The sequence below is a fragment of the Ciconia boyciana genome, chromosome 3, assembly GCF_034638445.1.
Source record: "Ciconia boyciana chromosome 3, ASM3463844v1, whole genome shotgun sequence".
NCBI lineage: Eukaryota > Metazoa > Chordata > Aves > Ciconiiformes > Ciconiidae > Ciconia > Ciconia boyciana.
The window spans coordinates 90,114,269-90,164,751 of NC_132936.1; the positions used below are offsets into that span (position 1 = coordinate 90,114,269).

At 41.7% G+C, this 50,483-nt stretch overlaps 1 protein-coding gene across 2 annotated transcripts; it reads right to left on the minus strand.

Annotated features, from left to right (window-relative positions):
• Positions 1-20,260: 20,260 nt before the first annotated feature.
• On the minus strand, positions 20,261-49,177 carry MEMO1 (mediator of cell motility 1). Of its 2 annotated transcripts, XM_072856524.1 has the most exons (9): positions 48,767-49,177; positions 36,429-36,510; positions 34,118-34,186; positions 31,997-32,109; positions 30,501-30,612; positions 29,394-29,536; positions 28,144-28,220; positions 22,460-22,564; positions 20,269-21,121 (listed from the first exon to the last, which is right to left on the minus strand). In XM_072856524.1, the coding sequence occupies exons 1-9, from the start codon at positions 48,825-48,827 to the stop codon at positions 20,990-20,992; spliced, it is 894 nt and encodes a 297-aa protein (XP_072712625.1). In that variant the 5' UTR covers positions 48,828-49,177; the 3' UTR covers positions 20,269-20,989. The 2 variants fall into 2 exon arrangements, with proteins under 2 accessions (XP_072712626.1, XP_072712625.1); XM_072856525.1 differs by lacking the exons at positions 29,394-29,536; positions 36,429-36,510; positions 48,767-49,177 and having other exon boundaries at positions 20,261-21,121; positions 34,118-34,181.
• Positions 49,178-50,483: the final 1,306 nt, after the last annotated feature.

The following is a 50,483-nucleotide window of genomic DNA, read 5'->3' on the forward strand; positions in this document are numbered from 1 at the left end:
TGTAAAATGGAGATGGGAAATTATCAACTGACCAAAGGAAATTTTCACTGAAAAAATCTTCGTGGAAAAAATTGAACAAACTGTATCCAGAAGACGAAGAAGATGAGTATTGGCTAAGATAGGTTTGTCAAGTATAGATAATGTCCAACCAGTTTGCTTTCCTTCTGCAATAGGGATAACAGGTCTTGTGGAAAGGGCAAAAGCAAGAGTATCCACATTCCATGGTTCCAGCCAGGCCTTCCTTAGCGCTGTTTCATTTGATATTCTCATTATAATTTAGGGAAGCATGGTTTAGATGAGCAGTTTTCAGTCTTTTCTAATGTGGATCCACGAGGAAGCTCACACTCCTCCATAGTAAATTTTAATTACTGAAAATATGCCTACTTCTCTTTGCTACATTTCAGAAACCCCTTAAAGGTAGCCCATATCAAAGCCTAAAGACAATAATTTCAAAATCACTGGTTTACACAAAACTATCATAGGGCCTGTTGCACACGTGACTAAAAAGTAGCCACTGGTGGTCCACTATTAAAATGTAAAACATACGGAGGTGGTTTCTTTGGAATCTCTTCTAGGTCTTCTCTGTCACTAGGTAATGAACCAAAAGTACATAGGTCTCTAGAGTCACAAATCATAGCTGGGAATGCTATGAAGCATTCTCCAGAAAAAGATCTGAAAGGATTAATAAGCTAATTGAAGAAGCTGAACTTGTATCAACAGTGTTGTTTTGGTGTCAATAAAGCAAATACTGTTCTTGTAAAAGCAAGACTATAGACTGCAAGACATACATAAGCAATGACCATTCTGCTCTACTCAGTGCTTGGTAACAACTCAGCTGGAATATTGCCTGTGCTGGTCTGGCTTACATCCCTAAGATGAAGAAAGTCAAGAGAAGAGCAGCACAAATGACTAGTGATCTAGAAAACATGACTTAAGAAGAAAGATTGAATGAACTGGGTTCTCAGGCCAAAGGAAAAGAAGACTGAAGAAGTCATGAAGATCTTTTATGTCCTTAAATACATATAATGTTGCTGTACAAAGGAAAGGAATAATCTGTTTCCCATATTCACAATGAAAAATAGTAGGCTTAAGTTACTGCAAAGGACATTCAAGATAAACATTAAGACAGATATTACAATATTAAGAGTTACAAAGAGGAGCCTGTGGGTTCCGCACTGCTGCAGGTCTTTGAAACACAAGTCTGTCAGGAAAGGTGCAAGTACACAAGATGCAGCCTTAGGGCAATGGACTGACTGGTCTCAGATGTCCCTTTACAGCCTTTATTCCTAGGAGCCTGTGAAGTTGTCCAGTTTAAGCCAAGATAACATCTGATAGTGGATTTCAGCCAGCCCACATGGCCAACTGTCTCCAGTTTAAAGAGACAGGATAATTTACAATAGGCAGTTCTTTATAATACTGATTTATAGTACTACAATCAGGTTTGTATACGATTTTACTTGAAAATGATGTAGATGAGACTATTTATAAATCCAGATTGTAGCTGCTATTTGTTTTGCACCTGGGTTATATTTCAGTTATGTCTTGAACTTTTTATTACTTTGTGCATTTTCACTGTTAAGGATCTGCTTGTAAATCATTATGTGCCTTGAAAACCTTGACTGAACTCAGATAGGCATAGTCCATCTGAACAGCTTTTATAATCAACAAACTTTGTTGCCTCACTATTCACACACTTCTGATTGTTTATGTATATGCTGAGGAGCACAGGCCCTACCACTGATTCCTGAGGGATTCCACTGATGTCCTTTCTCCATTGAGAAAACTTTGTTTTATATTATTCAACCAGTTATTAATACATAAAATTGTCTTCCTTCTAACCCTCTGGCAATTTAATTCGTTTTGAAAAGCTTCGAAGGAATCTAACACACGTCATGACTTTTCACTACACAGAATGGGACCTTTCCCAACATACCACATTTGTCTATGATGTGACTAATTCTAGTCTTATCCTGTGCCCTGTCCCTGAGTGGAGGTCAGGACTGCTGATCTGTTTCCTGGATTAAAAATTAGTGTCACATCTGTCATGTTCCATTCCTGTGGCACCACAGCTGAGGTATTATGTCTGGATGGATTATATATACAAGTAGTAGTTTCATGACTTTATATCTGAGTTCTAGCTATATTCAGAACTCCGGTGTGAATACCTTCTGGCTGTGCCAGCCAGCCATTATTCATATTATCAGCTCTGAAATTTCATTTATTCATTCTTTAGTTTTAGGAAGTTTCTTCGCCATAAGGAAAAGGCTGAAGTCCAACACAGTGGACACCAAAGCTTTTCTGCTAACCTTATTGCCATGGCCTGTTACCTCTCTTGCTTGCTCCTTTGCTCCTTGATATCATATCAGTCCCACAGACTTTTGGCTAGTTTCTATTAGAGGAAAATATATCAGCTGGAGCTGACAGCTCGAGAGAGGCAAGGCTGCCACAGCTCCATGCCCAAGGTCAAACCAATAGCGAGGCTGAAAATGTATTCCCAGTAGGTACGTGCACACAAAGCACCCCAAGTCACCTAAATCCCTGCCTTTTCCCACCTTTGGTTCCTCCCCTAAACATCTTGTAATAAGTCACGTGCAACTCCAAACTGCTCTTCCCCAGCATCCCATAATGTGTCCTACAGCCCCAGGCAGTGACCCCCACAGTCTGAAAGAAGATCCGGAGAGCTGCTCCCAATGACACCTTGTGATGGGTTTCAAGCCTGGATGCTGGGGCTGAGGCCCTCCTGGGACAGCCCTGGCAGGGGCCTGGAGAAGTTGCTCCCTCATCCCATGGGGATCCTTGATTTGGGTTCCCGCCTGTGGTTGTGCCTCTGTGCTCCTCTGGCATGTGGAGATGGGCATTTGGTGGGCTGATGGCCCCTGTGACTGGCCTGAGAGGAGCCAGGCAGGGTGTTACATGCCCCCCCGCTTCCATGTCTCTGTGTTCCTCTGTGGGTGTGCAGACAAGCTTTTATTATATAACCTAACAATTTCCTGCTTCTGATGTGTTTAAAAACATTTAATATTAGCTTTTGCCTTTAGTGACTTGCTCTTTAAAATCTTTTATCTGGCCCAACTTTTTTTTGTTTTCACATTTAACTTGACAGACATCATGCTTTATTCCTTGTTTGAAATAACCTATCTCTTTTTTTTGGTAAACTTTTGTTAGCTTCCGCTGTTTAACCACACTGACTTCTTTGGCTTATCAGGAGTCTTTCAGAGTTTTTACTCATTAGAGCAACACATTTATTCTCAGCTTCTAAAATGGTGTCCTTAAGCAACCTCTGTGATGCTCTGTGCCCTGGAAGATCATGGAACAGATCTTCCTAGAAGCCATGCTAAGGCACATGGAGGACAGAGAGGTGATTTGAGACAGCCAGCATGGCTTCACCAAGGGCAAGTCCTGCCTGACCAACCTAGTGGCCTTCTATGATGGAGTGACTACGTCAATGGACAAGGGAAGAGCTACAGATGTCATCTATCTGGAATTCTGTAAGGCCTTTGACACAGTCCCCCACAACATCCTTCTCTCTAAATTGGAGAGATATGTATATGATAGATGGACTGTTTGGTGGATGAGGAATTGGTTGGATGGTCACATCCAGAGGGTAGTGGTCAACGGCTCAATGTCCAGATGGAGATCAGTGACAAGTGGTGTCCCTCAGGGGTCCATATTGGGACCGGTACTGTTTAGTATCTTCATAAATGACATAGGCAGTGGGATCTAGTGCACCCTCAGCAAGTTTGCAGATGACATGAAGCTGAGTGGTGAGGTTGACATGCCTGAGGGACGGGATACCATCCAGAGGGACCTGGACAAGCTCAAGAAATGGGCCTGTGAGAACCTCATGAGGTTCAACAAGGCCAGGTGCAAGGTCCTGCACCTGGGTCGGGGCAACCCCCGGTATCAATACAGGCTGGGGGATGAAGGGATTGAGAGCAGTCCTGCCGAGAAGGACTTGGGGGTACTGGTGGATGAAAAGCTGGACATGAGCCGGCAATGTGCGCTCGCAGCCCAGAAGCCCAACCATATCCTAGGCTGCATCAAAAGAAGCGTGGCCAGCAGGTCGAGGGAGGTGATTCTGCCCCTCTACTCTGCCCTCGTGAGACCCCACCTGGAGTACTGCGTCCAGCTCTGAAGTCCTCAGTACAGGAAAGGCCTGGACCTGTTGGAGCGGGTCCAGAGGAGGACCACAAAAATGATCAGAGGGCTGGAACACCTCTCCTGTGAGGAAAGGCTGAGAGAGTTGGGGTTGTTCAGCCTGGAGAAGAGAAGGCTCCAGGGAGACCTCATTGCGGCCTTTCAGTACTTAAAGGGGGCTTATAAGAAAGATGGGGACAAACTTTTTAGCAGGGCCTGTTGCAATAGGACAAGGGGTAATGGTTTTAAACTAAAAGAGGGTAGATTTAGACTAGATATAAGGAAGAAATTTTCTATTATGAGGGTGGTGAAACACTGGAACAGGTTGCCCAGAGAGGTGGTAGATGCCCCATCCCTGGGAACATTCAAGGTCAGGTTGGACAGGGCTCTGAGCAACCTGATCTAGTTGAAGATGCCCTGCTTATTGCAGGGGGGTTGGACTAGATGACCTTTAAAGGTCCCTTCCAACCCAAACTATTCTATGATTCTATGCCTATAAGCACATTATCCTCAGTTTCCTTTTAATTTCATATCAAACAGCTTCTTCATTTTCACATGAATCTCTTTTTTAAAATTTTTAAGTCATTATTGTGGGGTTTGTGAGTGTGCTTGTCTTTTTTGTTCCTGAAAGAAGGCTGGATTTAATACATTATGATCCCCTGTATGGAGTACTACTTAAGTAGTTACCTGCTGAACGACGTGCACTGCTCAGGACTGAATCAAGAGCTGTGTCTTTTCTGCAGGTCCTCTAACATCATGGCTACAGCTTGACTTTAATCACTTTAATAAGTTTGTGCCGCCACTGAAGAAGGTGGTCTTGCCTTTCCTCCCTGCTGCTGTGCCTTCCCTCTGGACCAGGAAACAGAGAACTAACTCAGTAAAACTATGTGACACTTAACAGTGCCATTTAAAACCTGCTGTCTTTCTCTTTGGGAACAGCGTGTTAAGCAGGGATTTGAACCATCAAAAGCTCCAGCTCAGCTCCCTTTCAGGTTTGACTGGGGCTGAAAGTGCTGCCAACAGCAAAACTTTAAAAACATGGCTTAGGCTCAGGTCTGGTCCAGGTTCCTGGTCCCAGCTTACCATAGACCCCTTGGGCAACATGTCCTTTATCTGTCACTTGCTGTGCTTGAGCAAGAGTGCCTGTAACTGGCTTCTAAAAAAGCCAGTATAAAGGTAGAGCAGGTTTATCAGGAAGACATTCAGCACCTGTTGGAGAAGCAGCCTTTTGCACTCTTCTGCAGTTCTTGGGGAAAGGCTTTGGCCTCTGCAGCTGGTAATTTTATTGCAAAGAGGAGATAGAAAACATCACACTTCTTACCAGCTTTGCCAAAAGCACTTGAAAACAACTTCAAAGAAGGACACCCCATTCCATGCTTAGAGTGCAAAACATCCCTTTGTAGGGAGTTAAACCAGAGCAATGAAATGGGGGAGAGACATCTTCTTTGATCGTTTCTTGCTCAGGCAAACTCCTCAGTAACAGTTTCTAGGTTAATTAAATGTTACTTTGTACTGACAACAGCTAGGCTTGTGTTCAAGCCTCAGAATTTGTTTCTGTGGCTGAAAGCTTGCAGTCCCTCATAGTCACAGTATAAGACACAAACCTTCCAGTTAAGTAACACACAAACCAGCAAACAGCAAGGTATGAGACCTACCTTCCTGGCTTAAGTATTAGTAATGGGGGAATGAGCTTCCCATGTGAAAGAATTGCTTATTTTCTCAAATTTAGAATAATGAATGCATAACTTTCAAAATCCATTTCTTTTCTTCAAGGGAAAGAAGCATGCATTCAGTTTTTATGAACTTTCCCCTTTTTCAACTGGTCCATGGTCAGACTGGCTCAGTCTACTCACTTTCTCTACACAAAGGAAGAAATAGAGATGGAAGAGAAAACAAATCTTGCCTGCGCCTTTTATGATTAGGAGTAAGAGGAACAAGTGGATTATGCATGGAGGGCTTTGGTAGTTCTGTTACTTTCCTGTTGCTTTCCCAAGTCTTTATGTCAAGCCTTGCAAAGCTTAATGATAGTACAAAAATCCTGCTGTCATGGGAAAACCATTACTTCTATGAAGTGCTACTTATAGTCTATCTGAAATAGTTCCTGTCATAAGGGAATACTTAAGACAGAAGGTCAGCTGTTACTTGGGCAGCCTCTCCTTTACCTGTGCTTTGTTCTGGGCAGTTGTTCCAAAGATTTCAAAAGGCTTCAACTACAGGAATCGACCGAGCTTAAAAATACTCGGTGGTGCTACGAATGTCAAGCCCTTATATTGCCAAGCCTGACTGTGATTGCTACTCCTGGAAAAGTGTTTCTTTCTATAGCTAGGGGTACCACAGGTAGCATCAGATCCTGCAATGCAAATACTATCTAATGCCCAGCAGTGTCTCCAGAACAGGTCCAATGCAGCCAGATCTGGGGAGGTTTAACTGACAAATGGACATCAGGGTCCTAATTTCTAAAATGTGCATATGGTGAAGCACACACTAACTGAGCTAGCATATGCAGGGTAGTCCTATTCACAGAATTGCCAACTACACATGTCCAAAAATCACAAATCAGGCTCCTCCTTTATATAAATGGGCTAGTTTTAAAATAAAGACATTAAAAAAGAAAATACCCATGACCTTTTGCTTGTTTGAACCCTTTAATGAAAACCAAGTAAAAATTTCCAGCTTTTCTCTAGCTCATGACAGCTAGAAACTGAATTATTACTTTTAATCTGTTTGGGGATTGTCCTGTGTTCCCTGGACTGTGGGAGTCAGGGCTCTAAGAGGCCCTCTGGTAGCATGATAATTGCAATAAAATGCCTCAGTTCCACAGAGCACACCCTTGGCAGCGGAAGGGCAGATCAGCTTATGAGTTTCATTCTAAGTAGCTGTTGGATGAAATTCTCTGCTCCTTCAATTATTTAAGTTTAGGAAACTGTGTGCCTCTCCAGGGATGGGCTCAGGCCTCTCAGACCAGCAAAGAGAGTCCTGCTTTCGGCCTGACCAGCAAGGGTCATGGAAAACCATTACTGGGGTTTGTCCCCACTACAACACAAGATTTCTGCTGTCTTTGCGCTTGGAAAGGCGCAAAGAGCTGACAGTGCGGCTTTCACACAGGACCTTTTCCAATGGGGCCACTCTCTTTTAAAGTATCTGAGTGCTTTGCAACCCTTTTGAGCTGGTATTTCCAGAGAGAAGAACTGCAAGTCAGCTTTTAAATCAGTATGTGTGGAATGAAAGCCTGCCGATGTTGTGGCCACCACTTGTGTGTTTACATAGAGACACTGAGCTGAGGACATGTATTTCAGTGGAGGTGAAGTGTCGGTAGTTTTTACCATAAAGGTGATAGATGAAGGTAAAATGAAGGCTGTGAGCACATGGCTAACGTCAATAACTCATATTCAGTTACAAAGCACCTGGGCCTTGTCTCTGTGAGGTTTCTATCAGGGCAGTTTTATTCCAAGGTAATAATTTTAAGTATCTGTCACAGGGTCAGAAGCCACCTCCCTTGGGCAGAGGCAGTACAAACGCAGCTCTTCAAAGCACAGAAGAGACCAGGCAGGAGGAAGTATGACTCAGAAGGCCAGTGAGGCTCCAATCTGTGTTCCCAAAATTATTTTCAATTTTCATCCAAAGACTAGAGTGCAATTTGTAAGCAGACCTGCCCTCTCTGCCCTGAGTGTACTTTCTCATCCCTGGGCTACAGGCTCTTCCTTGCTGATTCTCTCTGATGTAGGTTTGAACATCCTCCAGCTGAGAAAGGCTTAAAACGCATGTCTCTCATTTCCTGAGCACGTGTTCAAACCACTAATGTAAAATTTAGGCATTACCACCAATGTCTTTTTTTTTGCTTTTAAAGGATGCAATGAGCCCTGCTTGGTTCTGAAAAGGCAAGATGTTACCACCAGCCCTCAAGATAGGAGCCAGGTTTGGGTGCCCAAGGTCTGGAGAAGGGCACCAACTCTGGACCTTTCCCAATACGTCTCCTGGTGGCAAACTGTAGAGGCTTCCTGACCCATAGTATGCCTGGTTTCCAGTCCTCTTTAAAGGGTGCCAAACTTCCCCAGTCTCCTGTATCAAAAGTATGAGCTTCAGTTTCTGGCTTTCATGTCGGTAGCCCTGACTGACTGCTACAGCCTCGCGGTCCCTTAACACACTCAGGAGTTTAGAGACAGTTGTGCAGGCAGCGTATGAGGGACCACAGATCCACTTTCAGCTCCTCCGATTCACAGGCCAGCACCCTGACAGCTTTCCCTCAACAGCCACCACACAGTGAGGTGGGGCTTTGAACAGGGCAGCCTGGAGCTATTACTTCTCACCGCTGGGGAATAATCATAGAGCATTTAAAAGGAAATAAAGTGTGTTCTAGAGCCTTTAAAATCATCCCATTGAACTTTAATAGAAGCGATGCTTCTGCTGTCAGATACTCCATGATTAAAATACCACCAGAAAATACATTTAGTGAAATTATACATTTTAATACATTGCTATCGCATAGCAAGAGCCTGGTTAGTTTCCTTTTTAATAAATCATCTAAGACTTTTCCATACAGATTTAAGAGGCTAACCTGACTTGGAAGTCTCAAAAGAGAAAGCACTTTTTTAATGCAAAGCAGTCTTGTCTAAGGATTTAATTTTAGGTCACAGTTTTTGTAGAAAAAAAATTTACCATTGCTAAGAAAACCTTGTATATTGTCACTCTAAATATAGATCCACTTGCTGGAGGAATATTGAATACTCTGTTCCGATCTTCAGGACAAAATAATATTTTTACTTCAGCATGAAACAATACTCAAACATCAACCCCTTCATGGTTCAAGGTAAAACAATAATCTTGCCTGTTGCAGACAGAAAGAACTTTTTCTGAACTGACATAGAATAATGTTTTCTTATTCCAGGACAAATATCAAAATGGTATTCCTTCTCAGGTTGAGTATGAATACCATTGGTGATGCTGAAAGAAGAAAAAATAACAGATAAATGTTTATTTTGTCATAGATAAAGTGTTGCTTTACTCTCTGAGCACAACATCACATCTAAATAACATTTCAGATTCCCAGAGCAACATAACAACCCAGTCAAGTTCCCCAAAAATCCACGGGGATTCACCACACAGGCCACCATGGGAGTGGGATCCTGCTCTGAAGATGGCAAATTCTGTGGTTTATTAAAAACTCCTGTGCAACTGTTTGTTGCAGGGCCTCTCCTGCCTTTTTAACTTTTCTGAAGCTGATGTCTGCACGAGTAACCTGTCTCCATGAGCAGCAGGACTGATAAAGCCTGGTTTCATGTGGATTCACCTCCCTGCTTGAGCCATTCTGCAAACTTTCTAGAGGGTCCCCATCTCCTCCTCCTCCTCCCTCTTCTCCCTTAGCGCAGGCGCGCAGCCCTGCTTTCCCCTGCTGGGGCTGTGCTTGTCTTCACCCCGCTGCCTTCTCCAAGTGATGCCCTCAGTGCCCCAAGCCGCTGGGGCAGCCAGCAAGAGCTTCAGCCCTTTGCAGCAGGCTGGATGAGTATAAAGTTGCAAGTCTGGTGGGAGAAGCAGCGATAGTGGTCCATCATCATCCCTTCAGGTGTTGCACTGAGCCGGGTACGCTTGGAGCCAGAATCTCCATTTCTGCTTTTCCATCAGGGATGGCCCCCTCATACCAGAGACCAAGGCAGATGCTGATATGGTACCTTCCTTCAGCATGAGCCAGAGCCTGTGCAAATCTGTCTGTGAGGGATATTGCACTTTGTTCACAGGATTTTTTTCCTTAGAAATATTTCACAACTATGAAAGGAGAAAAATTGCTCATGCCATCAGTTCTGTCTGCAAACTCTCTCCCACTTCTTGGCAGTGGAATTTATTAGTGGTGCTTTGGCACCATCATGCACTCCCAGGATGAAAAGATCAGTTGTTTTAGTTGTTTCTAATGAATATACAATTTTAAATAAGTTTTCCACATAAATTAGACTTTTATGCTCTTCAGTAGTGCCAGATGGACAGAGCCATCTGTCAGAGATTAACACTCATTAAAGGACCACTTAGTATTTTAAAAAATAACAATAATGTAGCATTCCAAGAAAATTTTTGCTTTGTACATTGGTTGAACTAAACAATTGCATGTGAAGCTGCTCTTGTTTTCAAAGATCAGCATTTATGACTGCTTGTATTATACTTTACTGAATTGCAAACGAGATCATTGGATGATTAACCCATTTTTACAGCTTGGGGACATTTCTGAGGGTGTCTGATCTGGGATGATGCTGCAAAAAAAATTGGAGAGCAAGAGACAGCACAGCCATCCTACAGCCATGGGCAAGTCACAAGCAAATCGGGGATTGTTGCAGGAAAGAGTGAAGCCCTGAATAAAGTGTCTTTCCCTTTGAATTGAGAACAAGAACCTGTATATAAAAGTTAGCAATAACATTGTTTAGCTGATGAGCATTGCCATTATCCTGCAGGCTCCCTCCTGGAGATCTCGTTTGTATTTTCCCTCCTCACTGTCCCACCACCAGCCCGGAGCCTTGCACCGAGGGGTCCCAAGCCCAAGCCTTGCACCTCTCCCCCTTTGCACCTCTCCCCCAAGGGCTGAGGGAGAGGCCCTTTGGCCATGACAGCCCACACTGGGGCCGCACTCTTCAGGCCACCACAGCCACCTGCTGCCTTGGGATCTGTTCCCCCTGGCCTCCCTTTCCAGCCACAGCCTGTTTTGCCACCCAGACAGTGGTGCCTGGAGGCTGGCAGAGGCTGCCCACCTGGCAGGGCAGCAGCCGAGAGCGTGTTGGTGCTGCAGCGATGAGTAGGAGCATAATCCTCAGTAATAAGGGAAGGCAAAAGGTAAACCCCCAGGTCTCCCAAAGCTCAGCCTGCCTTTTCAGTGTTAGCAGTGCATAGATAGCTTCCTGGCAGGAACTCGTTAAAGGGGGTTTGGCTTGTTAGGTGCAGGGATTTTTATAGTCTCTGCATCGTGTTACACTTTATGGCCACCGGAGATGGGACTTACTGAACCAGGTAGTCCTTTCCCTTCCCATGTTTCTATCACTTAAATCTATCAATGCCAATAATGATAGCATTTAATGTATTTTTTTCTGTTTCCACTGAAAAGGTCAAGTGTGATCAGACAGCTGACAGAACTGCCATCAAAAGACTGGGATTTCAGGGTACTAAAAAAAGAGAAAGCTATCTAAATCTATCTAAAAAGACCATTTAGATAAATTAAATGTTTTCGAACTGGTTGTGCCTAATGAAATTCCCCATAGGTATTTCCACCACTGGCAGAAGCTATCTCAGAGCTGCCTGAGGTTACCTGATAATTTGGGGAGGGTGACCAAGGTCACGCAAGACTAACCAAGGGCAAACGGAGTGCCTAGCTTTATAAAGGGGGGACAGATGTGCTTTAACTACAGTAAAGCTTTGGCATTTTCTCACATGGCATGCTTATAAGGGGAGGTGACTTGAGTCAACGTGACACTGTCATAAGGGAAGTTCAGAATTGGTTAGAAAACTTGTTTCAAAGAGTCCTTGTCAGTAAATCCCTGGTCAAACTGAAAGGGTGCATCAAGCATGGATTTCACTGAAGCCAGTCTATGGTACTATACTGTATCTTCATTAATGTTTTGGATATTGACAGCCTGGAATATGATCATAAAATTTGCAGATGACGGCTAGGGTGGACGGCTAGGGACACAGGAGACAGCCTAGGAATTCAAAATTATCTAGCCAAACTGGAGAAACTATCTAAAAACAGAAGGCAGTTTGATAAGGACAAGAGAAAGTGCAAACCTGGCATGGGTTTCTGGATGAGCAGACATTTGACAAGGCAACACCTGGCTACACAGCTCTTCTGCTGAATTTAGGTGTTAGCATGTGTCACAGCGCCTTGCTGCTGCAGGGAAGGGTGAGCATCATACTGGGTCACACCATGCAGCGGTGACATGTGTGAAAACATGAAGTGATATTCCTCATTTGGCACCAGTCTGGCCTCAGCAGAAATGAGTCATTTGGGATGCTACAGTTTGAGGAAGTGTTGAGCAGCAGCCTGGAGGAAAGCAGCGAGAGCAACTAGTCCTGGTGTAGGAAAGGCTGGAGAGAATTAGGGCTGTTCCTGCTAGGGAAGAGAAAACTGAGAAGGGATGCAATAAGGTTTTCACAATCAAAAACAGTAGCTGCAAAGGAGATGGGAGAGTTTCCCTAGAGGGAAATATGCAGGACTTGGCTTGGCAATGCCCTAGATGACCTAACCTAAGGCCCTGCTTCCAACATGCATTGGTCCAGCTGCTCTCTCTGGCCCTGGCCAGGCTGGGCTTTCCCCTGGTTTTTGTTTGTCTCAGTGCAGCGAGTTGCTGGAGAGTCAAAGAGACAGCATCTTAACAAGACTGTCTCTTACCTCTGCTTTATCTTTCCTTCTATGGAGATACAGCTCCACAGAGGCAACAGGCGGCAGCAAAAGGGCATCTTTAGCATCCCGTCAGCTACACCCATGCAAAGCAGCTGTATACAACACAGACACAGTAGCTACACCACCCATCTTAGCATACATCTCCCTGCTACTGGAGGTAGAGCTACACCAGTGCTAGGTCTGCAGTGGCATGTCCCCAGAAAGCGCTAGTGATGGCATGCTCCAGCTGCATGAAGTGCCAGGGCCCAGATGCTTGCCAGTGCCAAAAGCAACTCAGCAATGGAAAGTAAAGAATATGAATTTCAAAATGTCTTCACTGGCCCAACTCTGTTCCAGTCGGAGTCAGTTGGAAAAAAGTGGACATTGTCTTTTTTTCTTTTTTTTTGTCTTTTCCAGCCAGACTTTTTAGTCCATCACCTTCTGACTCCATTTTGGAACGCTGCTTAGTTATAAAATAAGCAGGATCCAGCCTGAGATTTCTCTCTCAGATAAAATTTTGGCTAAAAGAAACTCTAGTTATGGAAAAGCTCATATGTCAAGAAAATGGAACCTAGCAGTATTTAAAAGAAAAAACAAACAAACAAAGGCAGCAGCTTGGCTCCTATTCCTTTTTTAATGAACAAAATAATCTTGTAAAGTCAACTGGCAGATCAGATAAATTAAACTTCTGCTTAGGGTTGGAAAGCATGGACATTTGCCTCCAGATACAATTTGAGTGCATCTTCTTCATCTCTGGTTTTGTTCCACTGCATGAGCTGCCAGCAGCGTCCTTCTACAGCCTCTCCCCAGGCTACAACGGCTGAGATCTGGCTCCCTCGCTGCCTTCTTGAGCGGCTCCATAGCTCCTTAAGAATGTGAAGTTTGATCTGTCTCCTATTGACTTTAGTGGCAGCTTGGTCAGACACAGAGGTGTTTTTTCAAGCTTTGTGAAAATAAGTATCTGTGCAGAGGTAGGATGCCACATATGTGGCCCAGTGGGTGCCCCCCTGGGTGGCCATCCCTCCGTGAGCCAGGCCAAACCAAATCACATGGACCAAAGTCTGGGGGCTGTCCTGCCCCTGGGCGTGAGATGCCACGGAGGATGCTCACATCCGTCCTGCCACCCACAGCTCGGGTAGGGCGACAGCTCCAGCTGCTGCCTCAGGCCCACTCTGCTGAAACCCATTAGACCTTTGCCACCACCTTTTACAGGAACAGGAGCGCATCCTTAACAATCTACCTGCAATGCCACTTGCCGTGGACCCTGGGGGAAACCTTTCCCTTTCCTCACGCAACTCGTAGGGTGAGAGTCGGTTCAGCTTTTAGTCCAAGCTCCCACCTCGCCCCTAACTGATCAACAGCCTTCTTGAAATACCAACCAAACCAAGTGATGTAATTTTTGCACGACTTGCAAAACACCGAGAGATTACAAGCGAGCAAGAGGGTCCATGTCCAGAGACACAGCTGGAGGTGGACCATCACTTTACTTTGACTGTTTGCTTACGAGCTTCCTCAACAAAAATATTTGTGTATGTAATAGATGCTGTTGCCATTTTTTACTGTAGTTTGTGACAGAGATAACTCAGTAGGTGATGATGTCCAATGTAATTTTTTTTTTAAGGTTTTTTTTTTTAAACACAGTATTGTAAAGGGACTGTTGGAAAAAGGGCTTTCGGATATGGCCACAAAGTTCAGGACAAACTGGAAAACGAAAGGCTCCAAGGGCTATTTTAGAAATAACAGCAACTACTGGTGACTATTTGGGGCTAGAAGCGCTGCCGCGTCCCGCCGGGGCACAGGGGTTTCTCCCGCGGGGCTGCGGTGCTCTGCGGGCCAGGCAGGAGCGGCGGGAAGCGCGACACTGACACCTAGTGTCAGCCAGCCCTCCCCCGCCCCAAAACGACTCCTAGTTAGACGCGAACAAAAGTCACTGGGCGAAAAACCCCTTCTTTCCAGGGTCCTTTGCAGTGAGCATTGCTGAAGAAGGGCGGTTGGAGGCCGCCGAGTGAGGGCCGGGCCGCCCCGCGCTCGCAAGCTCAAAGCCGGTTGCTGCTCCCAGGGGCTGCGGCCGTAGCTGGCCGACGGTAGCAGCGATTGCGGAGGTACCTGGCCTACATTTGAGAGGGGCTGTGACGGCTGGAAAGCACGTAGTCAGGAGAGCGAGAAGATGTAACGGCAGCAGGAAACTCCCGTTTTCCAGTCACTTACTGTGCAATGATGGGAACACATCCCCGACGCCCAGCGCTTTCACTGCATCTTGTGCCAAACTCTGCTTGCAGGAAAGCAGGCTGTTTGAGAGAGTCTTGCTTAAAGTTAATTCTCTAGTACGAGCAAAGGCAGTTTTTCAACAGACTTGCTGAGCAGAAGAGACTTCCCTTGCACTTAGCGGAAAAGGCCCTTCCCTCTGGACCAGGAGGCCTGAGCCCACCCCGAAGACCACCCGCTCCAGCGAGCCCCACTAAGGGCACCCGCCTCGCCGAGGGCTCCTGCTGCAGGTACGGAATAGGAAGCCTCCAAACCCAGGTCTGTCCCAGCCTTCGTGAGGAGGTTAACCTTCTTGTTAAAGTTTTCCCTACTCTTTGTAGAAATATGCTTATGCATTTTTTTAGTTTTGGGGGGTTGTTTGTTTTTTTGGGGGGTTAGTTTTTTTAAGTGAACGTGAGAATACTCTTGTAGTTTCCATAAAGTACAGGTTTACACATGCCACAATGTATCTGTTAGCTACTTTACTGGAATTATTTTCCCACACAACCGCAGTGCTTTGAAGTTGGCTTTGAAATACATGGGGCATGTGCCAGTAATGCGCCCCATTGCCCTGCCACCCAGGCAACTTCTCTGATGGATGAAAAGCTGAGCGCAGAGCAAAGTGCTTATATACAATAACCAAATCAGTTTATTTCAGAATGGCTTGAAAGCAGCATTTGGCTACATCTCAGCCTTGCAAACAGAAAACCATTTCTTACAATGCAGAAACTGTGATTTCTCCCTGAAAGTAGTTGTGACACCAGTCAGCATTTCCAGACCAGCCATTTATTGCAGACATCTTACTGACAGGTTATTTGTAACACTGGTTCTTTGGACTGTGATCATAAAGGAAAAAAAGATTTTTATCATAAAAATATGCATGAGCTCAGCACTGATTCATCACAGCTGAGCTTAAAGGCTCACTCTTCAAGTCTTTAAAACAATTCCTGGAGACAAATGGAAAGTCATTTAAGTATCAGCTGACACATCCCAGGGGACACCTTTCCCTGTCTGCCCGCACAGCCCAGCAGCTCAGTCAAGCCTCTGCGGCCCAGGCACTAAGATGCTAATACTCCACTTTGTGCTGCAAGAGTTCAACAGAAAAATGTAATAAACACCTTTTACCTAAGAAGGGACTTCACCCAAGAGCACGGCTGTTTTCAGTCTTGTGAAGCTGCAGTCACAGGCTCAGGAAAGTAATTTCTCACTGTTTTAGAATTCACTAGAGAAAAAAAAGAAATCTGAGAAGTTTAGGTTCAGAGGCTTCCTAGTTTAATGCTTAACACAATGTTTTATTCCTCTTGTCATTTAGGTCTTTGTCATATGCAGAACAGATACTGTATCACTGAAGTCTAAAGCTTCATTACTAGCTTCACTCACAGTAGATTTGAGGCCCTGAATAATTCTTTAATGGGATTTAAATACAACTACTTGAATTCGGATATATTTTTGTCTGAAAACAGTAATTAAATAACTTTGGTTTCACAAGCTTTGAAAAAGGTATATAGAACTGTTTGTGGGGAATACATATTTACATTAATGTAAATGGAGATCACAGGGCTGAGATAATTATTTACTTCTCTTAAATCCACAGAGAACCAAACACATTGACTTAGAAACCTGGGGGCTGAGGGGGTCTGTCACCTTTGCATAAGGGCCAAGACACCTTTATTTACCTGTAACTTAAAGATATCAGCACAGGATTCTCACCCTTGAACTTCAACAAATTGAGCTAGCCTTGACAAAATTCCGCCAACATTTCTTCTCTTTGAAGTAGCAGCAACAGGCTGCCCACCACTGCATGCAGCCCACAGCTGCACTGGGCAATATTTTGCAGCATGTCAGCTCCCAAACAGGATAGCAGAACAGTTGCTGACACTAAATTGGAAAAGCGACCATTTTCTTCCCTGTCTATGCCCATTCTCCTCATCTCTCTGCCCTTTCCAAAAAGATCCCAGCCTCTACCAAAGCCCTCCCACCCCTCCAACCAACCAAAACCAAAAAACACAAGGAAACAAACAAACTGACATAATCTCTTTCTTAATTTAGAGATATCACTACCATGGCATTTTCATTCCTGGCATATAAGCAATGGGAGAGATGTCTCAGACCCCAGCCTTAGGGAATGCACATACTAAATAGGTACCAGACAGGACAGGAAGAAGCCAATGCTGAGTTTTCAGCTAATGCTGGAATAAGATAACCCCCAAATGACACCAGGCATCTGGAAGTTGTCTGCAGTATGCATGGACAAATTGTTTTCAGAATTAGAGAAAGATCAAATAAGGAAAAAAAAAAAATTAAAAAAAAGCTCTAGAGACAATTAGAATAGAGGCAATAGATTTTGCATTACTGAAAGAATAAAGTCAGTTAATCCTTACAGACCAATTCCAAATCACGTTTTGCAACCATCTCTTGAAAAGGCCATGTGGCTGCACTGTGGGCCCCAAACCAAAACATCTCACATCTTTGGGGTGCACTAAACTGGATCCTGAAATTCAGTTTTTCTTCACACTGAAGATCTTTTCATAGGCTAGCTTGAAGGCTTAATTTCAGAAAGTTTCTCACAGAAATAGGAAGGCAAAAGGTCACCTATACAAGGGACTTTAAACATTTCTCCATGAACGTAATAGTTTGGGCAATTTTTGAGAGTGGATCAGATGCTAGTTAGGACACCGAATTCAGCCTGAGGAAATAACAACTGCAAATCATGGTGACTGATGTCATTTGAAAGCAAAGCTTCCTTTGATGCAGAGGAGAGCAATTTTCCTGAGGGGATAAGGGGAAAAGGACAAACTTGAAATGGAAAAACCCTACACCAACCACTGAAACGACACGCCAAGGTAACGGGAGACTCCATGTGCAGACGTCAAATGGAAACCCCCCATTTCAGTGCTCAAGATATCAATTCCAAATTCCCGAGTAAAGCCTGCAGCAATATTCAGAACCCCCGAGACACCGCAATGAATCCCTGACTGGGAAACAGCAAGAGCAAGAGCTGGGTCTAAAAATGCCCGGGCAAACTCATTATTTCTGAAGGCTCCAAGAAAGGACACTACACTGCAGCAAGAGTTCAAGTGGTAACATTGGATCAAAGCCACTCAAGTTGTGATTTTTAAAATAAATAAAGCCAAACAGTCCTTATGAACGGACGAAGGCTGAGTCTCGAAGTAGCTCCGTCTAACTCGCGCCATGCCGAGAGCGCCCAGGTGCCGCGAGGGGCACGCGTTCTCAGACTCAGTTAAAAGTGGGAGGTGGCTCCTGGTGCCCACAGAGGCATTCACCGCCCAGCAGCGGGACGCTGATTATGCCTGCGCTTCCTCCTGCTTCTGCTAATCTAAACCCAAAGCAGTGGAAGACTTACTGCTGCATTTCAACATCAAAAACATTAAGCGGATGAACTAAGAATTCGGTAGACAGTACTTTAAAAGCACTTTTTAAAGACAGTTTTAAAAAAAATAAAATCCATAAAGCTCTTTCGTGAACAACATGAGAACAGAAAAACAAAGGAGTATTTTAATCAACATTTTCACACATAGAACATTTCTCTAAAATGCCAAAATTTTGAGATGAGAATCACATCCCTCGCTGGATTTATTGCACCAGAAGAGTGGTCAAAGCTCAGTCATCCTACACATAGAAGAAGCCTCCACAAAAGTGAACATAACCGTGAATATTCAATATTACCTAAACCAGACACTTTTTGTCCCCAAATGCTATATTCAAAGGCATATTTGAGTGAGAATAAAATGTGTGGTAAAGCTAAAATAATGAAACTATATTCTTAAGTGAAGATCTTTTCAGGAGTTTGTTATTCTCCTCATTTGCTTTTCCTTCTGACACATTTTAAACTGACTCACCAGGGAACTGAGCACTGAAGTCAACTCCCTCCAACCCCACCAAAAGTCAAGACCAAAAAAATTAAGTTCTTTGAAATCAGGTATTTTCTGCTCTCAAACAAACAGGGGTTTTACAACAAATCCTTCTGAAGTTAGAGCAGATTTCACAAAGCTTTAAATTTCTCTCTGAGTGGGCTACTGAACTGTCATTGCTGGTTATTATTAGTAGGCACAGAAATTCCCATTTTAATTAGAAACTTTATTTTGAAATACATTACACACAGTTTACATGTGAAGTGCTTTCACTGTAAGATATTTCATAACATTGTGCTGAGCAAAATGTCTGACCAATTTCCTTGAAGCTCTTCCAGTTATGCTTTGTTTTTATTAAAACTATCTTACAGAACTAAGATGCAACTTAGGCATTTGTATTCAGAAGCTAATTACTGTGTTTACCTTAGGGAGAAAAGTATATACTTAACTGTTCCAATTAACTATGTGTTTCAATAATGACGTTAAGCATTTGGCATAAGACTGAAAGAAATCTGAGTCCTAATTAAACTTGTATTCACCAAAGATTAAAAAAAAAAAAAATTAACCTTCATGATCAAACTACTTTTTTAATAAGGCACAGTCAGACAAGTATTTATAAAGACTGGCTACCAGTTCCGTTTTACCTGCACAGCCTTCCTGCTGGTCTGTCAAAAGTAATCTGAAAGCTGTTTTCCCTGTCTGCTGCTGAGGCTTTTCAAGAACAACGCAGAGCAATAAGGCAACTAAAAGAACGGACATGCAAAAGGAGTTTGGCATTTGGGATGGATTCTGAACATCTGCAAAGTAGTTCATTTTGTAAATGGAGCATTCACCTGTTGATATTACAATGATGGCCAACTGTGGTAAGGAAAATAGAAGTGGTGCAAGCAGTGCCTGTTTGCAAAAGGATACTTTAATAGAAAAAAAACCAAGATGTCTGGTACACTTTCAGGTAATGACTTTGTATGCAGTAATTCCCACAACTTTCAAAGATAATCTAAATTGAATTCTGAAATTCCCCTCTGCCACCCAGAAAAGGTGAATGTACCAGGAGGTTGCTTGACAGTAGGTGAAATATCAGGGAATGAAATCTCCATTTAGATAATGAGCCAGTACTGCCATCCTACTTTGCATTTCTTATTAGAACAAAAGGAAGTCTTCAGGAATGATAACAACTCAAATAATTACACCATTATTTTGGCTGGAAGAAAGTTCAAGAACTCCTAAGATGTGATGATGTTTAAAGAACGTGAAATAATTCTACCCAGAGTCAAAGAATAAAAAATAGAAAAATTTAAAAAAAGAAAAATAGAAATAAGCCTTACCTTCCCCTCCCAATTAAATCTTTGATGAATAATTGCTTGAGCTTAGCACTGTATGGCTTCTGTGGCCTATGAATACTTGATAGATACTCTAAGAATTATCATTTTCAAGCTGCTGTTTGTTTTCAATTTTAAGTCATTTCAAATAAAAATACTGCATCCATTTCATCTTAATAATCAAACTGAGCATAAAAATCATTAAAAGTGTATTTCTGATACAAATTTGTATCACATACTAAAAGATACTATTTTATAGATAATTGTAAAACAAAAAGAATAAGAATATATAAAAGTTTTTTAAAATTCTTTTGCACAGCTGAACTCATAGTGCAGGTTTAAGATTAAAAAAATCTGTAAATGAAGTAGTCATAACAAATGTTGAATATAAAATACATTCTAAAGTATTTTACAGAATGGCTGAATTATCAAGCATAAGAACTGAGGATAAAGGATGTTAATGACAAGCAGCCACATACAGAACACAAAGCAATAAGTTTAAATCAGACTATTTTGGTTTGTGTAGCCCTTTATTAGCAACTAAAATAGAAGATATCTGTCGTACATCACGGGTAGTAACTGACTATACTGGAGTTTTATTATATTCTAATACAGGATCATTTATAAATGCGTTGTTTTCCTTTTTTTTTTTTCTTTTATTAAAAAGCTTCCACCCCTTTTTCCGTTTACAACTTGCAAAACTATTCTGAAAGCAGAGTACATGTGCACAGGTCTGCAAAGAGTGCAAATTTAGGATACGGTAAATGCTTTACATGTTGTATTTGTAAGGACTGTCTGCCATCATGCCTTCATAGCCATTATCTTTTCAAAAAAAAAAAAAAATCACAACATGTTTCGATACCAGCCTTCCTTCCATTGTCCTAAACAAGAAAGCATTTTTAAATGAGTTGAAACTAAGGAAGGACTACACCTACTAGAAAAGAAGAAAGTTCTATTAGTTTGAGGTTTCAGTATACCCAAAGACCAGGGACTGTATCTTTGTAAGGGCTAGGCTGGGACCCCGTATACAGAGTGTGTGCAGGTGCCATCCCTGAGCATTCAGCGGTTCAGTGGACCATAAGTGCTCCAGCTGCATAACTCACTGAGCTGTCTTGCCAGTTTCGACACTGGCTTGACTGAGCATAATTCAAAAATGAAAAGCTCATATTCATTCCATTCTTCTGGAGCTCGTTGATAGCCTGAAGAGAGAAAAAAAGCTGTTTAAAAAAAAGGCATCAGTGAAATTATGACATTTGCTAGATCTCAGTCCTCTCCTCTCACTTGGGGGTCGTTGCACCATCTCTCATAATAATATAAGCACCTCCAAGTAATTTGTGGACCTAACCCATTTCTGTGCCATTTTATTCACTGACACTCCCCCCACTGCACTATGTACATCCATGCAGTTCTATAAAGCAGTACTAAACAACCTTTCAAAATAGATCCTTTAGAAACAATGCTTTCAGTTCCATAGGGAATTTATACAGAAACACAGATGTAACAGAAAAAAACCCCAATACTATTAACACTTTTTAGATCGTATTTCTTCCATTAAGGAAAAAGAATGTACCAAGATAATTTATTAAAGTGTGACAATTGGCAAAAGTGCATGGACAGAATTTAGCTCAGATTCACTGCAAAACTAATCATTATCTGAGGTTAAGAGTTGGATATTTTTGCAGACTTGTCATAGTACTGACTTTTGCTACATGTATCCCCAGTATTGATATTGCTCATACAAACTTTTATAGACTCTAGTTTAAAAGGTTCCTCTACATGTTCTCCATATAGACTACATTTCCAGTGAATTTTTTCGCCTTTTAAAAAGGTTAACCTGCTTCCTGTTTCAGATTTGAATTACAGTAAAAATACAGTGAGATTCACTCAAGCAATAGGACAAACCTGCAGCACTCCAGCAGTGCTGTAAAGCAGCTGTGACCCAATTTAAACAACTAAGTTAAGCCAGGTTTATGCTTGCACTGCATCACCAAAGCAGAATATGGTAACTAGAAAGTACCAGTTAATCTGAATTCTAATTGCCATTAATTTACGAGTTAACGGTGCACTGCACTAATAGTTACAGAGGCAATCTCTCATCATATTTGCAAAACTCGAAAACGCTGCCAGACGTTACAAGGCACTCACAATAGCTAGCTAATAGCAATACAGAAAAAATACATACATGTTTGTAAGTACTGATTCAAACGAGTAAGTATGTACTTCCTCAGGGAGATGGATTTATTTGTTTGTTTATTTAGAGCCAAGAGAAAGTGAATTATTGTATTTCATTGAAGTTTAAAAGGAAACAGTACCTCATCTCCCTTAGGGAACTGAAAACCCTCAGCCCTTGTGAGAGGTAACATTTGCCTATACACAAGACATGGAAATTGTAAACCAAGTTGAGAATACTTGGAAAAATAAATTAATTCAAGACTTGCCACTTTAGAACTAAGGAATACTCCAGCAGTATTGTATTTAAAACAAATGTAAGCATTTTGCTAAAAGTTACGTTTTTCAACAAATCAAAAGTTACTTACGTTTAATAATACGCCAATAGGATGTCTTCCACATATTGTATTATGGTATTTCTTCAAGTAATTGCTAAAAGATACAGGATCTAGCTGCTCTATAATGCTCATACCCTGAAAAAGAATCGATAGCAATGATTACTTCACACATGCATAAGCAGGTGTTTCACCTATTTATGACAACACAGAATACTTCAGGAGGAAAAAACATCTACTTCGTATCAAGGGTATCAAGGGAATCTCAGCGTGTGAGCTCTAGCTTGTAGTCATCTTGTTGCCATCCCTTGCCAAACTAAAAGTGCAGGAGCTCTTCCAAAGCTGTCAGTGATCCACAGATCTGTGAAGCTATCTTTGCAGATACCAGGGAAGCTCATGCTAAAAAAGCTCCTCCCGCAGACTAGCTGATCCTCACTTCCAAGGGTGCCCTACTTCCATAGGATTTTGTACAGCAATCACCAGACCAGTTTACTAAAAGGGGCCAAGCAGGAAGAAGTTTTGCCTCCATCTCTTCTCCCCGGTAACAGAGCTCAGGGCTGAGCACTTGCCTGGGACTTCTGGATGTCCAAACACCCTAGATAAATCACCAATATACACACATGCAATTCAAGCACGTAGCAAGTGTAATGTATCCTAGACACATCAGGCACGCAAGGCAGCTGATCTGGGCATAGGCTGACCGTCTGCTCAGAGCATAAGCAGCAGATCCAGAACATCTCTAAAGCACTAGAAAGTTGGTGCACGACAGAAACGTGAGAGCCAGAAGATGATGCTTCCACTTTACATGAGGCAGCCACATATATACATCCTTTTCTCCATCTACAGTGAGACCCATGATCCCATGGAGTCATACTATGAAAACCAGAACATGTATGGAAAACAAAACCTTCCACATATACAAACATTTGCATTCTTAAAAGCAAAAAGAATCCTATAACTCCAGATACAGCCTACTTTTACCCCATCCCACAGAGCAGATCAACTCCAACGAAAGTAGTTTAAAGCAAGTCTAAATCAATTATTGTCTGGGTTTTATCAGGGTTTTGCTATTTTGCCTGTATCAGACTCCATCCTCTTGTGGTTTTCCTTCCTCTGAAAATGATTAGTTCCTTTCATCAGGTAATGAGCTCCAGACACTCACTAATTCAGTAAGACATATAGCTGTGCTTCTTACATGTAGCTGATGAAACAGGAAGGTTTTCCTTAGAGACTGGAAAAAACCATACACTTTGCATGGGAACAATGGGAGGCTGATATCAGAAAGGGGGAGAATTTCTCCTAAGGTTTCTGCAATTGTCCCAACCCCTTCCCCTGCTTTTGGGAAAGTGTGGGTGATACAAGGAGAAATCACAATGCAGGAAGCAGTCAGTCTGTCTGAAGTCTCCACCTCAAGAGTGAAACTTCTTGAATACTCTGCAAGGGCGTTGGGTGATCTGGCAGATAAGCTAATTATTCAGACTGGATCACAGCTTACAGTGGAGGAGCTGGAGATTCCCAAGGGAGTCAAGGAGGATTAGAAAACAGCAACCATAACCACCACCTTTGTGTACTTTTAAATAAAAACAGACATAAGATGATTTCATAAAGAGATAAATTTTATGGAAAAATAAAACCAAACTATGCTGACCAATTGCTGGCAAGAGCTCAGTTCTTCCAGGGTCATGGAGAGGGTGTTTGGACCCCTGGCCGGCAATTACAGCTGTTACTCACTCCAGATCTACAGAACCTAAATGAGTGCCAAAAAAATAAAGGTAGCTGTTCTCTAACTAGCAGTGATTACATAGATATCATTGCATTTCTAAAGTTTAAGCAGCACGTCTTTGAACCATCCATTTACTTGTAAATTGTACATGTCAATACACAGCTAAAGAAACCAAACTTAACTATATACTCAAGTGAAACTAAACATGCATAAAGCTCTTCTTCAGATACTGAACAGCTCATAAGAATATATTTTATCCATTCATAAACCCTTTCATGACTTTTTAAAAAATTAAAATGGCTGCTCAGTTGAGAGACTCATTTTACAGCTGTAAGTCACTGGAACATACTGGGCAGAGGCATTTCAGCATTTGTCTCAAATGAATGGACATGCATTTATCAGAATGCCTAGTAAGCTTATTTCAATGCACAGTTCAGCACTGTAAAACATTTAGAGCTATGTAGTTCATCCCAGCAAATGCTAACAGAGCTCCATATGTCACAGACTGGAGAAAATTCATAGGAAAATGGTTATTAACACATACCCTATAAGCGTTCAACTGTACTGAACTTTTCAATCTTTTGGATTTAAAAATCATCGTGGCAGAGGAGCAAAGACTACCAAGCTTGGTTCTCACTCTAAAATGGTGTTGAGGAACAAAGGAAACATTTTTGTCCGATTGTGTTTTATTTTTCTAAAAAGCAGAAGTATGAAGCTAATAATTTTCAGTACTCAAAATAACTCAGCTGGGCATGGTTTAGAACAGAGTTAAAATACACAAAAAAACCCACATGATAAAAATGCAAACCATCACACAGTTCTGCAGTTTATCACATGGTTATTATGGCACCACATAGAAATTATGTATCTCAGTTAACCAGACACTGTAAACGGCATCTACAACACCCTAGCACAGTACACTTAATATGATTAAAAGCAGTTACATTCTTAAATATCACCCCTTATAGAACCAAGTATCTACATGCTTACAAAAAAAAAAACCAAAACACAAACCAAAAACCACAACCCACAGGCTTATTTTATACTATACTCCAATAATCCTTTGGCTGGTCAAGTTTAAGTTTGCAATCAGTTACTTCAGCTGCTTCTTCACACTTAAAAAAAAATACACTAGTAGCACACTTATGGAAGTAGAAACAAACTTTGTCTTAGCACTAGCCAGTCCAACTACCTTTGCATGTGAGAGTCACTCAGACTAGAAGATAAACAACCAACAGGAAAATTACTGGCTGGGCACATCAGAGAGAGCAGGGAGCTGGGCACCCAGGCAGAGTCATGGTCTTGCATTATGCCCAAGCTAAGAAGCCTTCCCAGGCTGGAGCACCATGGAAGGTGCTGGCACACCACAGCAGCCACCAGAATTTAGGGCTCATTAGAGTAGTTCATTAGAGCCACCTGAGAAGCCACTGGTGCTGTGCACGGCTCCTGCACAACAACTGCTGGCTGTTCCTGCACAGCTCTCCTCAGCACCTGCATTATCCTCCCCCTTCAGCATTCAGAGTAACAGAATCCTCCTATTGACTCAAGTGAGGCACAAGGTTTCACAAACAGATATAAAATGAGCAATCTGGCAGTGAAGACGGAAGCGAGCAGTCTGCATTTTCTGGCTAGCCATAATAAAAAAATAATTACTCTTCAACAATGTCTTACCTACCGTCTTTTTAAATAAAAGTGGGGGAGTATTCTGTATCAGGTTATGATATACAAACAAATTATTGCACATCAGCTGCTCAGTTATAACTCTTCATTTGAGGATTCTTCCCTAAGGTACCCCTGTTAACCATGGGGCTGTTTACTCCTTTCACCGACGCTTCACAAGGTGCACTGTGGTACCCCCAGGGTAACAGAGCGGTCACATTAAGAGTTACCATGGAGAAAACGATGTCTGCCCAGCAGTATTTACTACTCTGTATTTTTTTATGCCAAAGTCTAAGGGCTCTAACTTAAAATCACAGCAAATAAAATTTCTCACAGCGGTTACCAGGTTAGTAAATCTTCAATGTCCAAAGCGTTTGGCGTTTATGCACTAGCCAGGAAAATCATCATGCATCTGCACTTAAGGTCCGGTCTAAATAAGGAAGAGACCATTGTCCTCCCACAAGGGCATTTCTAAGGAAAAGTAATTTCATCTTAACGTAGAATGTCTTCCCGCTTACAAAGCGCTAGGCCGACTACTTTGCTAGTTAGGTCCAATAAAGTTATTGGACCAGTAATAGCAGAGGTTAAAGCCTCTGATGGTTTTAGTACAGTTTTGTCTCTATCTTAATGCTATTTTCTCTGTGGAGAGGCCTAGTGGTTACAACAATACAAGTTTCTTTAGCATGCCAAATTACATTTAAAAATTCAATACTTATCTAAGGAAACAAGAAGTAGCTGAGTGGGGCATACAAAATTGAATGAACTCCTTCCAAAAGCTGCAGAAACATGACAGGAAGATCTTTGTGACACTGTGGATAGCATCCCAAGTGTACCCACAATACTGCTAAGAAGAAATTTCTGAAATTCACCGAAAGCAAAACCTACTCTGAACAGGGTTTGAATACAGTCATGTGTTCACATATGGCATGATATAAACAGGCAAAAAATAACCACAGTATACTGCTACGCAGTATGTTTAGTTTTCCAGTTAAACTTAAGATTGAAAAAATATTTTCATAGTTATTAAACAGTAGACATCATTTCCAATGTTACAAAAAATGTCGTTTCCTTTTGGCTGAATAACTACCAAAAGAAAGAGTTGGTGCAGCAATGCATTCACCAAAAGTCATTAAATGCCAAAGTCCAGTCTTTCTACAAGCTTTCACCACAGAAATTAACACGGGGAAACTAATGTTTGCTAATGCACTTTAATCTGCTCTCCTGCAAAAACACTCAGAGCTGCAAATTCTGGGACTCTGTAGAAAAACACTTGCCTCTATAGAGAAAGCTCTCAACTGACAACAAGAATTATTAAAAATGGAATAAATAGAATGAAGACAAATTATTTACTGTTTCCATTCCAGCGATGAATAGTGGAAAAACAGAGAGGTTAATATGGATACACAAAGCAAAACACTCCAGAGATCTCCCCAGCAGATAGGATTTATTCCTTCAAGACAAGGAAAAAAATTAACATGCCCTGAATAACAACAGTTCTCTCTTCTAACAGATTTTACAGAAGTTACATAAATGATCCAAACAGTTTTAAAACAAATTTTAAGGTTACGTATTTCCAGAAGAATTACTTCTATTCTGTGCCTTAAGTATAGTCTTGGACATTAATACAATTTTTTCATTTAAAAAGAAATCCTTGGCTCCTATGACTGCAAACAAAATGCAACGTAATCGGCATCATGAACTTTATGTATTTAGCATTCCTTCAGCCATTTGCCAAACCCAGAATGAAGTATGGTCTACTGCTTTTCCCCACCACCTACTACAGAGTAAGGGGCAGGGGGAAGACTACTCCCAAGGAAACAGTGACTTTCGTTTTCCTGACCAGCACAATCCCTTTCTTGAGCCTTTCAAGCACAATCCTTTTCGTGAGCCTTTGAGGAGCCTTTCCTCCTCAAAATGGATGTTGCTGAAACCATTAGCATAATCACATGCTGTTTCAAGATGCAGGTATCATAGCTATCAAGCCTGAACTACCACAATACTCGTTTCATAATTCTTATTGCTTCTCAAAAACGAAAGAGGGTATGTGGACAGGAATTACATTACACTAGGGCATTTTAGGTAGGCGAACATGCACTTATTCTCATAAATTATGTTTAGTAGATTATACCCGCAATATAACGTGTGCAGTCAGTAAAATGGAGGATACTAGCTAAAAACAACAGCTAAGTTCTTATTGTGGTAAACAAAGGAAAAGTATACATTCAATAAAATAGCTAATCTATAATATTTTGTTAGAGAAATTTCTAAAGTGTTCAAAGAAATGTAATGTACAGGAGAAATTTGTTAGTTAGTTCCACCAAATCTGAAAACTTACCATTTTATCTAGGTGCTCAATGGATCTATAAATTTCTCCTTGGGATTCATCATAGTAACTGTAACGGAACCTCTGACCTTGAAACAAAAATCATGTATAAAATAAAAAAGGGAAAAATCGTAGCTAAAACACTCCCTAGTACTTACTAAATAATTGAAATTCTAATATTTATAAAGTAGTAATCTTCATTTATTTTATACTTTTTAGCTCCACTGAGGAAATTCTAGGGCAATCATCAAAGTAACAGCCCAGAAGCGAAGTAAAAAAATACACGACTGACAGCTATATTCCTAAAGAAAAACCTACTATGTAGAACTGACACTCCAGTATCACTTATTAATTGCCTGTGATTGCCTTGGAATCCAATTCTATAAATTAAAAAGTAAAGCAACATTTCATTTCGCTATCCCTCTTGACAAAGTCAACCCTGGATTCAGGCTACTTCTGCTTGCACAACAATACCCACAGTAAATGAAGGTTAAAATAAAAAGTTCATGATCATTCAATGAACAGTTCTAGATGGTTCATTAGCCACAACAGAACCCACGTCATCCTTATATACCTCCACCTATTCCACAATTCAAAGATGAGTAAAATATGCACTTAATTACATAAGTTGACCAAAGATGACAATGAAAAAAGGGAAGAAGGTCTGTTGTGTAAGATAAAACATATCTTTCTGAAGCAGTCCCTTTTCCAGCTATTATCACACTTAAAAGAAAAATGAAGTGTTAAAGCAGGACAGAAGTCAAGGCTTCTGGAGTCTTTATAGCTCTGCCACCAAGATGAACTGGGATAGCTCTGGTGAATTGGCATAAATACTCCATCTGCTATCTTACCCAACAGTAAAACGTACAAAACTTATTTCTGTCAGAGGGATGTTGCCATGTCCAGTGAATTTTTAGCTAATTAGTTTTGCAAGTTGCTTTGAGGTGCTTAAAAGAAGAGTAAAAAGAGCAAGAAATGTCAGACAGTTATTTTATTGCAACAGTAAAGAGATGCATATAAACCCATACACCTTCACCATTTATTTCCTCCACTACACTGAAAACACATTACCACATTAATATTTTTCATCTATTGTTCCAGATTAAAAAAAGAAAAATCCTTTTTTAGCTTTACAAAGGCATTTACGTTTCACAGATACATTTACCAGAAGTTAAAACATTCAACATTTAATAAAATACATTATTTGAAAATCACTACAAATTATTCATCATACTGTTATAACGAAGAGCTGTGAAACTTACCCCAATGGCAAAAGTCAGAAGAAACCACAAAGAGGTTACTAGGATCAGCTAGGTATTTACTGAAGAGTTTTCCAAATTCCTGCTCTTTTGACTCACTCAGTGCTCCGACCAACACAGGAATAATAGTAAACTCATCCTTATGGCTTATAAGCAAAAGAAAAGACGTTGTAATTCAAGTAACATCTGAAGCTTTTTCAGGGCTTGCTAACTGAAATTGCAGAATGTTTTAAAAGGGCACTACTGAATTGAAGATACAGTTAATTTGGTAAGGTTGTACTAGGAAGTTGTTTTAGAACCTGAAACTACTTCAATTTCAGAAAACAAATCCCCCCCCCAGACAGTATTTATCTTTGCTGCAAAGTGAAAACACCAGGGAAACAAAAAGAAAAGACACAATGAAACCAGCAATAAAGTAAGAATGAAATTCTCCCTGGATAGATGCTGCACAAATGTTGGGTAATTTTCCAATGTATACGAAAATGCTCAAGATAGCACCCACATGTATACTGATACTCCAGGGAAAATTACAAATACTATGGAAGAGAAGTTAAAAAAGGACAGGGGAAAAAAAGAAACCACCACAAATTGACAAAAATTATCACCTTTAAAGAAAAATTATTCAAAGTACTCATCTGAAATAGCAGGTGTAAACAGAACCCTTATTTCAAAATTAGTATTAAGGCTCCAAACAAACTTAAAATCCCACAGAAAACGCCTATTAGTATTTGAACTTCTTTCAGAGATGCCTTGCAAAAATGGAAACAAACAACAAAAAAAATCAGCTACTGAGAGATTCATGAAAGCATGTCTAATATTAACTCAATGATTAAGTCAATATAAACATATAGACTTGTTTATAAGGGGTGTTCCAATTTCATCATTCAGGTGCTTGCTCCACTTACAGTTTCTATTACAGCAACTAATCCTAGTCTCTGACCCTCTCCTCCCCAGAATTTTTATTGGGGGGTGGGACAGTGTGGGTATTATACACCATATAGGGTATTATATACCATAAAGGGTATTATTACTTCCTACCACACTTCACATGTAGTTCAAACATTTAATGCACATAATGCTCATTCTTGTAGAATTAATGAGCCCTAGTACCTTTCCATGGCTTTAGCAGTATAAGGCAAATGCATTTCAATACTGTGTTCATCTTCATCTGTCTGTAGGGACATACGCTCAAACATCCCAGTCTTCCACAATTCTCCATAAACTGAAATGAATTAAAGATTCATTTTTACTTTTTTTTTTTAAAAAACACTGTAAAGCAAGCTACGGTGCATCTGTATCAGAACAAGCCCACTATAACAAATTACTTGCCTCCAAGGGTTGTCATCATAAACCACTTGTTTTTTAAATAAATTCAGGATTAAAATTACGGTCAAGTCATTAAGATACAAACATAATTTATTCAGTGTACAAAATAAGTGTGTTAAATCAGTGACCTTGTTAGTATATTGAAAAACATTTTCAGTTATGATACAAAATTTAAGTAACACAAATAAAACACATTTGAAAATATGCATGCATTTGCCCAGTCACTGAATTCTTATTTTCACAAACTACACCATCATATGTTTTTTTAAAAAAAAATAAAATAAAAATTGCTGATCAGCTGAGCCATTGATGGATGTGTTACTATTTAATACAACTTTTTATTAACTGAATCATGAAATCTGGAGATAGTGAAAACTGATTAAGTAATCCACATTTATAAGTTATCTTTTCTACTCTAAAGTGTGCTTGGTGGTATGCAGAGTCATCTCTACATTTTGAAAACTCTCCACTGTATGAAGAATTTGATGTAGGGTTGTGCCTCCTTCTCCAATCCATAAAGGAGTTCTACAGAAACCAAAATACTTGTTACCTAAGAAAATTTCTGCAGGCACTATGTAGGAAGCCTGAACTAGCTTGCTTAATCACAGTCGTGACAAAATAACAATACATCTGCGCTAACTAGCCCTTCTGAAAAAGGTATTGTATTATTTAGGTATACCTCAAAACACATGAAAGTCAAAATATCAAATTTATCTTCATCGCACCTTTAAGCTTAGTCCATGAAATACCAGTCTTTCAGACTAACAGTTTTTAAGTTCTGTAGGTACTCTGCCAGTTAAAAAAAAAAGTCACGTGCAATAATGCATCCAAATAAAAGCAGCTTTTTGTTCCTCTATTATTCCTCTGTTAGAAATAAACTCAAACCAACTAAGCACTACCTCTTTTTCAGACAGAATACTTCACAGAATAACAGAGCAGGTGTGTAGTGGGCTATTATTCAAGTGTAACACTTCTTAATTTTGAGATCCCTTTTAAACATCACTTGTCAAGAGGCACACACTCATAATGGGAAAGAAAAGCAAAGACTGAGAATTCTTTACTTGCAGGAGCAAGAGAGACATTAAGGTTATAATATAGCAATGCCTGCAACCACCAGGATCTTTCAGAAGTTAGCTTTCATTGCAGTAAAAATAGGTTTATACTTGTATGCCACTTAAAAGCAATGAAGTGCCCAACAAGAGAGTCCTCAGCACTGCAGTACCACAGTTAATACTCAAGCCTCAGCAATCTTCAAGATGTAAGCTTTATCATGCACTTACTCTTTTGGTCAATTCGGAGATCATACAGAGGTGTTCTATAAATGTCCACACTGGAAAGTGCACATCGGGAAAGGGGCACGTGATGGGAAGGCCCAAGAATGAAAATTTTTCGGCTACAACAATTAACACAAAAGCCCACAATTTAGACAACTGCAATTGTACAGAGAGCTGGTTTAGAGTAACAAGTTTAATAAAAACGTACAAAGTGATACTTTCTGGTGGTTACCAATACAGTTTTACTCTGCTGTGTGCAAGATCACAGATCAAATCCCTGGCCTAGCTTTGCTCGGTATCTCAGAAATGATCATGAAATCAGTTCAATAACGCTTCCTGTAGCCTTAACCTCTAAAGCAGGTTATATATCAGAGGGCACTCATCAGCTAGAAATCTGTCTGACTGGACTCATTTGGAGGCTGAATTATGTGTTATAGACCCTTAGAACAGGTTTTTGGATTCTCTCCTTGGACCAACACAACCTTCAGTTACATACCACCTTCAACAACTACAGGTATGCACCCTCAAATGAGGATTATGGATTTATCATCTGTTCAGAGCTTTTCACTTATTTACTTGATTAGCCATACTTCAGATTTCACCAAATTCAAATTTAAGTAATTCTCAAAATGCTTTTTTTATCCAGCTGTTGCATCAACAACAGGGACTTGGACCTGCACATTTATAGCTTTAGCTGATACTGCAAGCTTTCACATGCCATCATGATGTTACTTCATCGAGTCCTCAGTTCCTGGCTCTTGATTAGATGTTAAGGGTCTCCTGCCACAGGACTTAAAGAAAAGAAGGAAAAAAAAAAACACTATAGGAAATTCAGCTTTTCAGATTCAGGATCACATCATCTTGCTTCTGGCACTGAACTAAAGGGGTGGGAGACATGTAAAGATTTTTTCTTTTTCCCCTTCCTTACATGTGGAGTGTTATAGCAAGCTATACTAAAATATTAAAACTTTTTACAGAGCTCATAAAAATAAAATATCCAAACATGCAATACTTCAGCTGAAAGATGAATGACTGGCCAATTCTAAACATCCCATGTGGTAAAATAGCAAATGATCCAGAAAGTTCAATCAACTCCACATCACTGAACCTAGGGAATGCCACTTGTTCTAGAAATTTTAGAAAAACTAGTTATGTTTCACACTGTAAGTTATCTTCACTTTGTTTACAATAGTTTAGAAAGAATCAAAACCATTGTCTTTGGAGAGCATTACAACATGTTATCTCATAAGCAACTGATAGACATAGCCGGGTTTTATATTAACATTGCAAAATACATACTTTGAGTAAATACTGGACATGTTTTAAATTTTTGTCATTTAAAAAAACATTGCAGTCAGCAGAACACATAAGAATTATATTCCTTTAACCTAGAATAACTGGATTCATATTTTCAGACGCAGGCACAGATTACAGTAGCGTGTTGTTTTTTTTTTTTTTTTAAATTTTTCTTTTTTTAAACTGTTGTGCTGTTAGAAACACAAGTCCATTTAAAATTACTACAGCAAGTAACTTTCTCTGACTTCAAATATTATATACACACACTGGTCACTTTCTCCACAGCAGAAGAGAATCCTGGTAGCATTCAGCCCATAATCCTGCACTGAAAAACCAATGCAGAATCATGATCAAATATTTTAACAGACTTAAAAACCAAACAAAACCTCCCAACAAAAACCAAAAAAGAAACAAAGACACCCTGCAACCAGTAAAAAAAAAAAAACAAAAGAAACACCAGCCAGCTTGGGCATTTATAAAACCAGTGGAACATCAAGCAGAAAAGTAAACTAGACGTTATTACCTGCAAAAAGAACACTGTTAAACCCTTTCCTTCTAAAAAGTTAGTTACCAATAATTCTCAATAATTTTTGAACATACTGCTTTACATTTTCATTTCCAACAATACTACATTAATTTTTTCTTTTGCAACATCCAAACAATTTGAACATTTATGATGTTAAAACAGAAGGGATGCATAAAAGAGTAAAAAGAGTACAAAATTAATATTTGACTACTTCGAGGTAGAAGAATGTAAAAAGAACATTCAACTTCTCAGAAAATTGCGGTGGCATTGTCTTACACTTTGTAAATAAAAACTTTTATACTTACGTAATATTAGGATCCACTTGTTTGTAAGCATGGGCTGCACAAGATCCACAATAGGTATATCCTGCGTGGCTGCAAATCAAGATGTACAAAATGTTAATGTGTTAAATATTAACATCTTAAATATGTTGACATTGCTATTAAATGCTAATATCTTAAATATTATTTGTCCCCAATAAGCTAGAAATAGTAAGAGTGATCCAAAAATCAACTCCTGAAACAGCTGGGGAGCACTGTTCTAGTACTGAATGTGCAAGGGACATACTTGTTAAAGAACTGCCAGTGACCATTTACTTGAAAGTTAGTAAGTAAGCCTCCAGATCAAAGCACCTTTCATTACTTGTAAAAGATACTAGTAGGCAGACTACACAACTGCATATTACCAGAAGCTCATGATAATGCTAAGAGTGCAGCCAGGGGACGAGGGAATAGCAAGCTGCTGGAGAAAGCTCTTCTAACCACACTCCAGTAACTGAATATGATGAAGTAGAGGGGTCTGGCAAAGAGAGACTACACGTTACAGCAGATAAACAGAGAATAAAAATGCTCTGTCATTGAAGAATACCTCAGCAACAGAATGAACAGGCACAGGGAAAGGAGCGGAACGCAGCACGGTAGCTTTTACTGCAGAGAACATGACATGCTTTATCATTTCCTATCACTCTGGCTTGGAATCTCTCTCAACCCGTGTTCCTGTGTGTGCTCCAAAAACATTCATAATTATTCTGATTACTTGTGTCAAATCTTAAGACCCATTCCCTTCAAGACTATTAAAAACAGGAGAAGATTCCATTTACAGTGCTAAAAGCATTAATTCCAGAGAATGTTCATTCCCCAGGGTCCCACGCCAAGTGGTAGAGAACAGCTCACGATCACTCAGCAGCATGTCCACAGCAGAAGGCCATGCCCACATTGCACAGTACTTGGCTGCATTGCCTCTGGAGCGCCCATGACCCTAGGTCAATAGTTATCATTTATTTTGAGTCAAGTATGTGCAACACCACAACTACAGCTTTCCAGATGGTCTTTTTATACAATGACACTGAGAATGATACGTGCTCCAAGTCCTGGGACGTACAGGATACTTGAAGATACGAGCTCCTCATTGACAGCACTAGAGGATTTTACATCTATTTATATGTATGTATGCATACGTGCACGTATACACATCCACAGAATGACACCTGGAGCAAGTTATCCTGAAAATTACCCTGGGGTGTTACTTCAGCGTCACTTACCTCACTCATTCTGAAGAGCTCAGAAAGGTACTAACGTACATGCTAAGGGGACAAACAGGAGACTGAAACTTGGTGAACCAGCAAGGTATGTTACATGACAATGTCAACAGAGCCTTCTGAAAGGTTCCCTCTGCTACAAGCTTTTTCAGCCTTTCACAAAAATATTATTAGCCATATCCCACTTTACAGGTGGGAAAACAAAGGCACAGTTAATGAAACAATTTGGTAAGACCACGAGAAGACTTCCAGTGGTTCCAAAAAAAGAACACAGGTTACCTAATCCACAGCTGAAAGACCTCTTTCCAGACATTCCTGTGAGAAACACTAAGGCAGATCTGGGACAATTTCTTCTGCACATTCAATACTATTATGGCATACTTCAAACATTGTATCAATGCTATGTCAGCACAGGAAAAACATCATTTTTAAGGTGTTTTTTCTAGTATTTCCTTCCAACTCACAATAAATTGGAATGACCAGCATACTTTTCTTATTATATGTCTCAACCATCTTCAATAAATTGAATTCTACCTAAATAGTTTAGATGATCCCTATTTCTCCTGTGGACAAAAAAACCCAAACAGAACCAAACTAAAATAAATAACAAAAGTAAACTATTTTGAATAGCTGAATAGTGTTTTATTACTTTTGTTTTAAGCTTTCCTAAGTTTTGATTTGGAGGCAATGTTGGTGTTTTGTTTATTTGTTTTGTGGGGTGGTTTTTTTGTTTGGTTTGGCTTTTTTTTTTTTTTAGTATGTGTAGCTGTTCTATACTAGAAATGCGCTGAAAGAGCTGTCATCTTTAGACTACACTCCACTAATACACCTCTTATCTGTCTTACTGGATCACAAGTGAATGTTGTATCTTCAATCCATCAGCAAAAGGAAACTAATCATACACCAAAACGTGCACAGATTTCTTCCATTCCATGCCATATCCTAAATACCTATTTAGAAACCACATGACATTCCTTTCAGCTAAAAATTAGCTTTCACCAGTTTTCAAAATCACTCAAAATAAAGCAGCATTTAACTAATCAAGTATTATATATACTAAAAACAGATTTCAAACTTACGGTGCAATAATGGCTCTAGCAGGTCTCTTTGTGGACTGTACTTGAGAAAGCCAACCTTCTAGTTGTGCATTCAGCTGGGGTCCTATGAAGAGACAAGGAAATACTGAAGCCATAAAAGAATCTAAAATACCTCAAGAATTAAAGTCCAAAAGTCCAACAGATTTAATAAATAAATAAATAAATAAATAAAATAAACCCAACATGCCTGTAATGTTGAAGGTTACAGAAGGAAAGTTTCCACCTCCTAGTCTAGTCCAGGAAGTTCATTTATTGCACATCCAAACACACACTTACTGCTTCTTGCTCTGTGGACTGATGCACATACCATTTCATCATTAGAAAGGATGGCTACTGATCTCAGAAGAGAGGCTAACAGATGACTGATTCCTCTGGTAACCATATTTGCAGAATTCAGAAGTAAAAAGCTAAGATAACTTACACCAAGAGAGCCCGATATGGGAAGATGATATAATACAAAGACCTTACATACTGACATGATAGCCAATGGCTATGGTATTTAGTCCTTTATTATTGTCATGCAAGCATAAGAGCAGAACCCAAAGCACACTGTAACCTGGAAAAACTGTAAATACACAGGAAAAAGCTAAAAGTGAGAAGACACCATGCTTATACTCATGCCTTAACAACTTCTGATCAATCAACATACACTATAAGTACATAAACTTCTTGGCAACATTAATTTTGATAATTGGTCAATCCAATATTTAACTTTTTTTGCTTTTTTAACTAAATCCTATACATCAGCAAGTGGCAAATATTCTCAATTCAATTAGCTGACAGATGATAAAAATGCCTTCTAGAAATACAACATTAAAAAAATATATTTTGATTATTTCCCATCACAAAGAAAACTTTGAGGTAAAGCTAATCCCAAAGAAGCAAGTCTGGCACATACAGTGCAACATTATATTAAAGAACACAAAATAATCTTTCAAGTAAAACTCATTCTTCTGCTATTGTTACAAGTAACATATCATTAACAAAGAGAAAAATAGATGCACTTTTTTCAGTTGACACTACGCTTTTGACAGAACTGTATGTCAGCAGAGTTTATCTGTAAAGTATGGTGCAGTAAGCAGCTTTTCTTCTGCCATGCACGTCGTAGATTTCTGTATCTTCCCCATGCAGGTGTAAAACCACCAATTGCCAGGAAAAGTCAAAAACAAATTAAATACCTGAAACTATTTCATAGCTATGTTCCAAACAGCCCAGATCTCAAGCTGACAGCTCTCCAAAGAGCTGACAAGAACTACAGAGAACTGGAGCAAAGATGTCAACTTTTGCAGAATCCAATCAGTCACTCATCAGTGATAGCCAAAAAGCTTTCTCTAGAAAACCCAGGGGGTGTCAAAGCCACCGTTTTTAATACAAAACTTAATTCATGTGTTTCATGAAAAAAAGGTTTACTTCTGTGGTTGCAAAGAACCCCACCATCGTACATGAAGAAGGTGAACTAGTGCAACACCGTTTCCCTCAGCCTACAATCACCTTGAATGCCTTAGGTGCTGTCTACAGCGCACTGCTGTAAGACAGTGACTTTGTGAAATGATGAAAGTGTCAAAAAAAAAAATCCCACACACCAATTTTGTTCTGCTGATTCCGTTGCTTGGGGAAATTACAAGCAGCAGAGACATTCAATAGAGATAAGGATAATGACATCTTAGAAAATGGAGGCTGTTGGGGAAGCTAAGTAAAAATAAATAGATCTCCATTTCCATCCTCTTTCTAAGCTACTAGGAGACTAACAAAACAGTACTCTAATACAGTCTTACCAGTTTTATTTTTTATATACTTAAGAGTGAAGACACAAATCACTTAAAAATTTGACTTCCTAGTTGTCCCAAAATATGTAGCAGGATAAAGTACTTTCTGAATTAAGCTCTTTAGGAGGACACAATTTCTCCCCCCCCCCCCCCCCCAATACCTACTGCCCACAAACTTGAACAAAACATGACTCTGCCCCACCTGACCTCTTCTCCTCAAAGAAGAAGATCCACAGGCCGCACAACAGCAGAAAGGCCAGAAGCTCTCCAGCAAAGTGAGACAGCCTTGGGACTCTCTTCCCCAACAAGGCACAGTGCTTGGCCTTCCTCCGTCCCTTCTTTAGCAAAGATTTTTGGTTAAGAAGGTGGTTAAAATTATTTGTCTTTGGTTCAGACAAATCAGGTAACTTGCTGAACAGTTTAAAGACAAAGTTCAGAATCTCTGGTAATTTCCTAAAATTCCATATGATTGTTCAAACCTGGCCAAAACGTCTGATCTTACAGTGTAGTAGCAGAGTAAGATGCCCAGGTTTGCTTAGTCTGCTATTACAGACACACACTCTGACAAAGTAACAAACATTTTTTTCCTAGAGTCTGTAAAATAAGAGATCTGTATGACCCAAGGGATGAAATTTCTGTCAGTGTTTACTTAAGTCCCAGGTAACACATATGCTTTCAGATTTTTTTCCCTTACAAGGTACCTTTTTAAATCATTAACTCTGACCTAATGTAAGTTTCCATATCAACCGATACTTATTTGTACTGTTTTAATAAAATGTAATCAAATCTCTCTCTCCAAAGGACTAATGGAAAGAATGAAGAGTAGAACATATCCCCTTGACCTTTTAGCTAAAGAAAAAAAAAAAAAAAAAATCAAACAACACCCACATGAACTGACAGGAGTACAGCCTACCTGCAGCTTCCTATGCTTACAAATAATTTAAGGGGGCTATTCTAAAAGTGTAATTTTCTTGTTACAAATTAGCATCAACTTTTTGTTGAAGTGAGAAATTGGAAGAAAAACCCCTCTGATCAAACATGACAGTGCTTAAGGCTAAAGTCAAAATATTTGAATTGGATATACAAAATATAAATAAACCCACATTATCACAGTAGATATGCTCTGCCATATGGAATTGTATTATAGGAGATGAGTAGCTTCTTCATGAAGAAGAGCTCTATCAGTAAGTTTTGTTCATATGTAAATTAAGTTAAATTGGAAAAAAGTCTTTGCAAATAGTCACCGAGATAACTGCAGTAAATATCCATCTCCTAAGCTGACAGGCATGGGCGAGGAATAGCGCTGCCAGCTATGGATGCTGCTGCCGCAGTGGGGGGAAGTAGGAGAGGTCCCTGTCCCTCCAGCCACAGGTGGGACGCCCAGCTTGAGAAAGCTGGCAGGATGAGCACACCAGGGTTTTTAAGGCTAACCCAGACAGAAGGACAGAAAGCCTTACGGATGCAACAATCAATACACTTTAGCATTAATACTGTAAGATCAGACCTTTTGTTGATTGAAGGAGGATTAGGCAACAAAATATGAGCTTCACTGAAGCCTGTAACATTAAGATGTTCATTTCAATCCTATGAAGTAAGATATAAATATAGGTATGTTACTAAAGAATGATGACATTATCTGTGGATATTTCACATCCTGTTTTGGTTTGGAAACTGGCAGAAGTTATGCCAAATTAAAAATAATTGCAAGCACAGACCAAGACTTCACCAAACAAATTTATGGATACAGCTACAGGCATAATTATTTCAAACATCTTGCCTAAAATAAATTATTTTTACAATCAACATTACCCCCTCACAAAACACTAGAGTCAGTAAGAAGGAATTCTTCCATGTTACACGCATGCCAGTGTTACCCAATGAATAATAACACAAAGACATCTGGTAGTCACACGCTTAGGTTCATCACCTCAATTTACAGCTGTCGCCATCCAGGCTTTGTGGGTTAAGCCAAACCAGCACATTCTTTCCACAGCCAAGCTCACCTCGTTGCATGAGACTGAAGTGCTTATATGCCAACTGTCAACACAACATAATGGGAACTTGCTCCTGTCCCAGCAGCCACCTTTACTAGTGCAAAGCCTACCTTTTCAGATTGGTAAGGAAGACTGGTGCTTGCTCCAAAACCTCGGTTTCAGTGAATGCTCCTTTTACGGGAAGACCATTAAGCCTCAACCAAAATACTGAGCAGCACCAGGGAAAACTGCTCAGGTCTCCCTCGCCTGCACAGGTACAGCACTTGCAGCAATGCTCCATCCCTGGAAACATTCAAGGTCAGGTTGGACGGGGCTCTGAGCGACCTGATCTGGTTGAAGATGTCCCTGCTCATGGCAGGGGGGTTGGACTCCATGACCTGTAAAGGTCCCTTCCAACCCAACCATTCTATGAATGCAAGTAACGCTGGAGCACAATAACATTAATGCTGCAGTCCCCATCTTTTACACTTTTACTTGACAGCTTCTATTTGTCTAAGCATGTCTTCTGCCCTATAGGAGCCAACATTTTTTTCTGAGCCTTACTCCTTTTAACTTTTCATTACCTTTACCCATAGATGAAAGAGTCTACACCTTGAAAATACTTCTAATAAATATTACAGCCTACGTACTAAGAGGTAAATAAGGCTTTATTCTTGTAGGCTGTTCGAAAAATTAAGGTAAGTAACAGTGAAACCTTGGGGGCTGGCACACAATTTTTTTAATAACTGGAACTAAGGGAACTCCTGTCTCCACAACTTTGAAGGTGAATTCAAAACATTTAATTCAATTGTCAGGCAAACTCCAATCTAAAATGTGATAGAGGACTAACTCTTCTTAGTTAAAACTGCAGTTTCTCTTCTTAGTTAAAACTGCAGAAAGTATAATCATTGTTTTAAAGAACACAGGTTCCACTTGAAAAAAAAATCTTTGTTTCTCACTGCAACAAAAGCCGAATCCTTGAATAAAGAACAAGTTTTATTTGTGCAAAGACTAGGGAGTGTCAGGAATAGAACGTGATTTCCCACAACTCATGTTGATGAGCACATTCTCTGCTGCTAGCATATACTCTCTTCCAATACTGAATACTGATGAAACAGTGAAATCAGCCTATAAGCAAGGCAGAAATTTACTTACACAAACTATAGTACTGAGGAGGGGGAATTAAGATGCAAATAAAGATTACACTGATGCTACATAAACTCCTATTATACACATTGTAAGATGAACATAAACCAGCAGGTAATGCTTGAATGGGGGAAAATAACACTGAAGCCAGAACAGAAATGTTGAAATCTGCTTTGGTGGCAGTTCTCACTTGCATGTCCCAGTTTCCCAGTATTCCCCTAGCTCTTTTATTTCCCCTACTGAAAGTTATTAGGAAATAAATAATCAAACTATAACTCCACTCATTAAGAATATCGAACAACGTGCACCTACCTAGCTTTATAAAATACCTTCCCAGTTAGGTCATTCAGAGATCCAAACAAATGACCTTCTGTTTTACAGCTCTGAGGAAGTGATTTTGGCTCTAATACATGCTAAATGTAACCTGAATTTGTGAAAGCATTCATTAGGTGATACTTGCAGACCTATTTTAATAATACCAGGACTGTACCAAATATAAAGCTTTTTTTCAATTCTAATTGTACGGTAAAAGTTGAATCTACATTCTTTACCTGGTGGATCTTGATTCTGACCATATTTAAGTGATTCAGCTAGAAATAATAGCCTAGAAATTGTGTTTTACATTATTCCAGTATACTGTTGCAGTATACAATGTTAAATAATACAGTTTGCATATTAATAGTGTTCCATGATTAACTCATAAAAGAGCCAGCAATGACACATCCACTTTCCCCATAAAATGTCTAAAAAAGATAGAAGACCAAAGGGAGAGAAACATTACATTTAGTATTTAACATTGCAAAGCAAATACTTACAAATTTGCAAGACACTATGATTAGTTGTTCACAGATTGCAAGGTAAGAACTTAAGTTAATAGCTGTATTTGCAATGCTCCAGTTAATGTCACAACATGAAGATTTCACAATCAGTATGTTAATTATCCTGCTACTGCAGAAAGCTCCTTTCACTACAACAGAGATCAGGTCAAAACTTTCTCTCATTTCAGTGACCCTCACATGCTTTTTACATTTTTTCCTGGATCCATTTATCCGTGACCATCTACTAACAACATGGTGAGCCATTACTTGTACCTTATGTTTATGAACAAGCCGTGATGAGTTATTCCAATTTTGGGCAACATGCCAGGGTCCGTGGCACACAAGAGTTAAGCACTTTCAAAAAATACTCTTTCATGATATAGTGACCATCTTCCTCAACCCAACATCTGCATTCATAGTCTAACAACACACAAGATTGCACACATTATTTCCTTCTAGCCACTTCAGCTATTGCAGGGACTCAGATCCAACACGCTACAGAGAAGGGTTTCTGCTCTAAGTTAAGGTAGGATGCAGCCACTCTGAGGGTCAGTGAAAGACATCCCAGCAGCAGTGTTTGCCCTCAGAAACCATGGGCAGGAGGCCTGGTGAACAGATTACATGTATTTAGCAATATCACAGCAGAGCAGAAACAGCTGTAACTGATGCACACGCTTTCTCTGACATTGATGAGAAGTTCCAGCTCATGCCAACAAGCACACAAGTGCTGGGATTACATCACTATTCATTAAAATTGACACTTTTATGTCACTCTACGGGGCCCCCAAGCCCCAGAAGGCGCAAGTGAGAAAAGCTGTACTATCTCAGAATCACACTGCTATTGCACATTGAAGCTGGCTACCTCAAAGAGCTATTAACAGAGTTAGTAGGTTTTGGCTTCAGAAAAAAAATCAGTATTTGGTACAAAAGCAGTAAAAAAGCATTAATGCAGGTCTTATTGGGGATTACAAAGGAGTAGGAGAGACTGCAAATATGCTAAAATAGTGGCCAACTTTGAGAGAAACATCATTTCTAAACAGATCATTCATGGCACACATCTGCCTTTTAATCTATTTTCTGATCTGCAGACGTTCTTCGAAGTATTATCCATTCCAGCTGACACCATCATGCAGACCTCAGCCCTAAAGACAAGATCTGAACATCCCTGGCCACATGACAGCCAGTTATTCGAAAGTTCCGGCATTTCTTGTCCAAACAAGTTAGAAGCTCAATCCTTACAAAGGCCAGCAACAAGATTTCAGTGCCTATCTCATTTGGGGTTCTTTTACTTACAAGCCAGGGCAGCAGAAAACCAACTCTGAACACAAGAGTACCATGAGGTTTAAACGCTCTTCAAACATTTATATGGAGACAGACCATTTACTTGGCTCATCATGAAAAATACCTTTGAAGACAATAAGCGCAATGGCCTTTCAAGTTAACTCAGCAATTACTCTGCCAATTCACATTTGCATCAATAAGCATATGGAAATTAAGGTTCTCCTAGTTCAAACCACTTGACATAGGCTACCAGAAAGCACACCTCTGACCACTATGGCTTGGTCAAGGAAAACAGAGAAATAAGCCATACCTAATACAACGACAAACTCGTTTTGCAGGGCACATTTCAGAGCATGTAGTATTGTTATTCACACACACTCTCAATTCAATTTTACTGGCATGATTTGGAATAGCTTACTAAAAACCCTTTGTGTTTTGTCTGTATCAGCGTGCCACTGACTGGGGAAAAGTTGAGACAAGAAGACTTAGCAAACGCTTTATTAAAGAGTGGTACAGTATTCCATTAGCACTTCCAGGAGCCAGGCAAGGCAGGCCAGCTGCCAGTGAATAAACCATGTTAAGCGCCCTAATGTGTGACATCTCACTTGTAATGGCACGCTATACAGGAAAAAAGATGCACATACGCTAACTTTTATTTTCATTTCAGGAACATATGGATTGATTCCCCACAGAACTGCCCAACACTTACAGAACCTACTCACATGGAGGAGTAAATCGGCAGTAAGCATCCACACCCTGTCCTGCAAATAGTCCATGCTCAGGATAGCGTGTCATTCCTGTTATATTTCAGCTGCTCCTTTTGTATCTAGGAATGTATCTGTCCTGCATACAAAATCATGGAAAATTATGCCATTTTTGTTTCAAGTTGTCCTTAATCTTCCCATTCCCCCTGCTGGTCAAAATCAATTTCTCAAGAGGTCTGGATGCTAGGTGGTTGAATTAACCCAGCAGGAGTGGGACTTGCTTCCAAAAATAAATCAGAGTGTAATATTTTTCACCACACAACAGTGATACTACTTTTTTTTTTTTTAAACAACCTACATGACAGCAGTGCAACAGGGTGATACTTATATTTACATTATATGCCTTTATCTCATTTTTGCAAGTGTTTTTAGCAGCCACCATGCACCAGGCTGCTAGTCCACAGAAGCAATGGCATGCCACATACCATTTTTAACTTTTTTAAAACCAGATCTATAGATCAAGATCTGCAAGTGAAAAAATAGGTTATTTAGACCAGTGGCCTACTATCAGCAATGGTCATAGCACTATTGCAGTTTGGAAGCTCAGCTGTAAAGCTTTCCATATTCAGTGCTCCTGCTAAGTACGAGGAGGAACAACTGACCAGACAGACTTCATTGTTAGTTTGCTGCCAGACAAATGCTCCACAGGTCCACATCTAAAGTCCATTAAGATGCTACACAGACTGATGTGGAACGAACATGAACTTCCCCACACCAAGAATTCTAGAGGAGAAGATATGATGATAATTTTGGTCAAATTTTTCATACTGAACTCAACTGCAGAAACTTCTTAAAGAACTTGCTTTTTAAATTTTTCTTTACAACAGCACATTATGGATGAAGAACACATGGGAAGTTAAATGCTAACATCACTGTGAAGCCCATCTTCCCCTCCGCGCACCCTTTCTCAGCTTCATCAAGTGAGCAGGAAGCAGTGAGCTTTCTGCCTGGGACCTCACTTTCCCTCCAATAAGAACAAAGTTGTTTACTTACAGTTAGATGTGAGATTCTAACATGTGAACATGCCTGGATGTGCATAATTGCACAGCCAGTCTCACCTGCTCTAAAACGTTAATTAGCGTCATACAATTAGGTGATGTATTTGCACTAGGATGTAGTGCATGTTTATATTTTCGAAGGCAGAACCTAAGCAGTGCATACCCCATAGCTGGAGAAAATAAGGGAGCGAGGGTCTACTTTCAGCTGAAGCAATTGCTGCCCCACAGAAATGAGCAGTCTCTAAAGACAAGAAGTGGTGTTTCTTCTAAACCCTCTTACATACATTACATTGACCCTCCATGAAGAGTAGTAGCTCCCTCTTACTTGGTTGTAGCTTCACCTCTGATACTGCTTCCACTCCTGGAGCGCAGAGGAGCCAGCTAATCCAGTTCAAGGATATCCTCTGGCCACAAAAGCTGGTTTGCATTCTGGATCCATCCTTTGTCCTCTTCTCCCTCAGCTGGCTTCGGCCCTTCTTTCCCAGGGCTGACTTCTACAGCCAGATCTCACAGATACAGGGTTTTTTAAGCATAGCAATGGGTGCTCTATTTTTGCAGTCAACACCCACCTCCCCACCCCCCACCCCACCTCCCGGCCCCAATCCAGGATGCCGTGCATCATCCTGGATGTTTTGTTGATGTTTTACCCTCAGGTACTAGGCACCTTGGGATACACTACCACTTAAAAACCTCATCCTCACACAGCCTCTTTAAAATGCTTTCGGACGTAACGATTTCGAATGCATTCTTCAAAAGTCACGTTTCTCATTACCCTTTCAGACAGAGTCATCTTAACTATGGAGCAAGACGAGGGTTTCCAGGGCATCCGCTTGCCCTGTGTAATCAAACTCAGCTCTGTAGAAAGAGAGCAGTTTTCAGGAAACGGGAAGCTTAAATGCTAATATATTAACCCAGCAAATCGCTTCTGGGCCGAGACGGTAAGCACGAAGAGAGTAGATAGGAGGAATTGACAACACAGTCCCTGGAGACTCGCAGGAATGCACTGAAGAACTATCACAATTCAAACTCTAATCCCTGCCTCAGCTCCATCCTTGAAGCTATGCAGGTCGAAACCACATAGTAAAATCCAGACTTTCTTCAAGTAGTACGACTGAGGAAACGAGCCTATGTTACAAGTTTGAAATAGCAGCTGATGTGTGAGTTTAAATCTTCCTGTATTTTAGGCCAAAGTTAAGTCTATGGTGAACACACACCCTCTTGGTCCCCATTTATTTCCTCTTGAGTTTTGATGGGCCCTCCTAAAATTGCACACAAAAATTAGCTTCCAAGCAACAAAAAACGGCTAGCCCCTGTCTTGCTGACCAGGGAGAATTCCTGCACTTGCATACCCTACGTCAACAGCAGAAGATAGTTCAAAGCAAGAGACATTAATAATGCTCTTTTCTTGTTTAAGGAAAACAAAACACACTTACCAAAACTCTAGCCTATGCAACATCAACCACTTACCCCCACCACACACCCTGTAACAGCTACAATTTAACTTGTCAGAAGTACAGTCACCATCACTCGTTACAACATGATTCAGTTTGGTTTTTTTCATGCAGTCTAAGTGTCTGGGCAACCATCCCTCACCTCCTCAATAAGCAATACCCAGAGGGCTGCCCAAAAGCAACGGGAGCAACATGCTTTTGGATGTCCTATTACAGACAAGTAGTACTGGCCAAACTAGTCACACAGACTTACCAGGGTGTAGTCTAACAAAATTACACACTGAATTTGTATCGAAAAGAAAACAGCCAAACACAGCACCTATGCCTCTTAAATTAATTATGAAAAAAATTAAAATTCTTATTTGCAAGTATCCAGCAGTAACTGGGTATGAAGTCCAATATCAAACAAACTACAAAATTTATGTATAAGGTCATCTAGCCATTCCATACCGTAAATCAATTTTCTACCTTATTCATAAATGAAAATATAAATAGCAAGTTGGGAAGTGTTACCACAAAGCTTCAATGTTTTGATGTCTTTGCACGTGTTTAAATCTATACCTCTGACATGATTTTGTTTGCTTTCTGTAAAGAGAGTACTACCTGCCTTTCTAGACCACTGGAAAAAACTGTAATTGCAAGGCATCGATGCTGGATGAAGATTTGAGACCAGTTTTGTAACGGACACAACAGTTATGTTTGTAATATTAAACTCGGAAGGAAAACAATCATCCTCTATTGTTGTCTTGAAACTGCCTAGCCACCATTTGAAGCCCAGCCTCTTATCCCACAATCTGCCTCTTCCTGTGTTACCCTCCTCCCTGCATTTCTCTTCCTCCCTTTCCATTTTTGCCTCGTACCTTGTTCGTTAATTTGTGGAGGAGAAGGGAAACTGCACCTATTATAGTCAAGAGAAGCATATGACGTTTCACATCTAGTTCTTCTTAAATGTCAGTTTAGGATGCTGAATGCATCTCTCTATTTATTTTTTTCACTTGTATCCCTCCCCTCCCTCTGAACTATTCTTTACAACAGCCTCTTGCTCATCTAAGCTTGTTCACCTGCAGTTTTGCAATGATCTTTACTTCTGAGGCCAGTAAAAGACCATCCCTTACCAATCTCCTTATTAACAGCTCTGAAAATACAAATGTGCATCCTATCCGCAACAGCAGAGTTCTGCCCCAAGACCCAACAAAACTTATTTCCGAACATACGTGCCTTCAAGCCATTATTACAGGTTTCTGTCCTTTTTTGGGAGGGCGAGGGGAGCGGTAGTCCTCCCTCCAACACACCATGTCTTCCGTCTATTCTTTTTCTGCAAATACCACATTTTTAAATGGACAGAGCCCATTCTGTACTACTGCTTTATAACTTTCCACTACGACTAGAGAAAGCGCTCTGGAAGAAAAGGCAGCAGCTCATCTTGGACTACAAGAAGTGAAATAAACCTCCTTATTTCCTCTCCACCCCATCACCTGCCTTCTAGCCCTGCAAAACACCCCAGACATCCTGTATTCACTCAGGAAAAAAAATAAAACCCAAGAGCACTCCAAAACACCGAAATCTCTTCGTGTGCTCTTACACCCATTACGTGCAACATTCGGTACGAGGCACAATACGCAGGCCGGCTCTACCACCACCGCCTTGAGACGCGAAGTCGCAGCAACGCGCGTCTCCCAAGCAGGGGCAGGCACACACGGAACACCCGGGGGGGCCGATCCAGCCCTCGCCACGCTCCAGCACCGGCCTGCCGGCGAGAGGCGCCGCTGCCCCGGTGCAGGCGGCCGGGCCGGGCGGAGGGGCCAGCAGCGGCAGGCAGGTGTGCTCGGCTCCCCGAGGGGCGCGCTACGGCCACCGGATGCCCAGCGGCACCACCGGCCTCCCGCGCCGCTCTCCGCCGGCAGCCGGGCCTGGCAGCCACCCAGACCCCCACCCGCTCACCGGGCCCGGGAGGGCCGCGGCCCCCAGCCCCCCCTCGTCCGCCATGTGCCGGCCGCGGGGGCGGGGCCGGCGGCCCCTCCCCGCGCCCGGTCCCGGTCCCGGCCGCGGCCCCGGCGGCGGAAAGTGCTGATTCAGCCCCCGCCCCCCGCCCCCGGCGGCGCTGCGGGCCGCGGCGCCGGTACCTGAGGCTGTGTACCAGCTGCCGGCGTGGCTGGCCTCCCGGCAGAGCACCCGGTTGGACATCTTGGTGCCGGAGCCGCCTATGGTGTTCGGGGGAGGCGGTGGGGGACGGGCCCGGCCGCGGCGGCGGCGCTGCTCCCCCTCCTCCCCCGGCACGGCCCGGGCGCCGCGGGCGGAGGCGGCGCTGCCGGCGGCGCCTCCGGGCGGGCGGGCGGGCGGGCGGCGAGCGGGAGGGGGGCGCGCGGAGGCGGCGGGCGGGGCTGCGCGGGCCGGGGACGCGTCGCCGGGCTCGGCCGCAGGCGGTCGCCCCGCGGGGGGGGGCGCGGGGACAAAGCCCGAGGCCGCCGCCAACTCCGCGCTGGCAGGTGGGGGGCGCGAAGAGAAGGAGGCCGCGGCAGCAACTGGGTTTGGCCCGGCTCGGCTCCCGTGGACTAGGGGCCGCACAGGCGCCGCTCCCCCATTGGGCACGAAAGCAAAAGCCTCGCCGCCATTGGCCGCCCTCCCTCGCCGTTCCCGCCCACCGCTTTGACAAGCCCGGAATGGAGCGGCGCCGCCTCGTGGGGGAGGGGGGCAGAAGGCGGGGTTCGGAGGGGGAGCCCCCTCGGATTGGCCGGCCGCGTTGCCGTGGCGATCGCTTCTGGCCTCGCTGATTGGCGGGGCTGTGTCTCCGTGGTGGAAGGGAAGATTACGAGCGCAGGTCAGATGAGGGGAGGCCGGTCCGGGGCGGGGGGGGGGAGCGGGGGCCCAGCGGGAGCTCCGCCCCGCGCCCCCCCCCCCCCCGCCCCTCCCCGCCCCGGGTCGCGGGGGGCGGTGGCGGTTGCCCTCATGAAGCGCCGCCGGTGCGGGCGCGCGGCCGCCGCGCCCCCGGTCCCTCCGCCTCGGCGGGTTGGGGAGCGGCTAAGGGGCGCGAAAGCGCGGCCGGCTGCTGGAGCCCCCCTCCGGCGCGGCGCGCCCCTGCCTCACAGGCCGGGGCAGGAGGTGAGGGTGGGCGGTGTTCTCGGGGGCGAAGCGGCGCTTTCTGGTGCCGGGGGTTGCCCCCTTGCTGTGAGGAGAACTCGGTGCAGCCGCCGGTGCCTCCTCTGCTTCCCCCGTCCCCGGTGCGGGCTGTGGGAGCAGTTCGGATTTCGAGGGCTCGAGGGACAGAGCATCGTTTCCCAAAGGCAGCGGTTTCGGGCTGAGAGAACAGGGAGTTTGCTGGGCTGAAGCTCCTTGTTTCTGAGCTAGCACAGTTCCTTTCCTGTGCCTCCCTGCCCCTACCGTTATGTCTTTGGTACCGTGGCATGCAGCGAGGGCTGTGGGAGTACATTTGTGTAGAAGTCTCCGGTTCTTCTCAGCTTAATCCTTCCCCACCTCTTTAATTTTATTTTTTTTTATTAGCTTGGTGAATGGACTGCTGCCATGGAGACATCAAGCATAGCTCAAAATAGCTAATAAGGCAGAACTGGAAAGGGGACTATCGCCAGTACAAAAGGGGGGGAAGGGAAAAAGCAATTTTAGCCACTGACGTATGAGATGCAACCAGGAGAGAGGGGAGCCACAACAGGAGAGATGAGGGGCTGCAGCCATCAAGGTATTAAGACCGACTGATGTTTTGTGAGGTAGAAAATAATGTATGGGCCAGGTCAGGAAACACATTCTCCTTCTCCCCCTAATGTCATTTTATTCTTCGAAAAGTCCTCCAGCCAGTTATAAATGCATGCAAAATACAGAGCTTTCGTT

What these genes read in the sequence shown, in the direction of transcription:
- MEMO1 (XM_072856524.1), bottom strand. Translation starts at nt 48,827, where the DNA reads ATGTCCAACCGGGTGCTCTGCCGGGAGGCCAGCCACGCCGGCAGCTGG. An exon ending in TCTCCGAATTGACCAAAAGA is followed by an intron (nt 30,613 to 31,996) that starts GTAAGTGCATGA and finishes AATTCATTTCAG; the next exon opens with TTTATGGAGAATTGTGGAAG. An exon ending in TTGAGCACCTAGATAAAATG is followed by an intron (nt 22,565 to 28,143) that starts GTAAGTTTTCAG and finishes ATTCTTTTTCAG; the next exon opens with GGTATGAGCATTATAGAGCA.